This window comes from Triticum urartu, chromosome 3A, assembly GCF_056163025.1.
Source record: "Triticum urartu cultivar PI428250 chromosome 3A, HENAU_Tu73, whole genome shotgun sequence".
In the NCBI taxonomy this organism is placed as follows: Eukaryota; Viridiplantae; Streptophyta; class Magnoliopsida; order Poales; family Poaceae; genus Triticum; species Triticum urartu.
Genome location: NC_141875.1, coordinates 215546275 through 215618363, shown reverse-complemented (window position 1 = coordinate 215618363; position 72089 = coordinate 215546275).

Sequence of the window (72089 nt, the reverse complement as noted above, 5' to 3'; positions counted from 1 at the left end):
GGGACACATTTCCCTATCAAAACCACAAGGCTTCTTGGAGAGAAGCTCCAGTTTTTGTAAGAGGTTTGTAACAAAGCTTGGCCCAAATTGGACAATGTTTTTACCACGACATATATGTGCCATGACGTGACACCATGCAACCTTTGATGACTTTCTGATGAGTTTAGGATTTATGGGGACTTAAACACCCAGATTCGAAATGTTTGAGGATGAGCCATGACACCAGTACAGTTGTTATTTGTTCCCATTCCTGGCATGGTTCCTAAACATGCAGCCAAGGACACATGTATAATTTTTCTATCCATATTGGTGAACTGGAGCATGTATTTGTAGTTCAGATTTGAATTATGGACATTAAATGCCTAGGAAACTCAATTAGTGTATAAAAAGGCCAAACGAACCCTGAATAAGTTTAAATTTCAGCATAGATATCCGGTCGTTCCATGTTGCCCGTAGAAGAAAATACAAGGTGAAAAGAGGCAGTGATTACGTTTCACCCACAAGGGGGACACGTTTCCCTATCGGAACCATGAGGCTTCTTTGAGAGAAGCTCCGGTTTGTAAGAGGCTTGTAATAAAACTTGCGCCACAATGGACGAAAAAAACTCCTTGACATATAAGTGCGATGTCGTGACACCATGGCAGGTTTCACGATTTTCAGCTTAGTTTTGGATTTATGACAATTTAAAAACCGAGATTCTTCGCACGAAATGTTTTCAAATAGCACACGGTTCACTCACGAAAGCTGATATTCAATGAAAACATCATGGAAACCATATTCTAAAGTTTCATAAAAATCTGAAAAAATGTGGGATGTTAAGAAGGTGATGTTTTATTGCGACTCAAAATTTCAAGTTGAAAAACATTACGAGATGTGAGCTATGAAAAAGACAAATTCCGCCCTGAATAGTGACATTACTATTCGACACTATTCAACACTGACTTTGTCTTTTTCATAGCTCACATCTCGTAATGTGTTTCAACTTAAAATTTTGTGTGGCAATAAAACATCATCCTCTTAACATCCCACATTTTTTGAATTTTTTTTGAAACTTCAAAACATCATTTTCTTGTGGTTTTCACCGGTTTCCACCGAATGTTGGTTTCCGTATGATATCCCCCCCCCCGCTGCGCGCGCGATCTGAGTCATGCGTTCTGACTGGACAGAACCCGAACCCCACGGATCGTACATGTGCACCATTGGATTCTCCTAGATCAAACGGCAACCCTGAGCCCTTTCGACAGCACATGCAGTACATGGGTAAGCACTGTGCGCATGCGTCGTGTAGCTCACGCTTCCTTCTCTACTAGGTTTTCATTCAAAACGGGCTACCGTTTGTCGCCACTCCTCTCATCGGTTTCCCGCCTCTTCTCCTAGATATGCATGATGTAGATGTTCGTTTAATTCTTATAGTTCATCTCATCCAAAATCAATTAGTTTTATAAAAAACTATTTTAAGAGTCATGGAATTGTGCATTGTAAAGGTAAAAACAAAAGGTGACAATTCATTTAGAAAAAAATGGTTTGGGCAATTAAGATATGGAAGATTCAAGAGAACAAAGGAGAAGTGCTTGTTTTTTTAGGCTTGCGCATTATGCTTAAGTTCAACCAGGGAGTCTTCTAGATTGTACATGTGGCAGAATCTGGTGGAATGTAGATGATATCTAACGGCTAGTAGTGCTTGGATTTTCCATCTATCTACTGTCAGATTGGCTTCATCCAACGAGCAACTTTCATAGTTATTCACACACTATATAGGTGTATACATGTGTGTGTGTGTGTGTGTATATAGATGTGTCCCGTGCTAGACAAAATAAAGTTTGAGTGCATGCGTGGGACGACCCCCCACCCCCCCACCCCCGTCGCCGCCTTGAAGTTGGGAAACTAACATCATAGGTATTGAACCAGGCTTGGAGTCGGGTACGGTGTTCGGTTTGTAATGTAGTTGGCATGGCCCATCGAAGTTGTGCATTTGGGATTTAAAGACATCATACACCATCGTACCCATACATATTTTTGGGTCGCATGCACTGTATACAGGGTCTTCTGTTCGACCACGTCTCCCTTATGCGGTTTTTTTGTGACGACACGGATATCTGTGGGCTCCCCGAGTGTATATATATCATCCCTTTAATCGATAATGAGGGGTATGTGTTGGCCATGAATGGATTCCTCCTAGTTCGTGTTAGGGCCGATCACCGTCAAATGTCGGTCAACCAAAGCTCGAGCTCATGCGTTGTCAGGATTCCCTCCCAAATGCTCGGATTGCTGGGTTCGACCTACATCAAACCCTGCGTATGTATCTCATCCTTAACTACCTTGCCTTCATGGTTGTTGTCTGTATCGAGAGGTAGGCACCACATCTAAATTGTACATTATTCTACATTGAAAACACACGTCACCCTTCCCAACATACATCATTTTGGGCCGCATGCAAGAGGTGTTGGTTTTGTGTTCCCTCTCATGCGATTTTTATGATGATTCAATCTATTGGCCCAAGCGGTTTATCGACAACAACAATTGTCATTTGATCAAACGAAAGATTCATTGGTCCGTCTTATGGTAGGTCATGGCGACATGCATGTATGACCAAAGTATCAATCATTACGTGCATCTGCCCCGCTGACACGAAGTGGGAGGTGGTGGGCCAAGCATCCTAGCTAGGTATGACATTATGTCATTATATATATCCTAACTAGGTGGTTGTTAGGGTGCTTTCGGGTTTGCGAGGCAGGTGCCACCAAAGTTTTAAACATCCCCAATATTCGTACATATATTTGGCCACTTCCAGGTGGTTCTTGACTTTTGGCCCCTCTCATCGATCTTCAATGACGCGCCCAACCGTGTGCCCGCGGGGTCAAAGTTGTGCATTGGAATTTTGAACATCACAGACCACCCTTTTCACTCATATATATTTGGGCCACATGCTGGTGTGGCTGTCTTTTGACCCTCTCTAACGTTATTTTTTGCTGCAAAGACTCTGATGACCCTAAACGGACACGGGGGATAATATCTTAACCGTGTGGGATACAAGTGCGATGTGAATCACCACGACCGTGCAAGCGCGAGCAAATTAAGGTGGACGTACTGGCTCAACCGTGTGCGATGCAAGTGCGCTGAAATCACCACGACCGCGCAAGCGCGAGCAAATTAAGGTGGAGGTACTGGCTCACCCGTGTGAGATGCAAGTGCGCTGAAATTAGCACGACCGCGCAAGCGCGAGCAAAGGGTGGAGGTACTGGCTAAACCGTGTGCGATGCAAGTGCGCTGAAATCACCATGACCGCGCAAGCGCGAGCAAAGAGTGGACATACTAGCTTAACCGTGTGTGATGCAAGTGTGCTGTAAAACCACCACCTGTGCAAGCTAAAGGTCGGTAAGTTTATTTGGAAATTAGGACTTACCGTGTGTGATAGACCAGATAGCTAGAAATATAAAAAACAAACTACCTGCCTTAAGCGTTGCAAAAATCGGCGGATCCGCGCCACTTTTCCTTATTATCATACACGCATATTGTTATTGGACCGTGCGCGATCTTGGGCACTCCCGCCCCGCATCAATTCCTTTACCCAAATTTTAGTAGCCGCCGTACTTCAACTGTCGCCCACACTCCTCCAACACCGACCTTATAGTAAAATTGCAGTAGCCGAGGCATTTGAACCGTCGCCCTCCCTCGTCCACCACCATCTCCACCCACCATTACTAAAAAAATAGTAGCCGCGGCGTATCCTCAAACACCACCCCCCTCCACACTGACCCACCCGCCCCCTCCCCCCTCGAACCCTAGCTCGCGGCCATCACTGGCGCCGCCACCAACCCCTGCCGGTCTGCCCGTTCCTCCTAACTTAGAAAATAAAGTTCAGGTTACCCAGCGATTCCCATACCGTCGCCCCACTCCCCTGAGTTTTTAGATGAGGCATGCGGTGTCCCTCCCAGCCATATCCACATCCCCTGCTCCAGAATGTCACAGCCTAAGCTCGACCATGTATCCCGAGGAGCCCGACGAGCGTTCAGCCAAGAAGAGGTTTAGCATGGCCTCTCCGGCGGACGTTGGCGAGGTGGCCGCTGTCGGTGTCAAAACCGGCGGATCTCGGGCAGGGGGTCCCGAACTGTGCATCTAGGATCGATGGTAACAGGAGGCAGGGGACACGATATTTACCCAGGTTCGGGCCCTCTTGATGGAGGTAATACCCTACGTCCTGCTTGATTGATATTGATGATATGAGTATTACAAGAGTTGATCTACCACGAGATCGTAGAGGCTAAAACCCTAGAAGCTAGCCTATGGTATGATTGTTGTATATGATCTATCGACTAGCCTGGCCTCGGTTTATATAATGCACGAGAGGCCTAGGATAACAAGAGTCCTAGACGAATACACCGGTGGGGAGGAGTCCTTGTCTTGATCACCATGTCTTGTGGAATCTTCCATGTATGCGGCAGCTGTCCAAACTGGCCCATGAGTATACGGCCATGGGGGTCCTCGGCCCAATCTAACAGATCAGGATACGACGTGGTGAGTACCCCTAGTCCAGGACACCGTCAGTAGCCCCCTGAACCGGTCTTCAAGTTAGGGACGCTTCTCGATTCTTCTGAACTGTTCTTCATCTTCGGTTGTCGGTCTTGAAAACTGGTTCAACAAATCTTCTCATCTTCGATCTTGAGGATCGCCGAAATGCATTCGACGAGTTTGCACGTCGGGTATCCGAGGAGCCCCTTTAAGTTTCTGGCCTTTATCAATGCCTTGTTATTTTTATGCCACAACTCGGGTTTGAAGTTGTTCCCGGGAGGCAGTGTCCTCTTGCGTCCGAGCTCTAACACCGGACTGCATTCGAGGTATCTTTTGCAGCCGAGCACCAATGTCGGACTGCTTCCGAGCTCCAACACCAAAATGTATCCGAGCTCCAACGCCGGACTGTGTCCAAGCTCCAACACCGGACTATATCCAAGATGTCATAGATCATCTTGGTCCAAAAAAGTTGAAGGAGTTTAGCCGAGCTTAATGCTGGAAATGCCCTCTATGGAGCCAGCCACTAGCGCCCGAGCTTTATGTCGGACTGCTTCTGGGGTGGTGCACCACCCCGATTGTGGGCCAATTTTTTGTCAATATTTTTGATTGGTGCAATTTATTCTCTGCCGAGATATATAGCCAGTAACCCTCAACGTGTGTATCGGTTTAAAACCCGAGATGCACTTGAAGGATGATGTAAGACCACTGATCCCAGTAGCCGATGAGACTCAGGTTGATTTGCAAAATCTTCCTGAGGATCAAGTCCTAGCTCGGAAGAATACTTCGGGATACAAAAAGTGGCGTGCTTAGTCCTCGAGACTCAGGTTGGGTGCGGCCGACCAACCTGAGGATCATAATCTCCTCGGAAACTGTATTGCACTTCAAATTTTCTGCATTGGACAGGCAATGCAGTAGCCCCAGAGACACTGGTCGGGTGGCAACACCAGATCTGAGGATCGATGTGCCCCTTTAATATTTGTAAATAATAAGCCCGAAGCCCAGTAGCCCCCGAGCCTTAATGCGGGCACGGGTGGCCGAATTAAGGATCGATATCCAGTAAAATCACAAATTATGTGTAATGACTCTATGTATCCAAGTACTTTACATCCTTAATGCTCGGATCCGCATTGTACAAAACTTTGTTGACCGACCATCGGCTTCCACCTCCTTGGCTAGTAGCCGAGGAGTGTTTGTCCTACTTTATAAAACCTTTATGAGGGCAAAGATTTACGACAAACAAGGCAATCTGGCCATACGGTTTTATAAACAAAGGTGCGCAAAGAGATATGTTATATTACTGTTTAACATAAGAAATGTCTTCCAAAGAAAATAGTCCCGCTATCAGTTCCTTTCTTTGGGTTGTCAAGCTAAGCATGATCATGAAACCTCAGCTCTAATGTAAGAGCAAAATATCGAGGATTTAGTTTGGGAGGCCAGTTAATAGCCCCCGGTAGTGTCCGACGACAGTCGAGGTCAAGCCGTAAGCACTTCGGCCATTGTTATGAATGGCCCGTCATTTAACACCGTCATCGGATCGCTGACCAGTTTACGCTTATTGTGACAGTCAGTTTTCGGCTTTCTCCACTGAGGTGCTTAACCATGTGAGCTGGAAGCACAATCGCAGTGGTTCTCCCTTTGCACACCTAGCCAAACAAAGCGAAATGTAGGAGGTAAGCGTAGGAACCGGGCAACCCAACTATTGACCGAAGACACAATTCGAAACCAATGCATATATAGTGAGATCCAAGAATGTTTTTGCCGAATCTATAAAGGTGTCCGGCATTGCACTGTGAGACTTGTGCTGGAAACACACAAATAGTTTAAAAGTGCCAAAAGGCTTGGAAAATCAAAAAACGTCAGTAAAAACATGACGTCCAAACAAGATGAAGTGTTCGGTGCCAATCCGAAAATTGGAACAGAAAGAAAAAATTGTGCTTCTGTCGTGTTTTGACAACGACCAAGAAGAAAACACATTTACAGCTCATATAAAAATTTTAAGAGCCCCCAAGTGACTTTGGTAAGAATTTTATGTATAATGATTGTATGTACCGAAGTACTTATATCATATTTGTGTTCACCCGAACTTTAAACGCGTCTTAACCGACCGTCGGCTTCTCCCTCTTTGGCCAAGGGCCGAAAAGTGTCATGTACTCCGCCTATCGAGAGTATCGACGGTGTTTCCGATGACCAGGCGATCAGGCCATAAGGCTGTAACAGACAAAGCGCGCTCAAGGAACTTATGCTATATTACTAACAAAGTGTAAGAAGTATCTTCGAAGAAAATAGTACCCCCACCGATACCTTTCTTCGGTGCTCATTATTACTATGAGACTTGTGCAATAGATTTTTTGTACTCATGAGTTCCGTTGTGTGCCGACCATGATTGAAAACAATAAGAGCGCTAGCTTTCGGCTTCACCCAGTCTGAGGTCAGAGCTCCGATGACCCGGTCGTGACAATCGCAGAGGTCTCCCTTTACTCCCTAGCTGAATAATCAGGAACGTAGGGGTCAACACAGAAGCCAGGAAACCCAGCTTGCAAATCGCTTAGGTCAATATGGTGCATATTGTGGCATAATAGACGAACAAGGAACAAAGCCGTACAAGTATAATCATATGCAAGAGGAAAAGCTCCATCAAGGGAGCCCCCAAGTAAACGGGGTATTTGAATTTGTGTGTCACAAACAAAGTTTGGACAAGGAAAAAAAATTTACAAGAAACTTTTTTCCAAAAAGTATAATGCTTGGTCGAGCTGAACACAAGTTAAAAATTTAAAACCTTGAGTATGAAGGAAACTTAGCTGGTTAATGTGTTCGGTATTGATGATGCAGTCCGAGCTTGATGCGGGACAAGGTTCCATCCCCCAAGCCGGTCCCGAGGTGGCGGAGCAAAGAGCTCGACACTCCGAAGTGGTGACATAGCACGGTCAATGCAGGCCGGCAGAGTGATGCCGAAGTCCCCGGCAAGGGGTAATGAAGTGTTGACGAAGCCCCCCGTCCAGCCGAGGTGACGCCAAAGGATATAGTCTGGCTAGATCATTTTCCTGTGCACAAAAAATAGTGCAAACCGGAGATAATAGTAATAATAATAATAATAAATCGTTGCATAATAAATAATTTATGCAAAGTGAGTAATAAAACAAATATGGCATGGCGCCAAAGTCAATGTCGATGCAGGGCGTCGGCGTGATGCGGTAAAGGCGTGGCGAAGCCTGAATTCACAGCTCGGTCCAAGTTCTGGATGCGGCGTTGGCCGGACTATGTACGGAAATTAACCGAACCGCCATGCGACTGTCGTTAATGCGGCCGCCATTTGATAGACCTGTGTGCATATAATTGACAAACCAGAGTAATAATTCCTTGGGAAAAATGAACCCAAACAAGCAAAAAGTACTATGATTAATAGCACCTGGTTTATTTGTTGTAGCAATCCAAGGAAAGGTGATTTCAAAAATTGGGACTCGATCCGCACACCCATTGCCTGATGGGCGATAAAGTGACGGTATGGTGATGCTGGCAAAGGTTGGCTCGCCAAGGCAAAGCCCTTGGTCCAGCTAACGTGACGGAGCTGGTCGGCTAGTGACGCCGAAGTCTCCGGAGTAGGTTGATGAAGAGATGGCGAAGCCCCCGGTCCAGCCGAGATGTCGAAACCTCGATGTCAGCCGATGAGTCAAAGTAGGTCGGCGTGATGGACACCAGCTTGAAGAAGCAATAGTGCGGCCCTGCCGATGCAGGTCGTGACATGGTCGATGCTGGCTTGATGAAGTGACCGTGCGGCGATGCCGGTATGCCCGCTCCGTGTAATCCGTGGGGCAGCGATGTTGGTGATGATTTATCCTTCGCGATGTCGAATTCTTGTTCGTCTTGCCGAGATGATGATCCGAAGAAGTTGAGCTCGGCACAACAAAGTGACGACGTGTATAGCGCAGGTCGGCAGCCTTGGAGCAATATTGCCGGACTGGTTTGACACCAGCATGATGATGAAGATGACCTCAGGGGAGGCTTAAAAATTTATGGTCATGTGTTTAAAAACAACGCACAATACCCTAGAAGAGAATTCCTCTAAAAAGGTTGTCCAATATCACGTTCATAAAGAAACATGAATTCGGGTCGGATCCGTATTCGCGCAGAAAACGGATCCGAAAATTGGTCCACTCATTGGAAGGTTCCCGGAGTTTGAACCATCGGATCAAGCTGAAATTTGGAGGGGTGGTAGATATGGGAATTCCTCAGTATATGAACGGTTGGATCTTCCAAACGACCTCCGAGCTGGGCTCTGGAGGCGATGCCCTAAACATGTCCAGATTCCCGTCCAGATTTGACAGGGCTCCGGTATATCATAGATTGTCGGAGATTCCTCCACCGGAACTCGACGAAATTTTGCATGGCTGCTGTAGACGTAATCCCACACTATTCCACCGAAGCAATCGTCAAACCGACGCTCGAGGAGGTGGTGACGGCGAATACAAGTTTGCTGTCCATAAAAACAGCACAGCCGCCCGAGGGCAATGTTGACATTGAGCCCTCGAGCTCCATGGATGACTCCTCTATGATCATGATAGAGATCGGAGTTGATGTTGAAGAAGGCCCCTGTCCAAAAATGAAGATCGGAGATGGAGCATGGTCCTCGGTCGAGTCAAGGTGACCAGTCGAGCTGGCGTCGTAGTTGGCCTGCGGGCGAGCCATTGATCCTTTTGCCGATCACACAACGGAACTCTCAATGAAAGCACCAATGTCGGTGTCAAAACCAGCGGATCTCGGGTAGGAGGTCCTGAACTGTGCATCTAGGATCGATGGTAACAGGAGGTAGGAGACACGATATTTACCCAGGTTCGGGCCCTCTTGATGGAGGTAATACCCTACGTCCTGCTTGATTGATATTGATGATATGAGTATTACAAGAGTTGATCTACCACGAGATCGTAGAGGCTAAAACCCTAGAAGCTGGCCTATGGTATGATTGTTGTATATGATCTATCGACTAGTCTGGCCTCGGTTTATATAATGCACGAGAGGCCTAGGATAACAAGAGTCCTAGCCGAATACGCCGGTGGGGAGGAGTCCTTGTCTTGATCACCAAGTCTTGTGGAATCTTCCATGTATGCGGCAGCTGTCCGAACTGGCCCATGAGTATACGGCCATGGGGGTCCTCGGCCCAATCTAACAGATCGGGAGACGACGTGGTGAGTACCCCCTAGTCCAGGACACCGCCAGCCGCCGTTCGCCCCGACCTGTTGATCCCGGAGCAACACGTCGCCGCGGAAGCCAGCGAAGACGTTGACTACATTGCCATGCCGAAGGCTTCATCTCAGCAGGCTAGTGTATTACTGTATCTCAGGAAAGCTGGCTACAACATCAAGCTCGTGCACACCGACGGCTTCACGCAGGCCATGTCACAGGTTAAGTGGTCCATCCTCAACCCCTTTGGTTCAACCGCCGCCGATCTCTTCGACGACCCTGCCGCTGATCTCCTCCGCCAAGCGGTCAAGGATTTGCGAGCTTTATACGCCATCGAGCCCATTTTGTCACTTCTGAAGGACACGTTCTACGGCGGCGGCTTGGGATCCTCAATTGCCAAGTAAGATCTCATCGACCACGACCACAACCTCGAGGAGGACACCCACAAAGGTTCTTCCAAGGTGAAACAACCCATCTGTGACATCAGAGAGGGCACCATGGGTCTGTGCTCTTCCAACTGGAAGGATCCTATCCATGATATGTGAGGCAACATTCTATCAGCAAATCTTACCTTTTCTAGCTTGCCAACCCATACCCTTTGTTGTAGTAGCATTTGTCGTGTGGTGCTTTAACCGTGTCGTGTTTAATTATTTCAGTTATGCAAAAATGTATTGTTCAATAGGTCTATGTGATGTTTAAGTATGAATTGTCCACTTTAGTTTCACGAATGGCTATATTTGGTTGTTTATAGTGAGTAGATGCCTTGTTTATCTGTATTTGGTTGTTAGGTTGGTTGGAGTGAACATTTTTTTAGTTATCGAGCAGATGCCTTGTTTATTTGTATTTGGTTTGGTTGTAGTGAATATTTGTCCAGTTATCAAGTAGATGCCTGGTTTATCATTATTAGGTTGTTAGGTTGCTTTTTTAGCGTTTGTCCAGTTATCAAGCAGATGCCTCATTTATCTGTATTTGGTTGTTAGGTTGATTTTTTTAGCATTTGTCCAGTTATCAAGTAGATGCCTTGTTTATCTGTATTTGGTTGTTAGGTTGCTTTTTTAGCATTTGTCCAGTTATCAAGCAGATGCCTTGTTTATCTTTATCTGCTTGTTAGGTTGGTTGCAGTGACCATTTTTCCAGTTTTCAAGCATATGCCATGTTTATCTGTATTTCCTTGTTAGGTTGGTTGCAGTGAGACTCTGTCCAGTTTTCAATGGCTATATTTGGTTGTTATACTAGTCATTTATGCCTTGTTTATTTTAGTCATTCACAATGTGGTGTTCATTATGTGCAAGTTCGAACTGTGCCACTCGACTACATCAATACCAGTTTGAACGGCTATATTTGGTTCCAGTTATTCCTGGTGTAGTTAACACATGCCCTTTATTTCAGTTTTACACATTTATCCAGTGTGATGTTTAAGCATTACCTACGTTCTATTCATTTTCAACAATACCAGTTCGAATTGGAATATTTGATGGCTGTTAAGCCTGCTGTCGGTAACATTGCCTTCCATTTTATATCCGCTTTAACATCATGCTGAAACTAACACATTCAAGCTATCATTTAGAGATGATGCTATTTACCTTTGCTATATTTGTTTGATGTTAAGATTGTTGTACTTAGCATGCCTTTCCAGTACTTATGCAGGATAACAACGAGAGTGGCCACCATTTTCCGCCGAGGTTAGCTTCATCCCTCGACTTGTACTCCCCCCATTGTTCCATAATGTAGTGCATATAGATCCAGGCCTGGACACTAGTTAGCTTCTAACATCGACTTGTTGCTTGTAGGTACATATGCCCTTGGCAAGTATCCACCCATCGAGCCTTGTTGCATATGGGGCAATGAGATATTGATGAACAAGCATCAAGTGAGGAAACTGATAAGGATTATTAGCAAAAAGATATGAATGGTGGAAAGCAAATTATTTGTTTATGCTCTATCCAAAACAACAGTGAGCTGTAGGATGGTAACTACAAACTCTGCAACCTTCTCTTTTTACTGCCCATAATGAGTTGTTAGACAACAATGTCTGAATCTTTTTCGTTCCCAGTGGTTCCCCAAGCAGTTCACTCAAGATTACCTCACAAAGTACATGATTGGTGGACACACAATGAAGGTCAAAGTATTTCATCCAGACTATAATGAGCATCGAGAAGTCCTAATGAAGACAGTGAAGGATGGACGGGCAGCCATCACAAGGGGTTGGCCTAGACTCGTGCGCGCCTTACACATGGAGGAGGGCACAATACGGGCATTCCGCCTCACCTTCTCCAGCAACCAGAATGTCATTCGCATCTCTCTTTACAGTCTTTAGTACAACTGTGGTTCATCATTCTTTACTTGGTGCTTCTGTAGTTCTTCAGTATATATACCTGTGCATCGAATTATGGATTCGTGGTTGAACCTATATTTGTAATAAACATGGTTGGATATGAAATAAGTGATTGCCTACTTTCAAATTCAAAACATGTGATTTCTAAATTAGGGATTAATTGGATTAATTAGGGATTACACTGCACACGGTTTGCGAAAGCGAAACGTGTGCGATATACGTGGATATCAGAAACGTTTCTAGGATCCACTACGTGTGCGATCAATCTCCACTACACACATGGCTTTCTGTTGAAAACTATTTGCGTTAGGACACCTTGCGCAAACATTTACCACCTAAAAAGTGTGTGTGATAGACAACCTTTGCCACACAGTTTCTTCTATGTACCGTGTGTGATACATTCAATAACACAAACGATTTAATGAGAAAAATTGTGTGTGATGTACCTGTGAATGGAAACATTTTCCTTGGAGCGACTATGTGGAATGTACATCCGAACGGAAACGTTTAGCGGGGACTGACTGTGTGGGATGTACTTGTGAACGGAAACATTTCGTTGTATAATTGTATTTTTTAGCTCTACTGTATGTATTTCCGTATTTGAGCCCTCACCGGTCGCACACGTTCTCATTTTGCCGAGCCTGTGTGCCAGGAGGGCATATCCCTGACGGTTTCTGGGTTGTGTGGGAAGGACCCCCCTATCTCCCACACTCACTTAGTGACGGTTCCAAATTCCATCGCGGAAAGGGTTAAAAACCGTTTGTTTAGGACCGACGCACACGAGTGGTATTTCAATTATGAAATTCTGCTTCCTTAATATGGAAATGAAATATATTATGTGCTTAATATGAATGTCAATTAGATTAATATATTCATTATTAATAATAGGGCAATTAGCCTGGTAATGGCGAATTAGCCTGCTAATTGGGTTTTGCTATTGCAAACGGTTATTGAAAAAATACCGTGGGCGATGACCTCAGGCAACGCACACAGATTCTAGGAATAAACCGTGTTGGATCAATGAACAGTCACACACGACTTTCTATTGAAAACTGTTTGCGTTAGGCCACCTTGCGCAAACGTTTACCACATAAAAATTGTGTGTGCGATGCAGCCTTTGACACACAGTTTCTTCTATGGACCATGTGTGATACATTCAATAACGCAAATGATTTAACGGGAAAAATTGTGTGTGATGTACCTATGAACGGAAACATTTTCCTTGGAGCGACTGTGTGGGATGTACATACGAGCGGAAACGTTTAGCGGGGACTGACTGTGTGGGATGTACTTGCGACCAGAAACAATTTCGCCTGTATAATTGTATTTCTTTAGCTCTACTATACGTACTTCCATATTTGAGCACTCATCGGTCGCACACAACCTCATTTTGCCAAGCGTGTGTTCCAGGAGGGCATATCCCTGACGTTTTCTGGGTCGTGTGGGAAGAACCCCCCTATCGCCCACACTCACTAGGCGACGGTTCCAAATGTCGTCGCGGAGAGGGGTTAAAAACCATTTGTATATCACCGACGCATACCAGTGAAAGTCATGCATATTATTATTCATTTCATCAAGCAATTCTCTTTGATATTTAGCAACTTGTTCTAACTGAGTTTGAACCATAGAAGCATGCTTTCCAACACCTCTAACATCATTTAATATTCTAAAAAACAAGTCACTGAGGAGAGAAATCATATCAGAATTGTATTTCAGTTGTTTCATAACATTTGCATTGAAGTGATCTTGTTTTCTAATATAATTTTCAAACTCATAAAGGCATTGCCTAGGATGCATATTGTGAGGATTGTCATTATCATTGAACTTCATTAGAGAATTTACCTCTACCACCTTAGGAAGTGGTGGTGTATTAACCCCATGTATTTCTTCAATAGGAGGTAATTTTTTAACATCATCAGCTCTAATACCTTTTTTCCTTCATAGATTTCTTTGCCTCTTGCATATCTTCAGGACTGAGATATAATATACCCCTCTTCTTCGGAGTGGGTTTAGGCGGTGATTCAGGAAGAGTCCAATCATCATAATTTTTCAATATGTTATTCAATAATTCTTCAGCTTGCCCAACAGTTCGTTCCCTGCAAACACAACCAGCACAACTATCTAGGAAGTCCCTAGAAGCATTGGTTAGTCCATTATAGAAGATATCAAATATTTCATTTTTCTTAAGAGGATGATCAGGCAAAGCATTAAGTAATTGGCAAAGCCTCCCCCAAGCTTGTGGGAGACTCTCTTCTTTAATTTGCACAAAGTTAAATATTTCCTATAAGGCAGCTTGTTTCTTATGAATAGGAAACTATTTTTCAGAGAAGTAATAAATCATATCCTGGGGACTACGCACACAACCAGGAGCAAGAGTATTGTACCAAGCTTTAGCATCACCCTTTAAGGAGAAAGGAAATAATTTCAGAATAAAGTAATAGCGAGTTTTCTCATCATGAGTAAAAAGGGTGGCTATGTCATTCAACTTAGTAATATGTGCCACAACAGTTTCAGTTTCATAACCATGGAAAGGATCAGGTTCAACCAAAGTAATCAACTCTGGGTCGACAGAGAATTCATGATCCTTATCATCAATAAAGATAGGTGAAGTAGCAAACTTAGAATCACATTTCATTCTAGCATTCAGAGAATTTTCTTTATACTTGCAGAATAATTTCTCTAGATCATCTATATCTCTATAAGCAAGAATATCTATAGTTGTCTCCTCACTCATAACATAACCTTCCGGTACCTTAGGCAATTCATATCTAGGAGGGCTAGTTCTAGCAGGTGTTTCAGGAGTTTTAGTTTCAAGCTCATCATCAGATTCAACAACACCATGTTGTATAACTCTAGCAATTTGTTTATCAAGAAAGTCACCAAGTGGCACATAATCATTAAGCAATGTACTAGCATCATCATAAGCATTATCCAAAGCAGAGGTAGCATCATTGATAACTTGCGACATATCAGAATTAATATCATGTGGTGGTGTTGCAAGTTTACTTATAACAGAAGGTGAATCTAAACCAAAACTGGATGGTAGTTCCTTACCTCCCCTCGTCTTTGAGGGAAATATCTTGGTCTTAGCATCCTTCAGATTCTTCATAGTGATAATATGATAATAATCCCAAGTGACTCAACAAATATAGCTATGCTCCCCGGCAATGGCGCCAGAAAAAGGTCTTGATAACCCACAAGTATAAGGGATCGCAATAGTTTTCAAGGGTAGAATATTCAACCCAAATTTATAGATTCGACACAAGGGGAGCCAAAGAATATTTGAAGGTATTAGCAGTTGAGTTGTCAATTCAACCACACCTAGAGATTAATTATCCATAGCAGAGTGATCAGTAGCAAAGTAGTATGATAGTTTTGATAATAGTAGCAGTAGTAGCGGTAACGATAACAGTGATAGCAGTAATTTTGTAGCAAGTGTAACCGTGATAATAGCAGTAGTAACTTAGCAAGAATAGTATAGGATAAATTCGTAAGCATTGGATTGGTAACTTGTTGGATGATATTCATCATGAGACAGTTATAACATAGGGCGATATGGATAAATTCGTAAGCATTGGATTGGTAACTTGTTGTATCTACTTTTCCTCGCTGTTGGATGAATCTCATTCAACTCCTCACCGACCAGCGAGCCTACGAATGGATTACTCACTCCCAGTGGGGAGCATCATGGAGAAGGGTTGGTGATGACGAGGAATGAAGGCCCCCCTCTCCGGAGCCCCAAACGGACTCTGGATCTGGCCTCCTGATGAAGAATAGGAGGTGACGGCGGCTCCATCTCATCGATCGCGATAATTCCTTATCCCTGATTTTTTTCTGGGAAAATAGGATTTTATAACGTCGGTTTCAGGGTTTGCGGGGCCACCGGGTGGGGACAATCCACCTGGGCATGCCAGGAGAGGGGGCGCGCCCTGGTGGGTTGTGGCCACCCAGGTGCCCCTCTCCGGTAGGTCTTGGCTCCAGAAATTCTTCTTTATTATATAAAAATTCCTCGCAAAGTTTTGTTCCATTCCGAGAACTTTTATTTCTGCACAAAACCAACACCATGGTAGTTCTGCTGAAAACAGTGTCATTCCGGGGTTAGTTGCATTCAAATCATGCAAATTAGAGTCCAAAACCAGGAAAAGTAGATACATTGGAGACCTATACCCCCCCCCCCCCGCTACTGCCTGAAGCTGCAGCCCGCCTCCGCACCGGTGGCCGCCTCCGCTGACGACTACAGGCCCGCGTGCCCCCACACCGGCGCCCGCCTTTGCTGCTGCCTGTAGGGGCGCCGCTGCCGGCCTCCGCTTGCCGCTGCTGCTCGTTGTGCCGGCCATGGCCGTGCACAACCGCGGCTCGGCTGGCTCCCTTTCGATGGGGTCGGCCCGTTTATGTTAGGGTAGAATTAGTTAGGTTAGTCTAGTAATTAGTTAGCAAATGACCCTATGAGACACGGGTCCCACTTAGTTAAACAGCCTAAATAAACCCCTACTTAAAGTTATTGAGTATGACATGCGGGACCCACCGCCACTATTCACTTTGACCAGTCAGTGATGACTGGGCAGTTGACCTAGTCAATTGGTCTGCCCTGCCATACACTGGCTGGGTACACTTCTGGGTACCCATAGCCTTTTTCTTATTTATTTTTGAGATATAAATAATTCTAGAAAATGAATAAAACTTTGGAAATTAATATAAAATGATCTGTAACTTGTATGAAAATACTTTGTATAGTTGGTTCATCTGCCACACGTCCCTAACATAGCGAGCATGCAACCATCCCCCTCCGGTTTGACTATCCGAAAATGCCAAACACCGGGAATACTTTCCCGGATGTTTTCCTCCTTCACCGGTATCACCTATCCCTGCGTTTGGTCACCCCTAGCACAGTGTATTGCCATGTTATGCTTTGTGATGCTTTGATTTCTCTATTATTTATTGTGTTCCCCCTCCATTACTTCTTTCCGGTAGACCCCAAGATCGCTGCTGATACCCCCGTGATCGACTACATCGATGATGACCACTCCTTGCCAGAGCAACCAGGCAAGAAAACCCCCTTTGATCAACTAGATATCGCCCACTCTCTTCTCTCTTATTCTTGCATTAGGTTTGCTACTGTTGTTGATTCGATAGCTCCTATTCTGTTGCATAACCTCTCATTGTTGCTACAATTGTTGATACCCTTACCTGTTATCCTATTGCTTGGAATAGGTTGCTAGTATTACATCGGTGGCCCTACACTCTTGTCCATCTGCCATGCTATATTAGTGGGCCATGATCATTTGGGAGGTGATCATGGGTATATACTATACTATTACATACTTATGTTGATGATTCGGAGATGGGGGCTGAAGGGGCAGGTGGTTCCACCCAGGTAGTGGTGGGCCTGGGTTCCTCGCAGCCCCCTGATGGTTACTTTGTGGTGGAGTGACAGGGAAGGTTGTGACCACCTAGGAGAAATGTGGGCCTGGTCCCTGGTCGACGTCCACGGATACTTCTAATAACACGCTTAACAAGATCTGGATGTTTGATCCGAGTCTGGCCACTGGCCTATACGCACTAACCAACTACGCGAGAACAGTTATGGGCACCCAACGTCGTGGTATCAGCCGAAGCCTTCTTCACGTCAGCGGTTGGGCGGCGCGTGCCAGATTGGACTAGAACACCTTCTCTTGTATTAGGGAGGCTAGGTCTACTTCCGGCCGCATTCGCAATGTGCAGGTGTGCGACGGGCGATGGGCCCAGACCCCTGCGCGCTTAGGATTTAGAACGGCGTGCTGACCTCTCTGTTGAGCCTAGGTAGGGCTGCGACATGTTGATCTTCCGAGGCCGGGCATGACCCAGGAAAGTGTGTCCGCCCAGAAGGATCGAGCGTGTTGGGTAATGTGGTGCACCCCTTGTTGGAAATATGCCCTAGAAGCAATAATAAAGTGGTTATTATTATATTTCCATGTTCATGATAATTTTCTGTTGTTCATGCTATAATTGTATTAACCGAAAACCGTAATACATGTGTGAATACATAGATCGTAATATGTCCCTAGTAAGCCTCTAGTTGACTAGCTCATTGATCAATAGATGGTCATGGTTTCCTGACCATGGACATTGGATGTCGTTGATAACGGGATCACACCATTAGTACAATGATGTAATGGACAAGACCCAATCCTAAGCGTAGCACAAGATAGTGTAGTTCGTTTGCTAAAGCTTTTCTAATGTCAAGTATCATTTCCTTAGACCATGAGCTTGTGCAACTCCCGGATACCGTAGGAATGCTTTGGGTGTACCAAACGTAAGAACGTAACTGGGTGGCTATAAAGGTGCACTACAGGTATCTCCAAGTATCTATTGGGTTGGCACGAATCGAGACTGGGATTTGTCACTTCGTATGACGGAGAGGTATCTCTAGGCCCACTCGGTAATGCATCATCATAACGAGCTCAATGTGACTAAGGAGTTAGCCACGGGATCATACGTTACGGAACAAGTAAAGAGACTTGCTGGTAACGAGATTGAACAAGGTATAGAGATACCGACGATCGAATCTCGGGCAAGTAACATATCAATAGACAAAGGGAATTGTATACGGGATTGATTGAATCCTCGACAACGTGGTTCATCCGATGAGATCATCGTGGAACATGTGGGAGCCAACATGGGTATCCAGATCCCGATGTTGGTTATTGGCCGGAGATATGTCTCGGTCATCTCTCCATAGTTTTCGAACCCGGAGGGTCTACACACTTAAGGTTCGGTGACGCTAGAGTTGTTATGGGAAATAGTATGTGGTTATGGAAGGTTGTTCGGAGTCCCGGATGAGATCCCAGACATCACGAGGAGTTCCAAAATGGTCCGGAGGTGAAGATTTATATATGGGAAGTCCAGTTTGAGTCGCCAAAATGATTTCGGGGTTATCGGTATTGTACCGGGACCACCGAAAGGTGTCCAAGGGTCCACCGGGTGGAGCCACCTGGCCCGGTGGGCCAAGTGGGTTGAGCAAGCGAGTACGACTCCATCATCCGCGTTCCTTGTAATGCTTCCGCTTGGTGATATTCAAGGGTATGAAGATGCACTCCCTCTATCGTGTTGCTAGCATCTCCTAGATTGATATTGGTGACACGTAGGAAAATTTTGAATTATTGCTACGTTCCCCAACAGTGGCATCATGAGCTAGGTCTATGCGTAGATTCTATGCACGAGTAGAACACAAAGTAGTTGTGGGCGATGATTTGTTCAATTTGCTTACCGTTACTAGTCTTATCTTGATTCGGCGGCATTGTGGGATGAAGCAGCCCGGAACGACCTTACACGTACGCTTACGTGAGACTTGTTCCACTGACTGACATGCACTTGGTGCATAAGGTGGCTAGCGAGTGTCTGTCTCTCCCACTTTACTCGAATCGGATTCGATGAAAAGGGTCCTGATGAAGGGTAAATAGCAATTGGCATATCATCGTTGTGGCTTTTGCGTAGGTAAGAAACGTTCTTGCTAGAAACCCATAGCAGCCATGTAAAACATGTAATAATAATTAGAGGACATCTAACTTGTTTTTGCAGGGTATGGTATGTGATGTGATACGGCCAAAAGGATGTGATGAATGATATATGTGATGTATGACATTGATCATGTTCTTTTAATAGGAATCACGACTTGCATGTTGATGAGTATGACAACCGGCAGGAGCCATAGGTGTTGTCTTAATTTATTGTATGACCTACGTGTCAATGAAAACGCCATGTAATTACTTTACTTTATTGCTAAATGTTACCCATAGCAGTAGAAGTAATAGTTGGCGACACAACTTCATGAAGACACAATGATGGAGATCATGATGAGGGAGATCATGATGATGGAGATCATGGTGTCATGCCGGTGATGATGGTGATGATGTCACGCCTCGAAGATGGAGATCAAAGGCACAAGATGATATTGGCCATATCAAGTCACTTTATGATTTGCATGTGATGTTTGTCATGTTTACATCTTATTTTCTTAGAACGACGGTAGCATAAATAAGATGATCCCTCACGTAAATTTCAAGAAAAGTGTTCCCCCTAACTGTGCACCGTTGCAAAGGTTTGTTGTTTCGAAGCACCACGTGATGATCAGGTGTGATAGATTCTAACGTTCGCATACAACGGGTGTAAGCTAGATTTACACATGCAAAACACTTAGGTTGACTTGACGAGCCTAGCATGTACAGACATGGCCTCGGAACACGAGAGATAGAAAGGTCGAACATGAGTCGTATAGTAGATACGATCAACATAAAGATGTTCACCGTTGATGACTAGTCCGTCTCACGTGATGATCGGACATGGCCTAGTCGATTCGGATCATGTATCACTTAGATGACTAGAGGGATGTCTATCTGAGTGGGAGTTCATTAAATAATTTGATTAGATGAACTTAATTATCATGAACTTAGTCTAAAATGTCTTTACAATATGTCTTGTAAATCAAATGGCCCACGCTAATGTTGCCCTCAACTTCAACACATTCCTAGAGAAAACCAAGCTAAAAGACGATGGTAGAAACTATATGGATTGGGTCCGTAACTTGAGGATCAGCCTCATAGCTGCCAAGAAAGCATATGTCCTTGAAGCACCGCTAGGTGACGCACCCATTTTCCCAGCAACTCAAGACGTTATGAACGCCTGGCAGTTGCGTAGTGATGATTACTCCCTGGTTCAGTGCAGCATGCTTTACAGCTTAGAACCAGGGCTCCAAAAGCGTTTTGAGCAACATGGAGCATATGAGATGTTCCAAGAGCTGAAAATGGTTTTCCAAGCTAATGTCTGGGTCGGGAGATATGAAGTCTCCGACAAGTTCTACAGTTGTAAGATGGAGGAAAACAATTCTGTCAGCAAGCATATACTCAAAATGTCTGGGTTGCACTGATAACCCACAAGTATAGGGGATTGCAACAGTTTTTGAGGGTAGAGTATTCAACCCAAATTTATTGATTCGACACAAGGGGAGCCAAAGAATATTCTCAACTATTAGCAGCTGAGTTGTCAATTCAACCACACCTAGAAACTTAATATCTGCAGCAAAGTATTTAGTAGCAAAGTAATATGATAGTAGCGGTAACGGTAGCAAAAGGTAATGATAGCAAAAGTAATGTTTTTGGTGTTTTGTAGTGATGATAGCAATAGCAACGGAAAACTAAATAAGCGAGGAACAATATATGGAAAGCTCGTAGGCAATGGAGCAGTGATGTAGAATTATGCCGGATGCGGTTCATCATGTAACAATCACAACATAGGGTGACACAGAACTAGCTCCAATTCATCAATGTAATGTAGGCATGTATTCCAAATATAGTCATACGTGCTTATGGAAAAGAACTTGCACGACATCTTTTGTCCTACCCTCCCATGGCAGCAGGGTCCTAACGGAAACACATAGAGTACCGGACCAAAGCATTAACACATAGTGAATACATGAACTCCTCAAACTATGGTCATCACCGGTAAGTATCCCGATTATTGTCACTTCGGGGTTAACGGATCATAACACATAATGGGTGGCTATAGACTTGGAAGATAGGATCAAGAACTCTCATATATTGTTGAAAACATAATAGGTTCAGATCTGAAATCATGGCACTCGGGCCCTAGTGACAAGCATTAAGCATAGCAAAGTCATAGCAACATCAATCTCAGAACATAGTGGATACTAGGGATCAAACCCTAACAAAACTAACTCAATTACATGATAGATATCATCCAACCCATCACCGTCCAACAAGCCTACGATGGAATTACTCACGTACGGCGGTGAGCATTAGAAATTGGTGATGGAGGATGGTTGATGATGACGATGGCGACGGATTCCCCTCTCTGGAGCCCCGAACAGACTCCAGATCAGCCCTCCCTAGAGGTTTTAGGGCTTGGCGGTGGCTCCATATCGTAAAACGCGATGAATTCTTCTCTCTGATTTTTTTCTCCCCGAAAGCAAATATATAGAGTTGGAGTTGAGGTTGGAGGAGCTCCAGGGGGCCCACGAGGTAGGGGGCGCGCCCTAGGGGGGCAGGCGTGCCCCCCACCCTCGTGGACAGGTGGTGGGCCCCTTGGTCTTCATATTTTGCAAGGATTTTTTATTATTTCCGAGTAGATGTTCCGTGAAGTTTCAGGTCATTCCGAGAACTTTTGTTTCTGCACATAAATAACACCATAGCAATTCTGCTGAAAACAGCGTCAGTCTGGGTTAGTTCCATTCAAATCATGCAAGCTAGAGTCCAAAACAAGGGCAAAAGTGTTTGGAAAAGTAGATACGACAGAGATGTATCAACTCCCCCAAGCTTAAACCTTTGCTTGTCCTCAAGCAATTCAGTTGATAAACTGAAAGTGATAAAGAAAAACTTTTAGAAACTCTGTTTGCTCTTGTTGTTGTAAACATGTAAAGCCAGCATTCAAGATTTCAGCAAAGATTATGACTAACCACATTCACAATAATGCTTAGGTCTCAAGTTTACTCATATCAATGGCATAATCAACTAGCAAGCAATAATAATAAATCTCGGATGACAACACTTTCTCAAAACAATCATAATATGATATAACAAGATGGTATCTCGCTAGCCCTTTCTGAGACCGCAAAACATAAATGCAGGGCACCTTTAAAGATCAAGGACTGACTAGACATTGTAATTCATGGTAAAAGACATCCAGTCAAGTCATACTCAATGTAAACTAACAATGATGAATGCAAATGACAGTGGTGCTCTCCAACTGGTGCTTTCTTAATAAGAAGATGATGACTCAACACGAAAGTAAATAGATAGGCCCTTCGCAGAGGGAAGCAGGGATATGTAGAGGTGCCAGAGCTCGGGTTTGAAATAGAGATGAATAATATTTTCAGCGGTATACTTTCATTGTCAACATAACAACCAAGAGATGGCGATATCTTCCATGCTACACACATTATAGGTGGTTCCCAAACATAATGGTAAAGTTTATACTCCCCCTCCACCAACAAGCATCAATCCATGGCTTGCTCGAAACAACGAGTGCCTCCAACTAACAACAGTCCCAGGGGGAGTTTTGTTTGCAATTATTTTGATTTAGCTTGCATAAAGCATGGGACTGGGCATCCCGGTGACCAGCCACTTTCTCGTGAGTGAGGAGCGGAGTCCACTCCTCTTGAGAATAACCCGCCTAACATGGAAGATACGGACATCCCTAGTTGATACATGAGCTATTCGAGCATACAAAACAGGATATTTGTTTGAAGGTTTAGAGTTTCGCATATACAAATTTACTTGGAACGGCAGGTAGATACCGCATATAGGAAGGTATAGTGGACTCATGTGGAATAACTTTGGGGTTTATGGGATTGGATGCATAAGTAGTATTCCCACTTAGTACAGGTGAAGGCTAGCAAAAGACTGGGAAGCGACCAGCTAGAGAGCGACAACAGTCATGAACATGCATTAAAATTAATCAACACTGAATGCAAGCATGAGTAGGATATAATCCACCATGAACATAAATATCATGAAGGCTATGTTTATTTTGTTTCAACTACATGCGTGAACATGTGCCAAGTCAAGTCACTTAAATCATTCAGGGGACGATACCACCCTATCACACCACATCACAACCATTTTAATAGCATGTTGGCACTCAAGGTAAACCATTATAAGCTCCTAGCTAATCAAGCATGGAACAAGAAACTATGATCTCTAGTTGTCATTGCAAACATGTTTATTCATAATAGGCTGAATGAGGAACGATGAACTAATCATATTTACAATAACAAAAGAGGTCGAGTTCATACCAGCTTTTCTCATCTCAGTCAGTACATCATATATCGTCATAATTGCCTTTCACTTGCACGACCGAATGATGTGAATAATAATAGCGTGCGTGCATTGGACTAAGCTAGAATCTGCAAGCATTCAATAAACGGGAGAAGACAAGGCAATATGGGCTCTTTTGTTAGATCAACAATAATGCATATAAGAGCCGCTTTAACAATTTAATTATGGTCTTCTCCTATCAACCCCCAAAGAAAAGAAAAGAAATAAAACTATTTACACGGGAAATCTCCCAACAAGCAAAAGAAGAACAGGAAATATTTTTGGGTTTTCTTTTTAATTACTACTACAAGCATGGAAATTAAAACTAGCTAAAAGTTACAACTAATTTTTTTTGTTTTTCTTAAGGTTTATTAAACACACAAGAAGAAAGCATGAAAAGAAAAATAAACTAGCATGGATGATACAATGAAAAAGTATGAGCACCGACATCTAGCAATGAGTGTGTGAACATGAATATAATGTCGGTGGGAAATACGTACTCCCCCAAGCTTAGGCTTTTGGCCTAAGTTGGTCTATGGCCACGGCTAGCCTGGCGGATATCCATAATAATAGTTGGGGTCGTACTGCGATGAAGAAGACTCTGACTGCCACTGGTTGGCAATCATCTCCGGATCCCAATGGTAATTAGACTGTCGTGGAGGATCAACTTGTGGTTCCGACTCTGGCTCTATGGCTGGTGCAGGGTTCCGGTAGGCATGAATGTCCTCCGGCGAGATGAGTTACTGGCCTGCAGATAAATCAAACAAGGAAGGAGCAGGCAAGGTAATAGTCTCCGGATCATGTTTATCAAAGAACAATTTGTATTTAAGCTCCCCTTCCCTATTCTTTATAATGAAATTATGTGCTACCATACTCTTATAATCTAAATAAACACGAGGCAGCAATTTTTCTTCCTTCTCATAATGCCTAATAGGTATCTTAAAATGTGCAGCTAGGCGTGAAGCATAGATACCACCAAAGATGGGGCCCTTTGTACGGTTCAGACTCAACCGTTTAGAAATAATATCGCCCATATTCACAGAGTTATCACAGAATAACCCGTGTAACAAAATAATAATATCAGGAACACTAAGGTTTCCACAGTTTCCGTGGCCAATTAAGCAACGACTAGCAAATATTGCAAAGTAGCGTAAAACAGGAAAATGTATGCTAGTGATCTGTGCATCGGAAACATTCCTCGTTTCCCCTACGGTGATGGTATCAATAAACCCATCCACATCGTCACGATGTGGTTCCTCTATTTTGCCCTCGAAAGGGATCAAACAAACCCGACAAAAATCATAAAGTGACATCTTAACCACATCATATAAATGAAACTCTAATGAAGGAGGTGATTCCCTAGGATAATAGTAGAAGTTTTGCACAAAAGTATTGGTGAGTAAGAGATATTGTTCGCGTTGGTCGCGGAGGAAGTCGGTGAGGCCTACATTCTTAGCCAATTCATAAAAATCCTCATAAATCCCGGTGGCTCTCAAGAAATCATCGGAGGGCCATTCACACGGCCTAACCTCCATGGTGCGATGCAAATTATATTTGGGCTTCATTGCTTCTTCATTTTGCTTTTCCTTCGAGCTTCGGCTCGATGAGCCCCTCAAAAATCTCTTCATTATTCTCTGAAAAATTCTGAAATTTTTAGTAACTTCAAAATAAAAGTAAGCCAAACTCAATAATATTGGTAGCAACTACTCATAGAAGTGCCTAGAGCCTATATCATGCATCAAAACTACTTGGAACCATATAAATTTGACATGCAAGCTCAAGAACATGGTCACCTAGGCAGCACAAATTTGCAATGAATAAAGCACTAGAACAAAAACTAATTGGACCAATAGAGGAGTCACATACCAAGGAACAATCTCCCCAAGCAGTTTGGTGAGAGGTGCCTTGAGCAAGTAGATCGAAAATAGCAGCAAAATGAGCTTGGACTTGGGTTTGAGCTGGATATTCGTGTTTGTGGGATGGAGAAGGAGTGTGTGGGTGCAGGAATAAGTGGAGGAGGGCCACCATGGGCCCACGAGGTAGGGGGCGCGCCCCTGACCCTCATGTCCAGGTGCCAGCTCCTTCTACTGTGTTCTCAGTGCCAAATATTCTCAAATATTCCAGAAAAAATCATATTTAAATTTCAGGGTATTTGGAGAACTTTTATTTTCAGGGAATTTTTATATTGCACGGATAATTCAGGTAACAGACGGAAACTACTTATTTTTATTTTATTTAATATAAATAACAGAAAGTAAAAAGAAGGTACAGAGAGTTGTGCTTTCTAGTTTCATCCATCTCATGCTCATCAAAAGGAATCCACTAACAAGGTTGATCAAGTCTTGTTAACGAACTCATTCTGAATAACATGGAACCGGAGAAATTTTGAATAACACTATGTTACCTTAACGGGGATATGCACATCCCCAACAATAAGAATATCATATTTCTTCTTGACAGTAGGAAGAGGAAATTCAAAACCTCCAAATATAATCGATGGAATTTTTCCAATAGAGTTGATACTATGAACTTGAGGTTGTTTCCTCGGAAAGTGTACCGTATGCTCATTACCATTAACATGAAAAGTGACATTGCCTTTAGTGCAATCAATAAGAGCCCTTGTAGTGTTCAAAAAAGGTCTTCCAAGAATAATAGATATACTATCATCCTCGGGAATATCAAGAATAACAAAGTCTGTTAAAATAGTAACGTTTGCAACCACAACACGCACATCCTCACAAATACCGACAGGTATAGCAGTTGATTTATTAGCCATTTGCAAAGATATTTCAGTAGGTGTCAACTTATTCAAATCAATTCTACAATATAAAAAGAGAGGCATAACACTAACACCGGCTCCAAGATCACATAAAGCAGTTTTAACATAGTTTCTTTTAATTGAGCATGGTATAGTGGGTACTCCTGGATCTCCAAGTTTCTTTGGTATTCCACCCTTAAAATTATAATTAGCAAGCATGGTGGAAATTTCAGCTTCTGGTGTCTTCCTTTTATTTGTAACAATATCTTTCATATACTTAGCATAAGGATTCATTTTGAGCATATCGGTTAATCGCGTACGCAAAAAGATAGGTCTAATCATTTCAGCAAAGCGCTCAAAATCCTCATCATCCTTTTTCTTGGATGGTTTGGGAGGAAAAGGCATGGGTTTCTGAACCCAAGGCTCTCTTTCCTTACCGTGTTTCCTAGCAACAAATTCTTTCTTATCATAACCACTACAAAAAAATACACTTCCGTGATGATACGTGTTTGTCACAGTAGGTCGCGTTTTCTGTCATGCATGTACATCCATGAAGATTTTATGACAAAATCAAGATAGTCATACCTGTGCTGTCATAGAAGTGTTCCATGACATTACCAAAATTATCATCACGGAAGTGTCCACTTCCATGATGATAAATCGCACGTCACAGAAGTGCTTTCGTCAAGGGTGACCGACACGTGGCATCCACCGTAACAGAACGCCGTTAAGCTACCGGGTTGGGTTTTGGATCCGATAACCCGTTAACAGACCCGACCAATGGGGATTTTCCACGTGTAAAATCATCATTGGCTGGAGGAAACACTTGTCGGCTCACCATTGGGACAGATGTCATCTGCTCATTGGACCGAAGGCACATATGATACGGCGACACATGGCATGGCCCAACAGAGGCCCATTCCTGTGAAAAGGACGGCCCGTTTGACTTGGTCAAAAGGTGGCGGGCTGGCCCACGGAAATCCTGTTAATGGCATGTTTGCATATAGCCCATTTACAGCCTGCTAACCCAGGGCCCGTTACGCCCTATCCGAATTAGGCCCAGTAGCGTCATCTGGGCCGTCCAATATGATTCAGCCCGTTTTAACTTCCGGCCCATGTGTGGCCCATGACTTCTTTTGGCCCATATGAGGTCCTTTGTAACTCTTGGCCCATTAACAGTCCGTGGTGAAACTGGTCCGTAATGAACAGTGTATCACTTTACACCCATTAAGGGCTCATTATTCCATTGGGCCGTTTCCAGCCCAAGTTATCTTTCGGCCTTCTCAGGGCCCATTGATTCTTGGGCTCATTTGCAGTATTCGGTTACATACGACCCGTTACTGTCATTTTCTGCTTGTGGGCCAAATTCAGCCCGTCGTTACAGTCGGCCCGTTTGCGGACCGTTAATACGTTGGGCCGTTTTCATGTCAAAAAACTCGTTGGGCTGTTTTCATAGAGTTATCAAATACGGCCAATTAACAGCCCGTTATGGTCCATGAATAGTACGACCCATGATTGGCGAAATGATGATACGCCCCGTAGAAGGCCCATGGATCCTACGGCCCGTATGAGGCCCATGGATAGTATGACCCGTAGAAGGCCCATGGATCGTACGGCCCGTAGAAGGCCCATGGACCCTACGGCCCGTAGAAGGCCCATGGGCCCTAAGGCCCATATAGAAGGCCGATGGATCCTACGGCCGGACGAAGGCCCATGGATCATACGGCCTGCAGGAGGCCCATGGTTACAACAGTCCGTGTGTTGCCATGATTATTTTGGCCTAGTTACCCAAAATAGGCTATTGTGGCCACTAGAAAAAAACAGAAAAAGAACTGCAGTGACTACAAGCAAACAACTAAACAAGACAATAAGGAAATAAATAAGCAAGCAATTAACGCTAGCCTATTACCACTATTACACATATTACATCCAATGGGCATCAAAGTTCGCCACCAGTGCAAATATAGGGAACAAAGCACCACATTACATACACTGGCTGTCAAAATTGGCCATCGGTGCAAATAAACGCGGCAGCAAAACAAGAGCATAACTGAAACAACTTCAGAAGAGCTCAAGAAACGTTATCCTGGGTATCCACCATGCTGGCAATAAGCTTAGCAAGCTGATTAGCTTTGTCCTATTTGGCGCTAAAATCCTCCAACGCTTGCTGTTGCACCAGAAAGTATGCATCTGAATGCTCCAGGCACTTTCGCAGTCCTTCCGCTTCTTGTCGTAGCACAGCTTATCGATGTCTTTCAGCTTGTAATTGAGACTCAAGAAACCGAACGGATTCAGACAGTGCGTTTGAATAGCTTGTGTGTCACAGCCCTAGAATTTGCTTGCCATTAGTTGCCTTAAAGCATCCATGCATCATGTCTAACTTTAATTGAATCTTGAAATGGGGATGTTCAAACCCTAGCACCACTTGAATCAACTAGGTTCAATTAAAATTTGCATTCAATGAAACCAAAAGGATCCTTATTTATATTTGGTATTTTTGGCAAGGGCTTTGTTCCAAACCAAAAATAATGAACATTTTTTAAGGAATTATCTTGGGCATTGAATTTAGATAAATATTGAATTTGGATTTGGTTTTATATTCTTAATATATGGAATATAATTTCAGATAACTCTGAAATAATTTATGTGCCTTTGGATAATTCCATTGTGCAATATAAAATATTCAGAGGAATGCTGTCACTATTTTCAATTTGTTTGGAGTTCAAAACAGTGGCAAAATAAATTAATAAATGAAAACAGAACAGAAATAAAACAGAGCAGGGAAACTTACCTGGCGCTCACCTGCAGCAGAGTCGGCCCAGCTTCCGTTCTGGCCCAGCCCACCACCACAAACCTCCCCACCTCATCGTCTTCCTCGCGCCTTCTGGCAAAGTGCGTGGCACGCGCACAGCCGAGCCGCGGCCACCTCCTGCTAGCCACGCAGGTGCTCCCCCTCGTCCTGCTCCGCCGCCAGGATCGCCTCGACCCCTCTGCACCTCTCCCCTCTCTCCCTGAACCTCTTCCCCTCCCCTGGCTCTCCCTCCCGCGCAGCCCGGGAGGAGCCCGTCGTCGCCATCCACCATTCGCGCGGCCACCGGCCTCCACAAGCCTCTCCGACGAGCCAAGAAGCTCCGCCATCGACCTCTACGCCGTCTCCGTCGAGCCACGCGAGTGGACGCGCCCTACAGCAGCTTCCCCAACCTTTCTTCCCCGCCCACGGCCGCTGGATGCCGCCGTCCGATTCGCCACCCTCGCCGCCTCCCCGAGGCCTTTGAGCTGCTCTACGACCTCCCTATGAGCACCCTCTTTGACTCCCCCTCTTCCCCGGCCACTCCGCGTCCTCTAGGCCCTAGCTGCACGGATGCCGAACTCTGGCCGCCGCCACAAGCTTTGCTCCGGCGAGCTACGGCGTCCCCTCCGCCTCCCGTCTGCTCCCCTGGATGCGAGCGAGGGCCCACTGTCGCCTGTAGCGCCATCTCCGCCATTGCCCGAGCTCCGGCCGCCGCAAAGCTCGCCGCCCTCACCGCTGCAGCCCATCCCCAGCAACCCCACGACCACCCCTAGACGCGCCGCACTGCAGGCGTTCCATAGAACCCATCCGCGCGGCCATCCGTCGCCAAAAACGGCCGGCCGGCGAGTCGCCGCCGCACTGTAAGGTCGCCGGCCCTTAATCCGGCAAGGCTGACGTGGCATGATTAGTTAGGGTTAATGACGCAATTAGTAACACCCTGGGACACAGACAGCCGGGCCCCACTGCCTAACTAACCGGCTAACTAAGCAATATTAAGATTAATCTAATTACAGTATGCCCACGTGTCAGCTTTGACTATGCTGATGTGGGCGTTGACCCGACCCCACCTGTCTGTGACCTAGGCAGCACTAGGTCACTGACCAGTGGGCCCCACTGGTCAGGTTTGACCTGGACGGCTCCTGTTGACCTGCTGACATCAGCATGACCTAATGCTGACACAGTAATACATTTTCTGGATTTATTAATAATCAGTAAATTCCAGAAAATGCCCAAAACTTCTAAAAATCATAGAAATTAAACCGTAACTCCAAATGAAATAAATTATATATGAAAAATGATCAGAAAAATATGAAGAATCTGTTTATGCCATGATCATGCATGTTTGAACAAGTTAACCTCACTGAATAGGACAAATTATGATTAGGGCAACTTATGAAATAACATTTGGAGTTGGAATTTGATCTTGTTTGAGTTCCACTTCACTTAAATTGGCTACATATTGCATTAGGTCAATTCAGTACCTTAATACGTCATATCATTCATTCGCTTGTGCATTGCATTAATTGAATGTTGTTTATGTTCCCTTGCCGGTAATTGTTCCCTCTCGATAGACGTGGTTCCAACGACGTGATCGATGACACCGATGAAGAACTATATTATCTTCAGAAGTGCCAGGTAAGCAAAACCCCCTTGTTCATTCCGATACAATCCCACTCTCTCGCTCCTGCTCTCTTTTACTGCATTAGGACAACAATGATTCAACGGTTTCTTGCTGCGGTAGTTGAACCCCTTATCCTCTTCATGACATGTCATTGCCACAGTAAATAGATGAAACCCACTAGCATGAGTAGGAGTTGTTTGAGCCCTGATGTGCCTACTCATTCATGCTTGTTTGTCATGCCTGCTACTGCTTAGAGTTGAGTCAGGTCTGATTCATCGGGGGTGAATTGGAACAGTGATGAACATGTCCTACTGTGTGTGAGCTAAGTGTGTGAACACGATTTGGTAAAGGTAGCGGTGAGAGGCCATGTAGGAGTACATGGTGGGTTGTCTCACTGAAACCGTCCTCAGGAACTGAGTTCTGTGTTTGTGATCCATGAAACATCTACTACCACACATTGGGCCCTGAAATATGACCCCGCTCGACTTATTGACCCCTCTCGTCCTCTGTCCAGGAGTTGCAACTAGTTTCTGGTGTTTGTAGGTTATGTGTTGGCGGCCGTGCGTAGCGCTGAACCTAGGGGTGGGCTATGATGCGGTAGATACACTATGGCCGGGTATGCCGGGTGCCCGTTTGGCGTCTCGGGACCCTGTACACATCGTTTGGGGCCATTGAGGACACCCCGGCCGGATTTCCTTGCGGATGGAACCCGAATAGGCGATAAACCTGGACTAGAGACTTGTGCGGTTAGTCAGGTCGTGGTCTACACCCACGTCGGCTTTCGCTTGAAGTCTGCCGAGCACATGTCGTGTGTAGACGCTAAGTGGTGGAAACATGTGTGAAGAAGTACACCCCTACAGGGTTATAAATGATCTATTCGAATAGCCGTGTCCGCGGTAAAGGACTTCTGGGTTTCCTATAACAGTTCATAGACAAGTGAAAGTGGATACTCTAAAACTCGCAAGATAAGTGTGAGTGCTATGGATGGCCTGCTCGTAAGGAGACGGGAGCGGATCCATAGTGGTGTATTGAATGGTGAATATGTGGACTCGTGTGCGCCACCTCAAAAGAGTTGCTTGCACTCATAGTTCAGGTTAGCCACTCAGTCAAAGCTGGCTTGCTGCAGTTAAACTCCACCACCCCCTTTATTGAGACTGATGCATATGTAGATAGTTCTGATGTAAGTCTTGTTGGGTACATTTGTACTCACGTTTGCCTATTTTATGTTTTGCAAAGAGACGTCAGTCTCGCTAGTAGTTTCGTGTGGACTTCGACGTTTAGCTTGATACCTCAGCTATGATCTTGTGCCCTCGACAGGATCTGGTAGATAGTCAGGCTTCTTAGCCTTTTCCATTTGTAGATGTCTGTACTCAGACATGTTAAGCTTCCGCATGTGCTTTGATTTGTATGCTATGATTGTTGCGTCATGAGACCCATGTTTGTAATATCTCGCTCCTCAGAGCCTAATGAATAAATACTTGAGTTGTAGAGTTATGTTGTGATGCCATGTTGTATTTACACATATCGAGCATATTATGTGTATGATTGAAATGCTTGGTATGTGTGGGATCCGACAATCTAGTTGTTTATCCTTGGCAGCCTCTCTTATGGGTTAATGTAGTCCAGTGCTTCCATGAGCCATAGTAGTCCGCTACAGCCCGGTTCACCGGAGTCCTGTTAGCCCAGCACTACTGCTCAGGACACTTGACTGGCCGGCATGTGTTTCACGTCGTTCCTGTGTCTGTCCCTTCGAGGAAATGTCACGCGGTGACATCCGGAGTCCTTCCTAGCCTGCTACAGCCCGGGTTCCCGGAGTCCTGTTAGCCCAGTGCTACAGCCCGGATTCACACGCTGCTGACCGACACGCTCGATGTGATTCATGTATGCCTGTGCCCATAGGTTAGTGCCGCTTTGGGTTCACAACTAGCCATGTCGGCCCGGGTTCTCTATCATATGGATGCTGGTGACACTATCATATATGTGAGCCAAAAGGCACAAACGGTCCCGGGCCATGGTAAGGCGACACCCATGGGAATACCGTGCGTGAGGCCGCAAAGTGATATGAGGTGCTACCGGCTAGATCGATGTGACTTGGAATCGGGGTCCTGACAGCTTTGGTATCAGAGCCTGACTGCCTGTAGGATTACCAAGCCAAACTGGTCGAAGTTGAGTCTAGAAATGCTTTAGTTATATAAGGGGATTGATTGTGGAAGGGAACGTAAGGCTCTTTTTACTCCTTTACGTTATGCCCTTCTGATCTGAGTCACCCTCTTCTCTTCTACGGGGATTAAGAACTAGGCCTTCTCATCTATCTATTAGGATGACGTGTTACTAATCCATAGACTTATAGGATTGTTGGTTCCAGGCCTCAATTCAGTTTCTACTAATTTTAGTATGTTGTCAGCTGAACCAGAACCTTGATTTTGTGTTGTTAAGTGACTATGCAAATCCTTGTGAATGTCTCAAATCTTTTTCTGAGCATTTACAGCCATTTTGCTGTCCGAGTCATCCCAGGTTTCTAAGTAGTCTGATGCATTTGCAAACCCCTTCCTCCTGTTCGTGATGTCCATTTGGGCCAGATTAATCACACTAATCTGTGAGTTGAGGTACTCTGTTGCCTCAACATATATGTTGGAGCTATTATTATGACCCTAGGTGTTTTAGGGAGTCACCTAGTAATCTAGCCATGTTTTGTGTTCCCGGTGTGATGATTCTGGCCATCATTCTCGAAAGCATCCCGTGATGTTATTAGTTAGTAGGTATTCTATTTCTGGGTTCTTGAACCCGAGGTTCACCCTACTTACCTCATGTTGATAGTGTTCCTAGTTCCTTTAGGATATTAGTAACCTTTCTGACATTCCTCGAGGTCCGTGGTATTTCTTTCTTCCAAATACCATGAACCATTAAGGCAGAAGTTCTTTGAACCAAAATATCACAAGCAGAGTACTCGTGAGGAGTTCTCCATTCATAATTGTGATTCTGCCAGTTCTAACTTCCTGCATGGGTTATCTGGAAGAAACCTGTTGAACTTGGTTCGACATATTAATCTATGCATCCACAACTCAGAAAGATATACGTCCTCTTGAGTTGTCCCTCTTCATTTGTATTTTGACCATCATCTATCAATTGATAGTCAGGAGTAATTGTGCATCCGTGTCTATCAATGCTTATTATTCTTGTGGTCCGTCAAGCCATTCTATTCCAGAATGACTAGGAGAAACAAGCTCCAGTACCTCATCCATTTCTAGGATTGGGTCAAAGCAGTTGTATTCCGCAGATCAAATGCAATCAAGCTTTTGATTCTGTTCTACCCTGAAGTATTGCCCACTTTATGTCAAGAATATCGTGAGAATTGCACCATCTCTTATGAATTCTTGATTTAGTGATACTTCTCACCATCATCATTCGGTCCTCGGTTCCGTGTTGTTGCAACCGGAATACCGACAAGTTAACCGCGATGTGTGAAATCAATGTTCCTAGCAACTAGTTGCTTGGTAGCAAATGGACAATATTCTCATTCTTAGCGTGTTGGTTATTGGATCATCATTCTAAGATAGATTGTGCTACCTAGTCCTTATTTCCGGTGCACTCTTCGATCAATGAGTTAGGATTATTCAATCCCTTGCTTATTTGTCCATACCGTCTTGCTCTGAAAAGCAAGATTGATCTCGAGCTTAGTAACATATCGGTGGTTCGTGATTTTCCGAATATCTTCTCGGAAGCATTACCAGGTTGTCCCCTGACTGTTATGTTGAGCTCGTGATCAAGTTGGTTTTCCAATAACTCACTCCTTCTCCAAGAATCTGTGTTGGATATCCCTGAGCTAGTTGGTTGAGCTACACAACAACTTGGAGAGTTGGAAGATAAAAGCTTGTCTGACTTAGTCCATGTTAAGGGATATCCTTTTGTGTGTGTGCGTTGAAGAAAGATAATACCTCCATCGATTGGTCCTCGTGATCTGTTGTTGGATCTATTGCCTTGTCAAAACTTTGACTTGAGTATGGGGTATCGTCAAATCAAGCCAGAACCAATGATGTTTGTAATGTTGTCTTACTCGTGGTTGATCCCTTGAGCATACACCATTACATATTTTGGTCTGACCAATGCTATCGCCGTGTTCACATAATGGTGGAAGTCCAGTGATATGGAAATTCCGATGAGTCGTTGTTGAGCCCATCAGCAGCATTTTGTCTCCTCCATGATTTGTGTTGAACATCCAGCTAGTGTTGGAAACTTGTGTAAGCATTTTCTTCATGCCCCGTTCATGAAGTATATGTTTGGATGGAAGTAATGACTTCCTCTAAGTTCATGTGCAATCGATGCAAGTTGTCGCCGTGAATTCGAGAAAGCTTGTTTTTGCTTCCTCTGGAATCATCCCAAGTCAGTCATGCATGTGCGAAGTATTCTATGGTCTGATAGACTGATCATCTTCATCCCATATGTATTCCCTAGCACACCAAGCCACTGATTGAATTGTTCAAGGAGAAGAAGCTCCTTCCTAAGAGCTAACCCGGGATTATAGAAGGACTTCGATATCCTCATGATGGTTCCCTACCAGAACTCGGTAGTGTTTTATTATCAGACTACTACGTGGTCATGCTTGTCTTGGACAGCCTGTTCACATGTGTGTAGCAGAACCAGCTCATGTTTTGGAGCTTACTAGCGTAGTTCATTTCCCGAGAATCTCGCAACATCATCTCGTTGATTGTGTTGCAAACTTTCTTTTCAGACATGCTGAGCCTGAAGTATCCTATCACCAATCAGATCTGAATCTCAGGCAGATATGATGGTTGGCACATTTCCAACAGTTGCATTTTGTTCCCAGCTTGCACCGCCATTGTGTCAATCTCCCATGGACTGCCCTTCTCAGCAATTGTTGTTCAGGATCATCTTCAGAAGTGGTCCTACCATGGGTCCCATCCATTCCAGATGATAAGCAAAAATCATCCATTGTGTTGTCTTCAACAAGGTAGTCCACATCATCCATTCTAGTCCGAGTATGTCATTCTCTCGAACTCCTTCAAAGATTGTTTGTGATTGCCTTAGGCTGGTATAAAGAGTTTCAATGATCTTTGTATCAAAAGTAATTCTTTTTGCCACTTAAGGGAATAGCTCTACGAGTCACCTTCCCTAAGATGCCCCATTATAGAATCATGGCAATTCAAGTCCTCGCTACGTTGACAAGAGGGTGTGGAATTATTGTCTACCAATTTGAACCCTTGTCATCCGCTTCTTTCCATCACCCCTAATGTGTGTTTTGTCTCTCAGCTCAAGAGATGTTTCTACATCTCATTCCGAGTTGATCCTCAATTGTTCGATCTTTGAGAAGATCGATTCTTCTAGAGTTTTCCTTTTTTCTCTCTCATTGTCGTGTTGGTTGAAGTTTCCGAAGCAAGACATCGGCACAAAGATGGTGACAAATCAACGGTCTTACAAAGTGCAACCTGGATCGTGAAGATTGTGTTAGCTTTGTGTCCCCTCTGTCTTCTTACCTCATGTCTTGAATCTCAGGACGAGATTCTTGTTTAGTAGGAATGAGTTGTCACAGCCCTAGAATTTGCTTGCCATTAGTTGCCTTAAAGCATCCATGCATCATGTATAACTTTAATTGAATCTTGAAATGGGGATGTTCAAACCCTAGCACCACTTGAATCAACTAGGTTCAACTAAAATTTGCATTCAGTGAAACCAAAATGATCCTTATTGATATTTGGTATTTTTGGCAAGGGCTTTGTTCCAAACCAAAAATAATGAACATTTTTAAGGAATTATTTTGGGCATTGAATTTAAATCAATATTGTATTTGGATTTGGTTTTATATTCTTAATATATGGAATATAATTTCAGATAACTCTGAAATAATTTATGTGCCTTCAGATAATTCCATTGTGCAATATAAAATATTCAGAGGAATGTTGTCACTGTTTTCAATTTGTTTGGAGTTCAAAACAGTGGCAAAATAAATTAATAAAGGAAAACAGAACAGAAATAAAACAGAGCAGGGAAACTTACTTGGCGCTCACCTGCAGCAGAGCCGGCCCAGCTTCTGTTCTGGCCCAGCCCACCACCGCAAACCTCCCCACCTCATCGTCTTCCTCGCGCCTTCTGGCAAAGTGCGTGGCACGCACACAGCCGAGCCGCGGCCACCTCCTGCTAGCCACGCAGCTGCTCCCCCTCGTCCTGCTCCGCCGCCCAGGATCGCCTCGACCCCTCTGCACCTCTCCCCTCTCTCCCTGGACCTTTTCCCCTCCCCTGGCTCTCCCTCCCGCGCATCCCGGGAGGAGCCCGTCGCCGCCATCCACCATTCGTGTGGCCACCGGCCTCCACATGCCTCTCCGACGAGCCAAGAAGCTCCGCCATCGACCTCCACACCATCTCCGTCGAGCCACGTGAGTGGACGCGCCCTACAGCAACTTCCCCGCCCACGGCCGCTGGATGCCGCCGTCCGATTCGCCACCCTCACCGCCTCCCCGAGGCCTTTGAGCTGCTCTACGACCTCCCTGTGAGCGTCCTCTTTGACTCCCCCTCTTCCCCGGCCCCTCCGCGTCCTCTAGGCCCTAGCTGCACGGACGCTGAACTCCGGCCGCCGCCACAAGCTTTGCTCCGGCGAGCTACGGCGTCCCCTCCGCCTCCCGTCTGCTCCCCTGGATGCGGGCGAGCGAGGGCAACCCACTGGTGCCCTTGGCTTGACCCACTGCCGCCTGTAGCGCCATCTCCGTCGTTGCCCGAGCTCCGCCCACCGCAAAGCTCGCTGCCCTCACCGCTGCAGCCCATCCCCGGTAACCCCACGACCACCCCTGGATGCGCCGCACTGAGAGCATTCCATAGAACCCATCCGTGCGGCCATCCGCCGCTGGAAACGGCCGGCCGGCGAGTCGCCGCCGCACTGTAAGGTCGCCGGCCCTTAATCCGGCGACGCTGACGTGGCACGATTAGTTAGGGTTAATGACGCAGTTAGTAACACCCTGGGACACAGACAGTCGGGCCCCACTGCCTAACTAACCGGCTAACTAAGCAAGATTAAGATTAATCTAATTATAGTGGGCCCACGTGTTAGCTTTGACTATGCTGATGTGGGCGTTGACCCGACCCCACCTGTCTGTGACCTAGGCAGCACTAGGGCACTGACCAGTGGGCCCCACTGGTCAGGTTTGACCTGGACGGCTCCTGTTGACCTGCTGACATCAGCATGACCCAATGCTGACGCAGTAATACATTTTCTGGATTTATTAATAATCAGTAAATTCCAAAAAATGCCCAAAACTTCTAAAAATCATAGAAATTAAACCGTAACTCCAAATGAAATAAATTATATATGAAAAATGATCAGAAAAATATGAAGAATCTGTTTATGCCATGATCATGCATGTTTGAACAAGTTAACCTCACTGAATAGGACAAATTATGATTAGGGCAACTTATGAAATAACATTTGGAGTTGGAATTTGATCTTGTTTGAGTTCCACTTAAATTAAATTGGCTACATATTGCATTAGGTCAATTCAGTACCTTAATACATCATATCATTCATTCGCTTGTGCATTGCATTAATTGAATGTTGTTTATGTTCCCTTGCCGGTAATTGTTCCCTCTCGATAGACATGGTTCCGACGACGTGATCGATGACACCGATGAAGAACTATATTATCTTCAGTAGTGCCAGGCAAGCAAAACCCCCTTGTTCATTCCGATACAATCCCACTCTCTCGCTCCTGCTCTCTTTTACTGCATTAGGACAACAACGATTCAACGGTTTCTTGCTGCGGTAGTTGAACCCCTTATCCTCTTCATGACATGTCATTGCCACAGTAAATAGATGAAACCCACTAGCATGAGTAGGAGTTGTTTGAGCCCTGATGTGCCTACTCATTCATGCTTGTTTGTCATGCCTGCTACTGCTTAGAGTTGAGTCAGGTCTGATTCATCGGGGGTGAATTGGAACAGTGATGAACATGTCCTACTGTGTGTGAGCTAAGTGTGTGAACACGATTTGGTAAAGGTAGCGGTGAGAGGCCATGTAGGAGTACATGGTGGGTTGTCTCACTGAAACCGTCCTCAGGAACTGAGTTCTGTGTTTGTGATCCATGAAACATCTACTACCACACATTGGGCCCTGAAATATGACCCCGCTCGACTTATTGACCCCTCTCGTCCTCTGTCCAGGAGTTGCAACTAGTTTCTGGTGTTTGTAGGTTATGTGTTGGCGGCCGTGCATAGCGCTGAACCTAGGGGTGGGCTATGATGCGGTAGATACACTATGGCCGGGTATGTCGGGTGCCCGTTTGGCGTCTCGGGACCCTGTACACATCGTTTGGGGCCATTGAGGACACCCCGGCCGGATTTCCTTGCGGATGGAACCCGAATAGGCGATAAACCTGGACTAGAGACTTGTGCGGTTAGTCAGGTCGTGGTCTACACCCACGTCGGCTTTCGCTTGAAGTCTGCCGAGCACATGTCATGTGTAGACGCTAAGTGGTGGAAACATGTGTGAAGAAGTACACCCCTACAGGGTTATAAATGATCTATTCGAATAGCCGTGTCCGCGGTAAAGGACTTCTGGGTTTCCTATAACAGTTCATAGACAAGTGAAAGTGGATACTCTAAAACTCGCAAGATAAGTGTGAGTGCTATGGATGGCCTGCTCGTAAGGAGACGGGAGCGGATCCATAGTGGTGTATTGAATGGTGAATATGTGGACTTGTGTGCGCCACCTCAAAAGAGTTGCTTGCACTCATAGTTCAGGTTAGCCACTCAGTCAAAGCTGGCTTGCTGCAGTTAAACTCCACCACCCCCTTTATTGAGACCGATGCATATGTAGATAGTTCTGATGTAAGTCTTGTTGGGTACATTTGTACTCACGTTTGCCTATTTTATGTTTTGCAAAGAGACGTCAGTCTCGCTAGTAGTTTCGTGTGGACTTCGACGTTTAGCTTGATACCTCAGCTATGATCTTGTGCCCTCGACAGGATCTGGTAGATAGTCAGGCTTCTTAGCCTTTTCCATTTGTAGATGTCTGTACTCAGACATGTTAAGCTTCCGCATGTGCTTTGATTTGTATGCTATGATTGTTGGGTCATGAGACCCATGTTTGTAATATCTCGCTCCTCAGAGCCTAATGAATAAATACTTGAGTTGTAGAGTTATGTTGTGATGCCATGTTGTATTTACACATATCGAGCATATTATGTGTATGATTGAAATGCTTGGTATGTGTGGGATCCGACAATCTAGTTGTTTATCCTTGGCAGCCTCTCTTATGGGTTAATGTAGTCCAGTGCTTCCATGAGCCATAGTAGTCCGCTACAGCCCGGTTCACCGGAGTCCTGTTAGCCCAGCACTACTGCTCAGGACACTTGACTGGCCGGCATGTGTTTCACTTCGTTCCTATGTCTATCCCTTCGAGGAAATGTCACGCGGTGACATATGGAGTCCTTCCTAGCCTGCTAAAGCCCGGGTTCCCGGAGTCCTGTTAGCCCAGTGCTACAGCCCGGATTCACACGCTGCTGACCGACACGCTCGATGTGATTCATGTATGCCTGTCCCCATAGGTTAGTGCCGCTTTGGGTTCACAACTAGCCATGTCGGCCCGGGTTCTCTGTGATATGGATGCTAGCGACACTATCATATACGTGAGCCAAAAGGCGCAAACGGTCCTGGGCCGTGGTAAGGCGACACCCGTGGGAATACCGTGCGTGAGGCCGCAAAGTGATATGAGGTGCTACCGGCTAGATCGATGTGACTTGGAATCGGGGTCCTGACATTGTGCAAGCGGTAGTGGCCAGTAACTTGAACGCTAAACCAAGACAGGACTTTGGGGTTGTCTCGCTGTCTTCAAGATAGTCTTCCTTAGCTGTTTTATCAACTTTGTTGGAGACCAACAAGGATGTATCACTATCCGGAACCTTATCTGCATTACTTCCTTTACCATTGCTTAATAAGGCACTCCTCCCCAATATTCTTTCAGTATTCTAAAAGAAGAAACAAGCAGACACATAACAAGTTTAGCATGTACTGGTATATGAAACTCATTTCGGTTAACCAGTTCATTAGTAAGGTGGACAGGATTAAACTACCAAGTCTTCTATTGCCAAGTACTAGTACATAATAAAAGCATCAAACGAACATATATCTATGTCCTATGGTCACTGCATTGTCTTGCCAAATCAAAATAGAGACACGGTTCAAATCATATCAGTTCAAGACAAAGCAGCAGTGAAAGAATACAAAGCGTGGGAAACTACATGGCACAACAAGATTTCAGATGGGTACCACGGCTCTACATGTACAACAACACTATTGGCTCTATTGTGATGCTAGTAATGTGCATGATATGAAAGTCAACTGTATACACAATTGAAATTGAAATCAACAAAGCTATTGATAAGAGCAAACCTGTTAAAGAAACATGTGTGAACATACCTGCTGTGCCATTGGAGTTTCGATTGGATCCTTCAATTTAAAAATAAGTTTGTATGAGTAAATACAGTGATACAAGAGCAAAGCAATCATAGTTAAAAAAGGCGCGCCTAAGCGAGCGCTTAAGCGCGCCTAGGCTCTAGGCGTTGGCAAAACGCATTGCGCATAACTACGCATAATCTGTGCATAACTGCGCATAAGCATGTGCTTTGGTCAGTAAAGCGCAAGGCGGTGGTAAAATGCTTTTTTGAACTATGATAGCAATGGAATCTTAAATTGGAACAGTTGTTCTTCAGGTTTAGGGACTTGTTCTACATGAACAGAGTACAGTAAGATGCAAGAATATAATACTTAAAAATAGAAAATGAGCTCATAGACCTTACCACATTCTTGGTTCGGGACCAGTACAAAACAAGGCATTCCCAGTCATCGTCCAGTAAATGTGTCTCAGGAGAACGTAAGGGAATTTGATGAGTTTCTTTGCCGGTGAAGTATGTTTTCTTCAGGTAATTCCGATACTGCCACCAAGCATTCTTGAAGATAGCAGAGGTATTATCACAGGTTACCTTATCTTGAGTTTCCAAATCGGTCCTTCTCTATAGAGAAAAATGGGAAAATTTGTTGTATTATAACCATCATGGAGGTAGGATGTATGGGATGAAGCAAAGTAATTGTCATGAATAACATTACTTACACATAACTCCTGGACAAACACCTGCAACTAGCATTTTCCTTCATCTTCAGTATAATATTTCCAAGATGGGAAGATACGCACATATGATTTAACAACATCAAATGCGATAGATGCTAAACTACGACTAGCTGGTTGTGCTTCCTCCACAGGAATAGGCGTACTAACTGGTGGAGTTGGGGTTCGCCGTGATAGTACTGGCCCTTTGGGCACTGGAGCTTCCTTACTAACTGCTCTTGTTTGGGAGCTCTATGGTGGAGATGGTGTTGTGTCAACAGGAACTGGGTTACTATCGGCTGGGGTTGGGGTTAGATTGGGTGAAGCTGGTTCTCTGTCCATCGCAGTAGGGGTACAATCTGCGAGAGTTTGGGTTATGTGTGGTAGGGCTAGTTCTTGTGCATGTGCAACTGGGGTGCTATCTCCACCAAGAGGTAGCACTGTTTTATTTGAAGACCGTGTTTTTAGTCTGCTAGATACTGGCATCACCCGCTCCAATTCAAATGGCTAATAAACAGGAAACATAGTTGAATGTACAGACATTGTGTGAGAGACAGATGCAATAGATAGTGTGGAAAAAAGAAGGCATGAAATAGTTGACATGTATATTGTTTAACTAAAACGATAGCATGACATAATTTCACATATATGATGTCTATATAAACTGGATAGCATAGCATAACATAATTCAAAGATATGATGAATAACTAAACATGATCGCATGACTTAATTCACCTACATGTTATCTAAGTAATCAGGATCGCATCATTTAATTCACATATGTGATTTATATGCTAAACAGAGGGCATTCGATATGATGTCTGAACTAAGAACATGGTGTTGAATATTGTGTATATGATGTTTAAACTATGCAAGGCAAGACACCGTATGCATGATATGAGCAGTATAACCGTGCCAAGTTAGAGCATACACCTCAGTGGGGGAATAGGACTGGTCATGTGTCTCTGAATCCATCTCTGAGGAGCTATCGGGACCCAACAAGAGATCTGCTTCGACAGGTAGCACTGTCTGCTCTGAAGGCCTTGTTTTCACTCCAGATTTTTCCATCTCCCGCCCAAATGGCTGATTCGCAGGAAGAGTAGTTTAATGTACAAACATTGTCGACAAATGGAAATGTAATGAAGAAAAGGATGGGCAAGATATCATTCAAATATATGATGCCTGGTTAAACAGGATGGTATTGCACATTTCACATATATTATGGCTGGCTAAAAGACATGAGACTGCATAATTCCCATATATGATATAGAAACTAAATAGGTGGCATTACAGAACATGTCTAAACTAAGCAGATGACATATATGATGTCAAAAGTAGGCACTACAAGGCAACATATGCATGATATGACTAACATCATCATGCCAAGGTAGAGCAAACACCTTGGGGGGTAAATAGGAGTGGTCAGCGGCGTCTGAATCCACCTCAGAATAGATATCTTCCTCTGGATTACAATCTAGAGAGGGGTGGCGAGGGTTTGCCATTGAACCCACCATGGAGCGATGTCTGCATGACATTGTATTGCCGTGCAAAACTCTTCTCTTTTTCTCTACATGTTCAGCATGACTGTGTACGATATCTGACATGCATACGAAAAAAATATGGTGAGATTATGTAAGGAGAGCATGCAGAAATTTAGAGTGATGGTAACAACCAGTGGATTGATGTTTTTCAGTTGAACCAAAATATCCCTAATGGATCGACGTGAATGTAGAGTAATAAGTGATGCCACAAGTGTACAACCTCTTTGCCGTAGCCGTGTTGACCTCAGCATCATTGGGTTGGTCGCTGAAGCAGTTGAGGCAGAGGTGGCTGTCGGAGGTGTGGAGGAAGATCTGAGGAATCTTTAGACGGAGTCCAGGGCACTACTCTGTTGTGATGGATCGTTCTGTCATTGGAGCAGCTCCGGTGAGCCGTAAGACGTCAAGGCTGAAGCAACACAAGACAGACATCGTCAATCTCAAGTGGGATTCTAATAGCATCTCCAATAGATGATGTAAAATGGATGTAAAATTAACATCACCAAAAACCACCTGACTACAACAGATGAGGTAAAAACTGTTGACTCTGAACTTAATTGTCGAAACTGAAATTTACTATGGAATCTGAATGCTACTGTCGAAACTGAACGCAATGGTAGCAGAGAGCCACTTGACATGTAGTTTAGGGAGGGCCTGCAGTTCATCTTCAACCTGCACCCCCCTGAGCCGCCAGCCACCACCGGCCGAACCGCCAGCCCCAGCGCCGCCTCGCCGCCCCGAAACAACTCGCCACCGCCGCCCCGGCCAGCCCTCTAGGCCCCCCGCCCTGAACCCTAAGATAGATAGTGGGGCACCTCTCCAGCGAGCCCCTATCCCTGCTGTGGGTGGTTCTACCTTAACTCCGGCAAGCCCCCCCCCCAACCCCTGAAAATCGACTGACCCAAAAGTCGATTCAGTCGACTCAAGTGTGGCTTAATCGGAGCAGAGCAGCAGCATGAGCGAGGGGGGGAGCAGCAGCAGCAGCTGGGCGAGCGAGCGATCGAGCGAGAGCCGGAGCAGCAGCAGCAGATCTGGCTGGCATGGACGCTGCCGCCGAAGGGGCCTCGCACTAGGGGAGAGCCGCCGTGGAGATGTCGCCCGCGGCGCCGGCTTCAAGGTAGCCGCTCCATGGGGGTGTGGGATGGAGCACCGTCGGCACCGGGAGGTCGAGTTAAGGAGAAGGTGCAATGCAATGAGTGTACAACCTCTTTGGTGGCGCCGAGTAGGCCTTGTCTTCGTCCGAGGAGTCGGTGAGGATGCTGCGGTTCCGGTGGAGCAGGTTAAGGCGGCGCTGTGGGGATGGAGCAGCCACGATAGACGAGGCGATCATCGGAGCAGCTCCTTGGAGGTGGAGGACGGGGCGGCTGAACCGGCGGGACGACGAGATGGACGACGAATCCTCATCCGGGGAGGTGGACGAGGGACATCGAGCTGTTGCGGTGGACGACGTCGTCGGGGAAGAGGCTCCGGTTGGGCAGCGGTGAAGTGGTGGACGAAGGAGGGTGGGGTTTCGCAGCTCGAGCGAAGAGGTTATGGTGGCCTGGGATTTCGAATGGCGAAATGGGGCGATGGGAGGGGGTGAAGCATGACTTACGGACGCGCTTGTCCAAAATGTAGGGTGTGTTAAAAAAAATACCCCCCACTAATTTGAACTAGCGGCCCTTTCGGCTCAGGGTTAGAAGGGGGATTTCGCGTGTCGGGATTTGGCAGCTGGAGGGAGTTTTCGCGCGCGTTGTAATTTCGGGATAGCAAGGCGCGGGTTGTGAAGGCGCCATTTTTGGGAGCAGGATATCTGAATTTTCGGGATATAACAAGACACGGGTTGAATTTTAGGGACAAGCCTAACATGTAGTAATATTGTACTTGTACGTACCAAATCAATTCGCACTTCCCTCAACCAAAAAGAAAACGAAAAAATAAAACTATTCACACCACACAAAGAGAGAGTCTTGCCCCGTTTTACTATACAAATGCTATTCAAAGCTACTCCCTCCTTCCATCTATATAGGGCCTAATGAGTTTTTCGATGCTAACTTTGACCAAATATTAGAGCAATGATATATGACATGCAACTTACACAAAGCACACCGTTAAATTCATCTGTGAAAGGTTCTTTCAATGATATAATTTTCACATTGTGCATGTCATGTACTATTAATCTTGTCAATAGTCAAAGGCGGTCTTAAAAATCTCGTTACGCCCTATATAGATGGAAGGAGGGAGTACGAATCCATGTTATGTCCGATTAAATTTTTTCGCTTGCTGTATAATGCATGTAACCTACTCATACCAACATTTTAGTGCATTCCAAATGTCTATACTACCACTGCAATTCAAACTAAATTTGAATTCATTTCTCTATTTCAATAAGAATCTACAATCATGATTGTTGCCAACTTCAACCATCATAGTTTCCTTGCTATCCGCCAGATATAAATCGGACGGCCTATAATGCAGGATGGCAGGCAGACCATCATCAACAACTCCATTTTTTATAAGAGTAGAGATAAAATATATTAAATGTAGTATAACATGTTCATAACCACACCATGTGTATCACCGTTATATATATTCACACATGCGTCGGTTTGAAACACTATGATAATTCTTCAAATATCCGAATTCGCTTTTTATAATGAAGTATATATGATCTCTATTCGTCTTCTACACCCACACAACCCTCTTATCTTTGTAGCTAGCGCTAACTTTCTCTTGTGCATGCACACGCCCGCATCCCTCTCACCCTCCCTCAGCATTCTCTAGCTCATCGCAGAAATTCATCTTTTCACTTTAGGTCATTCACCCACGGTGTGCGTAGGACCCCCAGCTCCTTCTTTACGGCACACATCGATCTATATGCCTCTCTAGCCAGGTGTGCCTAGCACAAACACAAGCTTCCCATCTTCTCTTGTCACCGTCCATGCCTCACTCCCACCACTCTTTTCATCGTTCTCGTACTCGCACACTCCTCCCCCTCGATATAGTATGCCTCTCGTACCAACTCCTACATGCATCCCTCTCTCTCTATCCTTCTCCTCGTGCCTCATTTGCTTCTAACACACACATGCATGTATACCGATCGATCTCCCAACATATACCTAGATCGACTTTAACTACCCCCCCCCATCGATCGACGTACCTCACAAGTTATGTCTCTCCTTTCTCTAACAAAGGGCAATTGATCTTCCTATGTAGTTACGTCTGCTTACCACAGCCACATCGTCCCCCTCATCATTCGTGCATGCCTCCTGACCCGTCTCGCACACGCACGTGCACAGACAACAAGCAGCCATCTCCTCTCTTATTGATATTGTGGGCATTCCTTCCGTTTGTCTGGCAAGCCTATCCCACCATTTGTTAGAAGCAACTCCACTACCACCCCCTCCAACACTCTAGCTCTGTCTCTCTCCCAACCTTATTCCTCTCCTGCACATATGCATGGATGCCGATCGATCTCCCTTAATACATGAGGCAGATCGTTCTCCTTAATACATGAGGTAGGCCTCTCTCCTCCTCCACACATATACCAGCCATTGTACCTCTATAGTTAATTGGGCCTCCCTCTTCCCCCACCACACACTGATAGTGGAGCGCTGCAGGTAGGTATCCATGCCATAGAGACAAACTGCACATGTCCCATCTCACGTTCCGGTAGGCCAGCCACTATATCTTTGACGTGGGCACACACAAATTCGATGGCCATCTTTATCGATCGTGCGCGCACACACACACACATCATCCCTCTCTTCGATTCTATGGACACCTCAAGCCGATGATACCTCCACTCTCTTCTCGTGGATCGCCCCCTCTATATATATGTTATATCCAGGACTCTATTTCACACACATTGCATATGTTACATTTTTTGATTGACCCCCCCCCCAAAAAAAACTCTCAAGAACCCACACACTATATCTCTCTAGGTTTGTATCTCTCTCACTCAACCCCACGTAGGTGGTGTACGTATACAAGAAGAGAATAGGTGCACCGTGCACATACTCACGCTTCGTGCCCAGCCACACCCGCGCGGGTACACAGTGGAGCTCATTTCTTCACGAAATGGCAGCCCACGTGCTAATTGGAACGCCTGTAGCGGTTGTTTACCTAGGGACGCATGGACGAAACAAAGTTCGACTTGACGTGTTGTCGCGTTATTTTTAAATAAAGTTATAGCGCTCAATGGCACGTACACAGAATATAAAACGATTTTTATGGAGAAAAAGGTAGTCCGCTCACTATATACAATGGAGCCTGTCTGCCTGGTTTGTCGCTCTTTAGAGTATCTCACACAATGCTGCGGTGGCCTCTCTCTCTCTCTCACCGTTGGTCACTGATCCAGACGCATCCCGTCCGCCGGGGGAAAGGGAGTGCGGTGGCCTCTCTCTCTCTCACCGTTAGTCACTGATCCGGCCGCATCCCGTCCGCCGGGGGAAAGGGAGGAAGTGCATCGTTTCTCCATTCGACAGCGCCGAGGCAGCACGTCCCGATCTGCGGTACACGTCGTTCTCTCTGACCAAGCTCCAGCGCGGCAGGGCCTACGCCACCTGCTCGCAGATTCCGCCCACCGCCGCTCACCTAGTTACATCCCGACGACCTCCAGGTATCCCCTTCGGCCTTGCTGTAACGCCCGGATAATCATGCTACAGTGATCTCACGTTAATGGTGACACGTCACCTCTGTCACTGTAATTAATCTCGGGTTAATTCAAAACCGTTTCAAATTTAAACCCTAAATAAGTCAAAAAACAAAAGTTTTCAAAATATTAAACTAAAACGTTCGGTTTGTACTAAATATTACATAGATAATTATGGTGTAGAAGATACAGTTTTATAAAATGCATAAATGTTTTAAATTGAATTAAAACAGAAAAGAAACTGCGAAAACAGAAAACAAACAAAAAAAGGAAAAAGAGAGAAAGGCCCCCCACTGGGCTTCGGCCCAGCAGGCCGGCCCATTCGGCCACCGGCCCAACCGGCCACCAGCCGGCGCCCCCATAACCCCCCACTCCTCCCGTGACCTAGATCGACCCAACCACCCACTTCCCCCACTCCCTCATTCCCACCCCCCTCCCGATCCGATCTGGATCGGGGGAACGACTCCGCCGCCCGGAACGAACCGCGCCGCCGCCTGGACCTCGCCAGACCTCCCCGCCGGACTGCCTCCCCTCCGGCGGACGTCTCCAACCCCCACCTCGCGCCCCACTGCCCTTAACCCTACGGCCCCAGTGAGCGCCTCCTTCTCCTCGTCTCTCCCTCACCGCGCCGCCCCGTTCCTCCCCGTCGCCGCTACCCCCGCCGTGGCCTCGCCCTAGCTCGCCGGCGTCTTCCCGTTCCTGCCCGCGGTCGTCGCTTGCCGTCAACCGTTGCTGGCTGCTGGCCCTCCCTGCCGCAACCTCGCAACGCCGCCCGACCATCGCCGTTCGCCGCCGGCCGCACTTGCTGCACGCGCCCTGGCCGTGCCACTCGCTCCGGCCTCGTCGTTCCCATGCGCGCTCCAAGCGCATCCCGCCCCGCACCCATAGCCACCAGCTTGCGCCCCGTCGCCCACCTCCTTGCTCGCGCCCTGCTGGTCCCGCCCCGCTCTCCCTCGCCGACTCCCTATGCTTGCCTCGCCCAGCTGCCGTGGCCGGCCGGTGTGACGCGCCGCCGAGCGCGCCCCCAATCCCGTTGCTCCGCCGGCCGTCGCCCCGTGCCTGTTCGCCGGTGCCCGGGCCCTCCTCGCCACGGCGATCTGGGCGAATGCCCAGTCGGGCGCCGCAACGCCCGACCCGCCCCGTTAGTGCCCAGCGCCCGATAGGCCCCCTGGGCCACTCACACGGGGGCCCCATGGCCCCAGAATGTTTTATTAAAAGAAGAAGAATTAAAAAATATAAAAATATATAACTAATTAATTAATTACAGAAATAATTAACTTAATTAATTTTGATTAATTAAACTAAACAAATAATTAATTTAATTAAACATTAGTTATCTAATTAACCTAGTTAGTTAATTAGATAATTAATTAGTATGATAGTGGGGCCCACCCCTAATTAATTTTAATTAAGTTTAATTAAACTGTTTAACTAAAATGTGTCACTGACCAGTGGGACCCACTGGTCAGGTTGACCAGTCAACTCTGTTGACTGCTGACGTCAGCATGACATCATGCTGATGTCATAAAACCAAATTTCGAATTAAATTAAATAATTAATTAAATTCCAGAAATTAATAAAATCTTTAGAAAATCATATCTTTTTATCCGTAACTCGGATTAAATTATTTTCAACATGGAAGTTGCTCAGAACGACGAGACGAATCCGGATACGCAGGCCGTTCGTCCGCCACACATCCCTAACCTATCGAACTCGAAACTTTCCCCCTCCGGCTCCTCTGCCCGAAAACGCGATACACCGGGGATACTTTCCCGGATGTTTCCCCCCTTCCCCGGTATCACCTCTTACCGCGTTAGGGCACCCCTAGCACCGATACTTGTCATGTCATACATCGCTATGCATCTGTTTGCTTAAATATTTATTGTTTCTTCCCCCTCTTCTCTCGCTAGACACCGAGACCGACGCCGTTGCTACCCAGTACGACTACGGAGTTGACGACCCCTCTCTCTTGCCAGAGCAACCATGCAAGCCCCCCCCCCTTGATCACCAGATATCGCCTATTCTTCTCTATACTGCTTGCATTAGAGTAGTGTAGCATGTTACTGCTTTCCGTTATTCCTATCCTGATGCATAGCCTATCCTTGCTACTACTGTTGATACCATTACCTGCTATCCTACTGCTTAGTATAAGATGCTAGTGTTCCATCAGTGGCCTTACACTCTTGTCCGTCTGCCATGCTATACTACTGGGCCGTGATCACTTCAGGAGGTGATCACGGGCACATACAATATACTTTACACAGTTACATTACCTGTGATACTGTTCGGAGATGGGGGCTCAAGGGGCAGGTGGCTCCATCCCGGTAGAGGTGGGCCTGGTTTCCCGACGGCCCCCGACTGTTACTTTGAGGCAGAGCGACAGGGCAGGTTGAGACCACCTAGGAGAGAGGTGGGCCTGGCCCTGGTCGGCGTTCGCAGATACTTAACACGTTTAACGAGATCTTGGTATTTGATCTGAGTCTGGCTACTGGCCTATACGCACTAACCATCTACGCGGGGATAGTTATGGGCACTCAACGTCGTGGTATCAGCCGAAGCCTTCGTGACGTCAGCAACGGAGCGACGTGCGCTGGATTGGACTGGAACGCCTACTAGGCTAGGTCTGCTTCCGGCCGCCCACGCAACGTGTAGGTGTGCTAAGGGCGATGGGCCCAGACCCCTGGGCGCTTAGGTTTAGACCGGCGTGCTGACCTCTCTGTTGGTCTAGGTGGGGCTGCGACGTGTTGATCTTCCAAGGCCGGGCATGACCCAGAAAAGTGTGTCCGGCCAAATGGGATCGAGCGTGTTGGGTTATGTGGTGCACCCCTGCAAGGAAGTTAATCTATTCGAATAGCCGTGATCTTCGGTAACAGGACGACTTGGAGTTGTACCCTGACCTTATGACAACTAGAACCGGATACTTAATAAAACACATCCTTCCAAGTGCCAGATACAACCGGTTATCGCTCTCTCATAGGGCGACGAGGGGAGGATCATCGGTTAGGATTATGCTACGTGATGATACTTGGAGGAATTCAGTCTACTCTCTTCTACATGCTGCAAGACGGAGGCTGCCAGAAGCGTAGTCTTCGAAAGGACTAGCTATCCCCCTCTTATTCCGGCATTCTGCAGTTCAGTCCACAAATGATAGCCTTATTCCAGTTGATACCAATGCATACATATGTAGTGTGGCTCCTTGCTTGCAAGTACTTTGGATGAGTACTCACGGTTGCTTCCTCCCTCTTTTCCCCCTATCCCATCTACCTGGTTGTCGCAACCAGATTTTGGAGCCCAGGAGCCAGACGCCACCTTCGACGACGACTCCTACTACACCGGAGGTGCCTACTACTACGTGCTGCCCGCTGACGACGACCTGGAATAGTTTAGGAGGATCCCAGGCAGGAGGCCTGCGCCTCTTTCGATCCGTATCCCTGTTTATGCTAGCCTTCTTAAGGCATACTTGTTTATCTTATGTCTGTACTCAGATATTGTTGCTTCCGCTGACTCGTCTATGATCGAGCTCTTGTATTCGAGCCTTCGAGGCCCCTGGCTTGTAATATGATGCTTGTATGACTTATTTTATTTGTAGAGTTGTGTTGTGATATCTTCCCGTGAGTCCCTGATCTTGATCGTACACGTTTGCGTGTATGATTAGTGTACGGTCAAATCGGGGGCGTCACAAGTTGGTATCAGAGCCGACTGCCTGTAGGAATGCTCCTTCCACACTCCTTGGCCGAAGTTGAGTCTAGACATTACAAAACTTTTACTAACATGGTTGTGTGCCTTACGGGCCCACGTCGCCATCTGGGTGGTATTAGGATATTTTACTCCTCGATCCTTACTCTGGGACTCTGAACTCTCTCCTACTCGGGTTAAACGATTTTACTAACTCTAACGCCAGGATCCCGTGACCATGTTAACCCCAAAGTTGGATAAGCCCTAGTTATTCTTTAGAATAAGTATTTGAACCTTATCCACATTGTCATTTGACTCCTGTGAAAACATCTTTGTTTTCAGATGGTACCCACGAGGCAGGTCGTGCGCCACACACGGCCATTGGTGCCTCAGGATCGCCTGCTGTGTTGGTTGAGATGATGACCTATCTGGGTTATCGCTGGCACCCTGATTACACCATCTATGAGGAGTACCAGGACTTCAACCAGGAACAGTACCGTGCCATCGTCCACCTCTACTCTCGAGAGTATGACTTCACTACCGTGCTGCACACTACTCATGGTGTTGGAGTGACCATCGACATGGCGGTCCACGATGCTGCTTATGCTGCTCTGACACGTCTTCGCGGAGAGTATTAGGAGTTGGACACCTCCCCCTTCAGGCACATTGCTATCCCATCTGATGTTGGTGCGGAGGGATACTACACTGCTGCTTACTCCACCGTCACCCGAGAGCCCTTCTACCATCAGAACCTGGTTCTGCATGTTGATGGGCTGGATAGAGCTAACCGAGCTCTTCGCCATGAGTTGTACACCACCCGTCAGCACCTATACCGTGCTCTGACGCTGTTGCACCCCTCTGTCCGCTCTTGTGATCTATCGTGTTCTGCGATCTACCCTGCCCGGACCGTGATGCCCCAGGGCGTCGGCTGGCCAGATGTGGGAGGCTACTCTCCTGCATTGGGTCCTCTCCTGCCACCTGCGCATCAGATTCCGCACCAGAGTATCCGCGGACCCCAGGCTACTCGCGTGGAGGTCTTCCCTTCGCGTCACTACCAGTTGTCGGGCTACACCTACCTCCGCAGTACCGCATGGGACTGACGTAGACTTGCTTATTAGTGTTAGATGCATTCGCCGCGAGCCTGTGTGCCGCCTATGGTGTCTTAGCCTATGTACTGAACACTGTGTAACGAACTCTATGCATGATCTCTTTTGTAAGATATGTCGACTACTATGTAGTATCTATCGTGCTGCTTTCATTGTGCATGTTTCATCATGAATGATTCTTGTCCTTGCAAAATTTCTCGATGCTGAACTACCCCTGTTATATATCAGCAGGATGGTTAGACCAGGTGGTCGTGGACGTGGTGGCAACCTTCCACCACCGCCTGAGTACATGGCTGGTATGATCCAACAGCTTGAGATGAATCGCCAGTTCATGGAGAATATGATGGCTCAGTTTCCTCGCCCCAATATGAACCAGCAGCCAACCCCAGTAACTCTGCAGGATTTCATGCGCCTGAACCCAACTGTATACTGCAGCTCAACTCAGCCTCTGGATGCTGATGACTGGCTCCGTGACATCACCTATGAGATGGAGTCTGGTGATGTAGCCCCTGCCAGCTATGTCACCTTTGCTTCCTTCTTCCTGAAGGGACCCGCAGCTCAATGGTGGGACAGCCACAGGCGTACTCTGCCAGTTGGAACAATCCTCACCTGGCCAGACTTCCAAGCTGCCTTCCGTGCTCGCTTCATTCCTCAGGGAGTCATGGACCGTAAGAAGCGTGAGTTTCGCAACCTCACCCAAGGCAACAAGACTGTTGAAGCTTATCAGTGGGAGTTTCTTGACTTGTCCCGCTATGCTGAAGAGGACATTGCAACTGATGCACGCAGAGAGGAGAAGTTCCGTGATGGCCTTCAAGCTGACATCAAGCTCGCACTTCTAGTACATGACTTTGCTGATTTCGCCACTCTGGTGAACAAGGCCATCAATGTCGAAACGGGTCTGCAGGAATACCAGAGCTCTCACAGGCGCAACCGTGACACGAGCTCATCTTCGGGCCCGTCCTCGCAGAAGCGCAAGATATGGATTCCCAATAGCTTGTACCAGCCAGATGCGCCTACCCCAAGGCAGACCTATGCTGCACCTCGTCTGCCTGCTCCTCCGACTAGGCAGCCAAGACTCCCAGCTCCACCACCACAAGCTCCTGTTCCCACTCCAATAATGGGTTGTGCTTCAGGTGTGGACAACCAGGGCATCGTGCTAGGGAATGCAACCAGAACCAGAATCAACTGCCCTTCCAGCAACTGGCCGTGGAAGCAACCAGCCCCACAGCAACAATGCCAAGTCTTATGGTCGTGTTCATGCCAACCACGTTGATCTGAGCGAAGCTCAAGACCAGCCTGCTACTGTGATGGGTACCCTCCTCGTAAATTCAGTACCAGCATCCATTTTATTTGATACAGGTGCATCGCATTCATTCATGTCAGAAGGTTTTGCATGCTTGCACGACATTAAATGTGAGGACATGAATGCTTCACTATTAGTACACACCCCTGCGGGCCAATGTCGAACCTCCATGATTTGCAACGACGTCCCTGTAGAAATCGAAGGACTGGAATTCCTTGTCTCTCCCATCGTACTGAAGTCCTGTAGCATTGATCTCATTCTGGGAATGAATTGGTTAAAAGCGCATACTGCTTCTATAGTTTGCGCCACTAAGACCGTCCATCTGCTACACCCTTCAGACGAAATAGTTACTTACCAAGATCATCTGGTGCAAAACGCCGAGGCATGGCTTTATGCCTTGAATGCGTTGAACGCTGCACCACTCGAGGGCATTGAAAACATTCCCGTCGTTCGTGAATTCCAAGATGTCTTCCCAGAAGAGCTTCCAGGGATTCCCCCTGCTAGAGCTGTCGAATTCATCATCGACTTGAAACCCGGCACCACCCCTATAGCTAAACGACCCTACAAGATGCCGCCGCATGAGCTCATTGAGCTTAAGGAGGAAATCGACAAATCTCTTGTCAAAGGTTTCATTCGCCCAAGTTGCTCTCCTTGGGGAGCACCTTCTCTCTTTGTTAAGAAGAAGGATGGGACAAACCGATTAGTCCAAGACTACCGTCCTATAAACCAAGCTACCATTCAGAATAAATACCCTCTTCCTCGGATCAACAATCTTTATGATCAACTGGCTGGCTCATCAGTGTTCTCCAAACTCGACTTGAGGTTGGGTTACCACCAGATCCGTGTTCGTGAAGAGGACATCCCAAAAACCGCCTTCGTGACTCGGTATGGATCATACGAGTACACCGTCATGTCATTCGGCTTAATGAATGCTCCAGCCACCTTCTCTCGTCTGATGAACTATATATTCATGGATTACCTCGACAAGTTCGTCGTGGTTTATTTGGATGATATCCTTGTATTTTCCAAGAACAAGGAAGAACATGCTGAACATCTTCGTCTTGTGCTGGAAAAGCTTCGGGAGCATCAGTTGTATGCTAAGTATCCCAAGTGTGAATTCTGGCTCCCCGAAGTAACCTATCTTGGGCATGTCATCTCCAAGGATGGTATTGCCGTCAACCCTGAACGAGTTTAGGCTATTCTCGATTGGACTCCTCCGAAGAATGTGAAGCAAGTCCGAAGTTTCCTCAGTCTCGCCAGCTATTGCCGTCGATTCGTCGAGAACTTCTCCAAGATTGCCAGGCCCCTGACTAATCTGTTGCATAAGGGTGTCAAGTTTGACTGGACAGACAAGTGTCAGGAAAGTTTCCAGGCGCTCAAAGACAAGTTGACTTCTGCCCCCGTGCTTGCACCACCTGATACTAAGAAGGACTTCGTCATTTACTGCGACGCTTCCCGTCAAGGATTAGGCTGTGTCCTAATGTAGGAGCGCAGAGTGATTGCTTATGCCTCTCGTCAACTGCGCCCTCACGAAGAAAACTACCCAGTTCACGACCTCGAGCTGGCTGCTGTCATTCATGCACTGAAGCAGTGGCGACATTACCTTCTCGGTAATCGTTGTGAGATCTTCACTGACCATCAAAGTCTGAAGTATCTGTTTACTCAGCCAGATCTGAACCTCCATCAGCAGAGATGGATGGAGACTTTTGCAGACTTTGACGTGGATATATCCTATACCCCCGGCAAGGCTAATGTAATGGCCGATGCCTTGAGCCGCAAGTCTTACTGCAACCACCTCCAGGTTCATAAAGTTCAGCCCTCGCTTGTCGAAGAATTTAGAAAGTTGAACCTCCATATTGTTCCTCCTGGAGCACTCGCTCCCCCTCCCCCGGAATTCCGCAAGATGAATCTTCTTGTTATTACTAAGGGTTCTCTAAATACACTGACTGTCGTACCAGATCTCGTAGCTGGTATAAAGACTATACAAGGTTATGACTCTGAAGTCCATAAGATTAAACGCCATCTAGCAGAAGGAAAGCCCTCATTCTTCACTATCGCCGATGATGGCGCCTTGTATTTCAAAGGCCGCCTAGTGGTACCATGTTCGAAGAAAAACCTGGATAAGACTAAAAGGGTTATGCAAGAAGCTCATGATACGCCTCTGTCCATCCATCCTGGTAGTACAAAGATGTACCAGGATATTCGTCAAAGATTCTGGTGGTCTAATATGAAGCAGGACATTGCTCGTTATGTTGCTGAGTGTGACATATGTCGCCGTATCAAAGCAGAGCATCACAGGCCTGCTGGAACTCTGCAACCTATCTCTATTCCTGAATGGAAATGGGACCATGTTGAGATGGACTTCGTCACTGGATTTCCCAAATCGCAGAAAGGTAATGATGCTATTCTTGTCTTCATTGACCGGCTTTCTAAAGTTGCACATTTTCTGGCGGTCAAAGAGACAATCACTGCTAGTCAGCTTGCTACTCTCTACATGGCCAGAATTGTTTCACTTCACGGTATTCCACTGGTTATCAGTTCAGACCGTGGCAGCTTATTCACTTCAAGATTCTGGGCAAGTTTCCAAGAAGCTATGGGGACTCATCTGTCGTTCAGTACTGCGTTTCATCCTCAGTCGCAAGGACAGGTTGAACGTGTCAACCAAGTTCTCGAAGACATGCTTCGAGCTTGTGTAATATCATTCGGCAAGAAATGGGAGGAATCTCTTCCATATGCCGAGTTCTCTTATAATAATAGCTATCAAGCTAGTCTGAAGATGTCCCCCTTCAAAGTGCTATATGGACGAAAGTGTCGAACCCCTCTGAACTGGTCAGAAACGGGGGAACGTCCACTCTTTGGTCCGGATATTATCCAACAGGCCGAAGGACAAGTTCGCATTATTCGCGAGAATCTCAGGACTGCTCAGTCACGTCAGAAAAGTCAGTATGACCGTCATCACAAAGACATGGTCTATCAACCTGGCGAAAAGGCTTATCTTCGAGTTACACCAATGAAGGGTGCTCACCGCTTCGGGATCAAAGGAAAGTTAGCTCCCCGCTATATTGGTCCTTTCACTATTCTCGAAAGGCATGGAAAAGTGGCATATCAACTGGAGCTTCCGTCAAACCTTTCTCAGGTTCACGATGTGTTCCACGTGTCGCAACTTCGATGCTGCTTCAAGGACCCAATCCGAGCAGTGGACCATGAAGTGCTCGAATTTCAACAGGACCTCTCCTATAAAGAGCATCCGGTCCGCATTCTCGACCAAGCTGAACGCCACACCCGTCAGAAGGCGATCAAGTTCCTCAAGATCCAGTGGTCGAATCACTCTGAAGACGAAGCCACCTGGGAATGCGGGGATCGTCTTCGCGATGAATACCCTGCACTGTTTCCTTCTACCTCCTAAATCTCGGGACGAGATTTCTTGTAGTGGAGGAGATTTGTAACGCCCGGATAATCATGCTATAGTGATCTCACGTTAATGGTGACACGTCACCTCTGTCACTGTAATTAATCTCGGGTTAATTCAAAACCGTTTCAAATTTAAACCCTAAATAAGTCAAACGACAAAAGTTTTCAAAATATTAAACTAAAATGTTCGGTTTGTACTAAATATTACATAGATAATTATGGTGTAGAAGATACAGTTTTATAAAATGCATAAATGTTTTAAATTGAATTAAAACAGAAAAGAAACTGTGAAAACAGAAAACAAACAAAAAAGGAAAAAGAGAGAAAGGCCCCCCACTGGGCTTCGGCCCAGCAGGCCGGCCCATTCGGCCACCGGCCCAACCGGCCACCAGCCGGTGCCCCCATAACCCCCCACTCCTCCCGTGACCTAGATCGACCCAACCACCCACTTCCCCCACTCCCTCGTTCCCTCCCCCCTCCCGATCCGATCTGGATCGGGGGAACGACTCCACCGCCCGGAACGAACCGCGCCGCCGCCTGGACCTCGCCAGACCTCCCCGCCGGACTGCCTCCCCTCCGGCGGACGTCTCCAACCCCCACCTCACGCCCCACTGCCCTTAACCCTACGGCCCTAGTGAGTGCCTCCTTCTCCTCGTCTCTCCCTCACCGCACCGCCCCGTTCCTCCCCGTCGCCGCTACCCCCGCCGTGGCCTCGCCCTAGCTCGCCGGCGTCTTCCCGTTCCTGCTCGCGGTCGTCGCTTGCCGTCAACCATTGCTGGCTGCTGGCCCTCCCTGCCGCAGCCTCGCAACGCTGCCCGACCACCGCCGTTCGCCGCCGGCCGCACTTGCTGCACGCGCCCTGGCCGTGCCGCTCGCTTCGGCCTCGTCGTTCCCATGCGCGCTCCAAGCGCATCCCGCCCCGCACCCACAGCCACCAGCTTGCGCCCCGTCGCCCACCTCCTTGCTCGCGCCCTGCTGGTCCCGCCCCGCTCTCCCTCGCCGACTCCCTGCGCTTGCCTGCCCAGCTGCCGTGGCCGGCCGGTGTGACGCGCCGCCCAGCGCGCCCCTAACCCCGTTGCTCCGCCGGCCGTCGCCCCGTGCCTGTTCGCCGGTGCCCGGGCCCTCCTCGCCACGGCGATCTGGGCGAACGCCCAGTCGGGCGCCGCAACGCCCGACCCGCCCCGTTAGTGCCCAGCGCCCGATAGGCCCCCTGGGCCACTCACACGGGGGGCCCATGGCCCCAGAACGTTTTATTAAAAAAAGAAGAATTAAAAAAATATAAAAATATATAACTAATTAATTAGTTAATTACAGAAATAATTAACTTAATTAATTTTGATTAATTAAACTAAACAAATAATTAATTTAATTAAACATTAGTTATCTAATTAACCTGGTTAGTTAATTAGATAATTAATTAGTATGACAGTGGGGCCCACCCTAATTAATTTTGATTAAGTTTAATTAAACTGTTTAATTAAAATGTGTCACTGACCAGTGGGACCCACTGGTCAGGTTGACCAGTCAACTCTGTTGACTGCTGACGTCAGCATGACATCATGCTGATGTCATAAAACCAAATTTCGAATTAAATTAAATAATTAATTAAATTCCAGAAATTAATAAAATCTTTAGAAAATCATATATTTTAATCCGTAACTCGGATTAAATTATTTTCAACATGAAAGTTGCTTCAGAACGACGAGACGAATCCGGATACGCAGGCCGTTCGTCCGCCACACATCCCTAACCTATCGAACTCGAAACTTTCCCCCTCCGGCTCCTCTGCCCGAAAACGCGATACACCGGGGATACTTTCCCGGATGTTTCCCCCCTTCCCCGGTATCACCTCTTACCGCGTTAGGGCACCCCTAGCACCGATACTTGTCATGTCATACATCGCTATGCATTGCTTAAATATTTATTGTTCCTTCCCCCTCTTCTCTCGCTAGACACCGAGACCGACGCCGTTGCTACCCAGTACGACTAGGGAGTTGACGACCCCTCTCTCTTGCCAGAGCAACCAGGCAAGCCCCCCCCCCTTGATCACCAGATATCACCTATTCTTCTCTATACTGCTTGCATTAGAGTAGTGTAGCATGTTACTGCTTTCCGTTATTCCTATCCTGATGCATAGCCTATTCTTGCTACTACTGTTGATACCATTACCTGTTATCCTACTGCTTAGTATAAGATGCTAGTGTTCCATCACTGGCCTTACACTCTTGTCCGTCTGCTATGCTATACTACTGGGTCGTGATCACTTCGGGAGGTTATCACGGGCATATACAATATACTTTACACAGTTACATTACCTGTGATACTGTTCGGAGATGGGGGCTGAAGGGGCAGGTGGCTCCGTCCCGGTAGAGGTGGGCCTGGGTTCCCGACGGTCCCGACTGTTACTTTGTGGCGGAGCGACAGGGCAGGTTGAGACCACCTAGGAGAGAGGTGGGCCTGGCCCTGGTCGGCGTTTGCAGATACTTAACACGTTTAACGAGATCTTCGTATTTGATCTGAGTCTGGCTACTGGCCTATACGCACTAACCATCTACGCGGGGATAGTTATGGGCACTCGACGTCGTGGTATCAGCCAAAGCCTTCGTGACGTCAGCAACGGAGCGGCGCGCGCTGGATTGGACTGGAACGCCTACTAGGCTAGGTCTGCTTCCGGCCGCCCACACAACGTGCAGGTGTGCTAAGGGTGATGGGCCCAGACCCCTGGGCGCTTAGGTTTAGACCGGCGTGCTGACCTCTCTGTTGGTCTAGGTGGGGCTGCGACGTGTTGATCTTCCGAGGCCGGGCATGACCCAGAAAAGTGTGTCCGGCCAAATGGGATCGAGCGTGTTGGGTTATGTGGTGCACCCCTGCAGGGAAGTTAATCTATTCGAATAGCTGTGATCTTCGGTAACAGGACGACTTGGAGTTGTACCTTGACCTTATGACAACTAGAACCGGATACTTAATAAAACACACCCTTCCAAGTGCCAGATACAACCGATGATCGCTCTCTCACAGGGCGACGAGGGGAGGATCATCAGTTAGGATTATGCTACGTGATGATACTTGGAGGACTTCAGTCTACTCTCTTCTACATGCTGCAAGACGGAGGCTGCCAGAAGCGTAGTCTTCGAAAGGACTAGCTATCCCCCTCTTATTCCGGCATTCTGCAGTTCAGTCCACAAATGATAGCCTTATTCCAGTTGATACCAATGCATACATATGTAGTGTAGCTCCTTGCTTGCGAGTACTTTGGATGAGTACTCACGGTTGCTTCCTCCCTCTTTTCCCCCTATCCCATCTACCTGGTTGTCGCAACCAGATGTTGGAGCCCAGGAGCCAGACGCCACCTTCGACGACGACTCCTACTACACCGGAGGTGCCTACTACTATGTGCTGCCCGCTGACGACGACCGGGAATAGTTTAGGAGGATCCCAGGCAGGAGGCCTGCGCCTCTTTCGATCCGTATCCCTATTTATGCTAGCCTTCTTAAGGCATACTTGTTTATCTTATGTCTGTACTCAGATATTGTTGCTTCCGCTGACTCGTCTATGATCGAGCTCTTGTATTCGAGCCTTCGAGGCCCCTGGCTTGTAATATGATGCTTGTATGACTTATTTTATTTGTAGAGTTGTGTTGTGATATCTTCCCGTGAGTCCCTGATCTTGATCATACACGTTTGCATGTATGATTAGTGTACAGTCAAATCGGGGGCGTCACACTTGCTCCACTGCCCATCTTCCCACGTCGCTGCATGTGGATCTTCCATAGTTCTTTGCCCAAAACGTAGCTCGTCCGGCGTACCTTCCATATTGCATTCTTGTCCTCACATTGTTTTAGACAAACACAACCGTATTGTTATCTTCCCTTAGAACAAGGAATATGCTTCTTTTTTGTCGTCGCATGTGTCATCAACTATTATTGGCCAGTAATTGTTTCCTTTCTACCTCTTTTTTGCAAACAGGGCTATCCATTTCACCTCGTTGCTATTGCGACCATTTGGTGAACTGCACAAATCACTTTTTTCTTAAGAGTGTTTTGTGCAGTTGTACTAAAATGTCACATGGGCAACGTCTCTACATTTCAGTGCGACTACACAAAGGGAGATTGGTTTTGCTCTATCCTCCTCATCCAACTCCGAGCCTAATCTTCTCCAACTAGTTAGTCTTAAGAGAGACTGCAAAGGTGACCGGCTTCTATTTGTGTGTTTATTCTTTCATCAGCAGTCCTCTATTCTCGTAATCACACTTAATATCTTTGGAACATGGACGCTCAGCTCTATTTTAGTGGAACTACACAAAATGATCGAAATGTTGCATGCTCTAGATAGCTACTTTTTTCCCAACATGCCTTGTTGATTTAGACAGAGCTGGGGGGACGTTGCTGCCAATGAAAGCATGGACCAATTTTAATTTAACACCTTCTCACAACTCTGTCTTCAGTTGTGATGTAATTATTAGCTCTGATCTGCTAATAATTGACATGCATTAGCAGGGAAGTTAGTTTTTTATTGTTTCCGAAAGAGCATCGATGGCAAGACACGCGAAACAAAAGCTGAAAGCTCACACCATTGTACAATTTCATGTCGCTGGAAAATTATTTGTATAGTACATTAATTATGTAAACAAATGATGGAAGCTTGATAGCATTGCCAGAACCCTCTTCATCATTAGGTTCCATGTGCCATGCACAAAATATACTCCTTCGTTCCTAAATATTTTTCTTTTTATAAATTTCAAACGGGCATATTTTAGAGTGTAGATTCACTCATTTTGCTTTGTATGTGTACTCCCCCTGTTCCTAAATGTTCTATTCGTCTTTCTAGAGATTTTAACAAGTGACTACATACGGAGCAAAATGAGTGAATCTACACTCTAAAATATGTCTATATACATCCGTATGTGCCAGTCCATTTGAAATCTCTAAAAAGACAAATATTTGAGTAGTCACTCATTGAAATCTCTAGAAAGACAAATACTACGGAGTATATTTAAGAACCGAGGGGGTAGTGCACAACCGCATGGGAGACCAGCCCAGTCGTTGTGCCGTATTAATAGTGAGTAATGAGTAGTCAAATCATAAGCCCAACCTTTCCCATTGTAAGTTGCTCTGAAGAAGCAACCATCAATACGCTCTTCTTTGAATCCGCTCATACTACTCCATCCGTCACTGTTTATATAGCGCGCTTCAGAAAAAAGAAAAAAAATCTGTGGGACCAAGGCGACTAGCGATCGGCCTGAAAAATAGCATTGGTAGTTATAGCACGGCGTCTATTACTAGAGAGAATAATGCGTACACACATGCATGGAGTGCTTCCACCCCGGGTACACACATGCATGCACTTACTCCACTCCGTGGTAGTACAGTACATGGAGAGAAAATTATGGACTTGATTGCGGTTACCACGCCCTAATTAATTGAGCATTAAACCAAACGCATCTAAAGTCTCTCTGGTGGTGGAAATGCATTGAGAGAAATGCATCATAATGAAGCACGCCCTGTAAACTGTGACGGAGGGAGGAGTAGTATGAAGGTGCAAAACCAAGTACGCGTATGGCCAGTCGGTCAATGCACCTCCTCTTGGCATATCACTGACATGTGGGACAGGAGTGTGAGCAAACTGATCTCAATTGACGGCAAAGATCCAACTCGCCGTTCCTTGAGAGAGGCGAGGAGCGAGAACACACAGACGGGCTCGCACGGAGGCCAAGATATATTCAAGCATGGTTGGTTGATCGATATCATTCATTACATGTTGGGCTACCGTTTTCCGCCCTTCTCCGAAATAAACGTGTACTTTATCAGAGATAAAAAAATAAGAGTACAAACGCTCCACCATGCGGTTCTAGTAGTAGTACTACTCGTACTACTGCGCTTGGCTCTTCGCCTCTTCGTGAAGTCGAACAATGATGGTACTCCGCATGTTGGGTACTACAGTGTATGCCTCTGACAATCTGACACCGAATGGACTGATGCATGTCCACCGAGGGTAGGTTGCATTAGTCAAAAGGCTTTAGCGAGCTTCACCTTGTCCTGCAAGCTTCTCCTCGTTCTACGAGTTGACGGGACACACCAAAAAGTAGTGTTAGTCCATACTCCCTCCTTTCCGGTTAATATGGCTTAATCTTTTTGCGGGTAAATGAGGAGCCGCGTGCACCCGAAAGCGGTGCGGGTGACGCTCTCTCGGCCGGCGCGCCACTTCAATGCCGGCGCCAGTGAGAGGTCGCGTCTGCTCTGGCCGGGCATGAATGCGGCACTGACCGTTTCGGGTGGGAAGCACGCGCGGGTGATGAAGAGGGTTGTGTCGGCTGGTGAAGCTGATCGATTTTCAATGAAAATCAAGTTGTCTTCCATCAGTGCTCTTTGCTTGTTACGCACAAAGATGATATCATTCGTCAGTTCACCTTGGTTGCGTTGGAGACGCAGTCGTCTTTCATGTTGGTGCAATTTTATCACACAATTGGCTATGAACCAAATGTTTCCTCGAAGAAGGATCGACGTTGGTACTAAGAGCATAAGTTTTGTATTGATTTCTAAGCCTTCTCACAACTTTGTCTCCAGCTCCCCTGTAATTTTATTTGTCCAGCTATTAACTTTGATTTAAAAAATGGTGTGGACTAAAAACCCGGATGGACGTAGTAGCCCTCCATTTTTATTTACTCCGCATATTTGACTGAAGTCAAACTTTGTAATACTCTCAAACCTTTCCGATAATTGAAATTAAAATTCTTTATTTGTACACACTCTCACACGTTTCCGATAATTTGGCGCATGTGTGGTTGTTCACTTAAGGGAGGGTAGTGTACCACACGTGAAGGACAGGAAGTGCGACCAGGACGCGTGGGCGTGGATCGTTAGTTCATCAGAAGTAGTACTAGTTTTCTTCACTGTACATTAAATAAAGAGTTTCGTTTCGTACTTACACAATTTAAAACGATTGTTATGGAGAGAATAAGAAAACCACTCCACTATATATTAGTCGTATACATGAGACTACTATATGGACGCAGCTTCATTGACTTAGTGCACCTGCCTTTGGATTTATGACAGGTGGGCCCAAAATGTGGCTGGCTCACTTGTCATACAGCCAAAAGCAGGTGCAGTGAAGGCACCGGAGCTCCGTTCGTACTACAGTAGTTTATATATAAGCAGGAGCCTCAGCGCTTGTTCGCTAGGGTTTGCACTCTCCATACGCTCGCCGCACTACATATATGTTACACGCTGGAGGCTCAGCGTTCATTTGCTAGGGTTTGCTATATTCACAGTCTCTCACCCTCTCTTCACTAGATCTACACAAGACTGCATTGGCCTCTTGTCTCTCTCTCTCCCCCCTCACAGCTGGTGAAGGAGGCGTCCGTATCTCGTCGCACCGGGAAGGAGGGGAGGTGCAGTGTTCACTCTATCGCCTTCGGCGAGGGAGGCAATCCACTACCGGCTGCGCTGTTCTCTTTCACCCAGAGCCTGTGCAGGAGGGCCACCGACCCCTTCTTCCTCGCTACCGTACGTAGCGTGGCCAGATCCGGCCTCCCGCCGGACGCCTTGCCACATCCCGACGACCCTAAGGTATAAGTTTCTTTGAAACCATCGTTGCTCTAGCTGCATGTGGATCTTTTTCGATCTATAGTCGAATCCAGGTCTTGGTTCAAAGAGGAAAGAAGGGTGAGGTGGGCTGGAGCAAGAATCTAGGACGTGGTTCAATGAGGAAAGGAGGGGCGGAAAGTAGTATAGACTGGCTATCCACCCGCTTTGTAGGTCGAAAAGGGAAAAAGGGTGTAACCCAGTACACACATCTGTAAGAAACCGATCTCTTTGTTGAAAAGGGAAAGAAACTGGGGGGTCGGGTAGTTTGTGCAGGACTAGATTTGCTGCCCTCACATAGGAAGAAGGTTCAAAGAGAACAAATATGGGACCAGCGCATATTTGCTGCTTGGCTACATACTCTGCATCACCCATTTATATGTGTGGACGCACACGGTGCTGGCATGTCCCATACAGCTATTTTGCTATTGTTAATCTAAGAATGCCACCGGAAAATTGAAGCAATGCCACTGTTAAAAGTAAATTACATTTTTTAACGAATGTTGTTTCAAGAGAATGTCTCTGTTAATATGAATCAATGCAACCGTTTTAGAAATGCTACTGTCCTACTTTGTTTTCCATACAAGATAAGTTAGATGCTTCTTTCTGTCAATGTTTGTTTCATCCTCCTTTATCGGCAAGCAATTGTTTCCTTTTTTGCCTCTGGTAAAACAGGGGTATCGATTCAACTTGTTGCTATTGCGATATTTTGCTTCGCTACTCGAAACACTTATGTTTTAAGAGTGTTTTATGCAGTTCAACTTGAATGTCACACCGGTGACTTTGCTTAATTTTGGTGGAACTGCACAAAAGGAGATCGAGATTTGTTTCCAGTCTTCGTGGCGAGTTGTTTCAAATCTTGGTCTCAACCACATGATGTGCAGTGTGCTTTGAGATATTGTGCTACTTGTTTTGTTACTGTTTTAAATAAATGTTGAATTGAAGCTATTGTATTGCTGTCTTTTCCCATTAAGTAGTGAACAAAAATGGGACCAACCCATACATGATTCTTGTTGCTTTGTTACAACAAATTCAGCATCACCCCCTTTATAAGCCAGTAATTGATGCCACTCTCAGAATTAACTATTGAATCTTATTTCAAAACTGCAACACTTGTTAGGGATTGGCGGGATTACCATTTTTGTGGTCCCATGTTTCAACCTCCTTTATTAGCCAGTAATTGTTTTCTTTTTGCCTCTGTTTAAACAGGGATATCTATTCAACTTGTTGCTATTGCGACATTTTGCTTCGCTACGCGAAACACTTTGCTTGATTTCAGTGCAACTGCACAAAACGAGATTGGATTTCCTATTCGTGTTGGCAGATTCGTATTTTATCTTGTCCGTCTCATGAAAGGTCAGTACAGGCCTTCATCCACATGATTGTGCAGTGTGCTTTGAGATGTTGTGCTACTTGTATTGGTACTGTTTTAAATAAATGTTGAATTGAAGCTATTGTATTGCTGTCTTTTCCCATTAAGTAGTGAACAAAAATGGGACCAACCCAGACATGATGCTTGTTGCTTTGTTACAACAAACTCTGCATCACTCCCTTTATAAGTAGATGGAAGCACATACTATTGTTGCGCCCACTCTCCCCTGGAACTGTTTATGTTTTTCGTTAATCTAATGTCGCTGGTAAAATTAAGCAATGCCACTCTCAGAATTAATTAACTACTGAATCTTAGTTCAAAATTGCAACACTTGTTAGGAATGGTACTATCCTGCTTTGTAGTTCTTTCTACATGTTTAACCAAGGTATTGTTAAGATAATGTCTCTGTTAAAATGAATCAGTTGGATTGTTTTAGGAATGGTACTTTTCTGCTTTATCGTTCTTTATACATGTTGAAACAAGGCATTGTTAAGATAATGTCTGAGTCAATATGAATGAATCACACTGATGGAGAATTGCTACTCTCCTGCTTTGTTTCCCATTAAGATAAAGTAGATCAGTAGATGCTTTTCTTCTGGGAGTACAAGTCATCAACCGTTATTTCTCAGTAATTGTTTCCCTTATACCTATTGTTGCTTACAGGGATATCAAAATTAAAGCTTGGTTTTATTCCGACTTTGATTTTAGTTGAACTACACAAAAGGAGCCAATGTGTAAGGCAAACTGCTGCATTACTGGGTCCAGTTGGTCGTTCCACTTTGCAGAAAGAAGCAGTCACTGTTTGTGCTACATTACAGAAGGAATGACCGAGAAGCTTTACAGAGTATTATTAGACACCGGTGACATGACTAGTCTGCAGAGACCATTGGCAATTTAGCAACACGTGGAGTGCCCTGGGCAAAAAGTGCCCAAACAAGTACAAGAAGCTACGATAGGACTCCATGATCATAGGCATTACATATTTTGAATGGGAAAAGCTTGTCAAAGTTTAATCATTGATGTCAGCAAGAAGACGTTAGTTTAACATATTGGAATTGGAAAACCTTGTCAAAATTTGCTCATTGATGTTAGCCAGAAGACATGCATTTGATATTTTTGAGTGGGACGCCCTTGCTGTGAGCAGTGTCGAGTGTTTTTTCCTATTCCTGTGTTCAGTTTAGAAGTAAACAGTTACTCTGCTGAGATATTCCTGTGTTAAGAGTTTGTTCTGAATATTGTCTATGTAATGTCAGGCCCTGTATTTGATTGCAAAGTTGAGCTTGGAATGTTGTGGCATGCGGCATCACGAGCTGTTCACCGTGCCTCCTGAGAATAATGCTTCGTATTGTTTTGCATGTCGATCTAATGCCAGTGATTTGCTTGTTAAGAAGATCATCCTCTTCTGTTGTTTCCATGCTTAAGAAGTTCATCGTCTGATTTTTCATTCATAGCCTATACGACAAGTCGGGTAGGTTAGACGTGAAACCATATGATCTTCCAACAAACTCATGATATTAGGCCGTGATTGGATCGTCGTTTTCCAACCAAAACCGCTTGTAAAACTGACGCTTGTAAATTAAAGCAGATGGTCTCGGGCGAAGGCGCTTGGTTGGTCGATTTCGACTAGTAAAATATCGGAAGTACTTCACACACGATAAAAACGTTGAACGACAGTCAGACGACTGCTAATCTAGCCGTTAGCTGCTGTTTCAGCCTTGCCCATGGATGGCATGATACGCACGTCGTGCATGTAACGTCTGGTATTGTCGTCCATATAGCAGTGGTCGTAAAATATACACTGGTCTCTCAAATTACACATGTAACCCGTCGGTTTTACTTACAGACCTCGGGCCCTCGGTTTCATTACGCCTGTATTTTACGTGTTGTTTCCGATGACGAGTAAATTACACTTGTATGTTAATACAGGTTTGAAATAAACCAGAGCTCCCAAGCGTGGCCTTACTGTTTCATGCCGTCTCAGTTTCTCGAAGGTGCTCATAGGTGTCCAATGATCCTGGCTTCCTGAATGAGCAGCGGGCGTTGTATCAGATCATTTGTAGGGCCCGCGAGGCCCTCTCCGTTGTCCTTTGAGTTGTTGCGCTCGCCGTGGCGCCGAGCATTGTTAACATCGTCAACGAACATGAGGATTCAGGAGATGACTTTATTTTGACTGGATGACACTAGGGACCCACTAGGGCCATAGCCGTACGTACGCAAGTGCCTCCTTATTATGTACAACTATACTTTTTTGCTTTCTCCTGGTTTCCTGAGATCACGGTCCCACACCATTGTCAACCTATGTAGTCAATATAAACGAGAGAATTGCACAAGGTGCGACCGACAGCTGGGACCAAGCAGCTTGAGCAGTATTTGTGTTTTTGAGGCGTGAGCACTGCAGAGTTTTTCTTGGCGATGATTTCGTTGTGGTTTAGAGGAGAGCAGGGTATTAACTGGGTGGGCTGTGGCCCGTCCAGCCCAGGCCAGATATCCAGCCCAGATACTAATTTTTTCAAGATGAAAATGGCTAGCCCAGCTATACGTCTTTTTGAGGAATACCCAGGCAAGGTTAACTTGTTATTCTCCGCCCCACTGGGCTGCAAATCTTTCCTAGGAGGGATGCATTAGGCTTAACAGGAAAATGGGCTTTAAAAAATAATAAATGGGATGTAATTATAAAAACTGGGCAGTAACTATAAAAAATGCACCAAACACGAAATTAGTTTATAAAATATTATTTATGGATTTTGAAAATCTTAAATTTTCATTGTTGCGCGCGCAATGTTTCGTTGGATTTTTACGTAATACAAATTTATATTTAATCTGACTAGAAATTTTGCGATAAAAATATTTCGAATCCCATCAAAATGTGGGAAATTTTATTGAATTCTGTGTTCAATGGTTGGTTGAAATTATTAATCGTTGTCCTAGCTAGAAAATGGGTTGTACTTTTAATGAACTGTAAATGGGCTGTTGTAAATCCATTAGAATTCAAAAATGGGATGTACATTCTTACAAAACGCAAATGGGCTATAAGTTCTCTGCCACACACTTGTGGGCCTACTAAGTGACGCGTCCCCTAAAAAAATAAGTTGACGCGTATGCAAGGTTTTGTCAACTTATTATAGTCAACACACGGTTCTAGCAGCAGTGGCCGTTGGATGTCTATCCAACGGATGTCGTGTTTCTTCTTCAATCTCAGATATTCTTAGCTTCGGCCGCCAAAAAATGATTCCTCCCCCTGACATATGGGGCGCACCGTTTCGGAGGCTGACCTGTGGGCCTACTAAGTTGGAGCGTACCAAGGGCTTTGTCAACTTAGTCAATATAACCGATTCTAGCTTCAGTGACCGTACGATGTCCATCCAACGGCTGTAATGCTTCTTCAACCTCTGGTCTTCTTGGTCCAGCCGCCTAAAGCAGCGTCGGTCATGCCGCCTGCTCCTGCCTCCCATGGCCGGCTGTGCTGCCGCGGAGGCCTCACCGCCCCCATACTACTCCCACCGCTGGCCAGGCCATCCCTCCACTCACCCACACCCCCTGTTATTCTGCGGCGACGGCAGCCTCACACCGCAGCCGAACCAGTGAACCCTCGTACTCCTCTCTGCGCGGGCTTCCACTATTGCGTCTTCCCCGACTCCGCATCGTCCCCTTCCTAGGCCTCGCCGTCGTCCACCGCCCTGGTGCTCTCGGCGCGGCATGGTCAACGACCGACTTCCATCGGAAGAGTACTGTACGTGGAGAGGCTGACAGCTGGGTCCACAGCGGCCGCAAGGAAGTGCCTCCTTATTACGCGCAAAATAATTATTCCTCCACCTGACAGCGGGGACCCACCGGACAGGCCACCTTATTTTGCGAAAAAAATCGTTTCCCCCTGGCTGTTGGGACCCACCGGACGGGCCACCGTATCTCGCGAAAAAAGGTTCCCCCGCTGTCAGCTCGGACCCACCGGAAGTGCCTCCTTATTACGCACAAAAAAATGAATACGCCCCCTGCTAGCTGGGACCCACCTTGGTGGGAGGCTGACTTGTGGGCCTACTAAGTTGATGGGGACGGAGGGCTTTGTCAACTTAGTCAATATAAATGATTCTTGCTCCAGTGACCGTACGATGTCCATCCAAAGGCCGTAGTGCTTCTTCAACCTCTGGTCTTCTTGCTCCAGCCACCCAAAGTAGCGCCGGTCATGCCGCCTGCTCCTGCCTCCCGTGGCCGGCTATGCTATCTCAGAGGCCTCACCACCCCCTACTATTCCCACTGCTGGCCAGGCCCTACAGCGACGGCAGCCTCACACCGCAGCCGAACGAGTGAACCCTCATACTCCTCTCCGGTTGGGCATCCACTGCTGCATCTTCACCGGCTCCGCGTCGTCAGCTTCCTAGGCCTCGCCGTCGTCCACCGCCCTGGTGCTCTCGGCGCGGCGTGGTCAACGTGGTCAAGGAACGACTTCTATCGGGACATGGACTGTACGTGGAGAGGCTGGCAGCTGGGTCCACTGCGGCAGCAAGGAAGTGCCTCCTTATTACGCGGAAAATAATGATTCCTCCACCTGACAGCAGCGACCCACCGGACGGGCCACCGTATTTTGCGAAAAACCATTTCCCCCTGACTGCTGGGACCCACCAGCTACACCTTCGCATGCAAGGAAGTGCATCCGGGCAAAAAAACAATTCGTCCCCCTGACTGCTGGGACCCACCAGCTACATCATCACACGGAAGGAAGTGCATCCAGGAAAAAAAAACCAAAATGATTCGCCCCCCTGACTGCTGGGACCCACCAGCTACATCTTCACAGGCAAGGAAGTGCCTGACAGTCGGGACCCACCTGGTCGAAGCATACGTAGCATTGTCATTCTGGTCACGAACGTGTATGTACATATATACTGGTCGATGTAGAGGCGCGCACGTGTCGTAGTAGAGACGCGCACGTGTCGTAGTAGAGGCGCACACGTAGCATGTACACGTATGTACAATGGACAGGGTGCAAGAAAGAAAATACGGCCACGTAGGTACATATAGGCAGGGTCTCGAATGCCTACTCGCGCATACGTATGGCGAGGGCTCGTGTACATGGCTGGGTCAGAACGGAGAAACAGTGTCGTCGTCGTGTTCACGGGGAGGCAACGGAATGCGTCGTGTTCATGGGGAGGGGTGTGGCATACCGCAAAATGGAGGAAACGGACCTCCTACGGTCGAAACGGGGGTCCTGTTGATCGGGAGGAGTGTGGCATACCGCAAAATGGAGGAAACGGACCTCCTACGGTCGAAATGGGGGTCCTGTTGATCGGGAGGGGTGTGGCTACCGCAAAACGGACAAAACGGACCTCCTATGATCGAAACGGGGGTCCTGTTCATCGGGAGGGATGTGGCGTACCGCA